The following is a 70,286-nucleotide window of genomic DNA, read 5'->3' on the forward strand; positions in this document are numbered from 1 at the left end:
TCTCTCTAGCTCATACTGTCCTCCCCGGTAATGTCTCTTTGGATGACAAAGGGTACATCTACACTTCAGCGGGGAGTCGATTTAAGATACGCAAATTCAGCTACGTGAATAGCGTAGCTGAATTTGACGTATTGCAGCCGACTTACCCCGTTGTGAGGACGGCGGCAAAATCGACTTCTGCGGCTTTTTGTCGGCGGCGCTTACTACCACCTCCGCTGGTGGAGTTAGAGTGCCGATTCGGGGATCGATTGTCGCGTCCCGACGGGACGCGATAAATCGATCCCCGAGAGGTCGATTTCTACCCGCCGATTCAGGCGGGTAGTATAGACCAGACCAAAGGAAGATGCTATCACTCCCCTCATCTAACGAGAAGAAAGGGGGAGTGGGGTGACATGAATATTTCAGTTGAGGAGCAGTCTGTCTAGGGGGAAAATGGCTTTTGCTGATCCTGCCAGATTTCCAAAGGTGTGTGTAGCAAATAGGCCCCTCTACAGTTGTGACATGGGTTAGATTACAACCAGGAACATCTTAAAGACTCTTAGTTTTAAAAGTAGTTTAATCATACATGACAGATAGAGCACTAGGACAGTCTGGTGACTGACATGCAAAAAGCACCTAAGGATAGGTAGCTCAGTAATGGCCTCAAGCTGCAGCTTGTTGCACTCTTGCTAGGAAAAGGGAGAGCTGTTTTTAGCTGTTTAGCAGCTTCCTCCCAGGTGCCCATCGGGAATACAGAGTTCGATCCATAGCACAGATACACTGACAGTTGACGGCACCAGTAGAAGCAGGTCGATCGTCAGCACAGCACTGAATAATAATATAACTTTTCACTCAGAGCTTCAGGCTGATCATGGAGAGACCTGAAGTCACTGGCAGCCCTCTCTCCTGCTATGACTCCTGCAGTTCACAGAGGACCATACTGCGCATTGCCAGAATCTTTGCGGCAGACCTGGTGAGCAATTTCTCCTGCAGCAAAGGCTGGAGGGAAGTGTAAGATTCGAGGTTGCAATGAGACAGTACTGGCTTCGGATCTGGATCTGTGTGGATCTCCAGAAGTTTACACAGATCCCTTAGGGCCTTCGCCGATGCCAGAGCGCTGCTGTCGTTCAGTGGCTTCTGCAGGTACATTCTCATCAGGTTCTTCATTTTATAAAGACCAAATGTGGGAATCTTTTCCTTAATTAAGGGCAGGGTGTCCAGGTAACCACAGACAGTTGTGCAGAAGTCCCATTTCTTGGCAAAAGAATCCAAGGCTTTAAAGAGAACAGTGAGCTCCGATGTCCAGAAGTTATATACAACTAAGATGGGCTTGGGAACAGAGCGGAGGTAGCAGAGAAAGTGCTCTAGCCCTGTCTCAAGGGAGACGCCTTGTGAAATCAAACTGAGCACAGACTCTGGGGTTTGTATCACAGCCTTAAAGCTGTTTTCTCCATTTGCTGCAGCCAGCTGAGTGATCATCTGTGCTGGAGTAGGAAAATGGCAGAATCAGGAACTTTAGAGACATCATATAGCATCAGTAATGCAGAGAGACCTGGGATATGAGGAGCTGAGAGAAAGGGGTCAGAGGGCCCAGTGATCTCTTAGTTCTTGTCAAACTCTGGTATTGTAGGGACCCCCTGCCTACTGGCTGGAGATCTTTGCCTTCTGTAAGTGATGCCTGGGTGTAAAGGCAGCATTGGGGGAGGAGGTTCCCAGCTAGTCCATCCTGCTGTCTCCTTTCCAAGCAGATGAGAATGCTTGTTCATAGAGCTAAGCGAGGTGCTGATCAAAGAAGGCTTAGATTCCAATTATTTATTCACCTGATGTAACACACTAGCAAAGTGTGCTTCTTTGTTCCTCTAGTGGCAGGCAAATATAAGAGGATATCAGCCCTGCTGCTGCCTCCTGCTAATGGAGTTAGTCCTTTAGTGCAAGTGGCAGGGGCCTGTGCTTTGGAGCTAGACGGCTCAGGTTCAGTGAAGACTCAGCTATGGTCATTACAATAGTCACTGGGTTGCTCTGTAAAGCACTTTGTCCCCATAGTGATTGGCACTATAGAAATATCATAGGTAGAAGGATAAACAAGGGGGAGTGGACCTGGGCCTAGCCACAAAGTGAAAGGCTCAGGATTTTCTTGATGCTGGGGGCTGATTTGTTTGAAGCCCTGTATGACTGCACGTGTCTAACCTGAACTGGCCTTGGAGTTTGTAGGAACTCCAGAAGGAAGATCTGCTCTGGATTGGTTAACAGCAGAGCAGGAGCAGGAGCTGCTATAGAAGCTCCTATCCCCTGCCCATACCATGCAGGTTATCTGCTAATAGAGATTCTCAATGAGCAAAGCAGACTCACTGTCTTTGTTGACCTTCATGTCGAAGAACACCAGCGTGCTTCCCCCAAAGCCAGCGCTGGCCACGACCCCAGAGCCTGGCGCACTGCTTTCCCATTCGAATTGCAGGTATAAGGAGGAGTCCTTGCTGCCCTCTAGCATGCTGGAGAGCTACAACAGAAAACCAGAGAGAATGCACCATGCTCACAGTAGTGCCAAGAATCAGCTGGGTTCACCTGCACTAGGAGGAAGCCCTGTGCATGTGCTGAGAGGTGGAAAAGGAGGCTAGGCAAAGGTGGCCGAGCCGGTGGGTAGAGGAGTGGCCGAGTTTAAAATCTGTGCTCTAATGCCTGTCTAGGTAACCACCTTGACACTGGTATGAGCTTGGGACTGCCCCCCCTCCCCAAAGGGAAAGGAGGAGGAGGAGGCAGAAAAGTTTTGTTCCATGGTCTTGTATGATCTCTCGATACTCATCTCTAATGCTGTGGGAGCCAGATGAAAAACAAAAAAGTGGATGGGAATGGATGATGCTTCCTTTTCATATTTTTTTCCTCCAGGTTTTCACTGGCACCTCACAATTTTGAAATCTCACCTGACGTGAAATATGTTGACCTACTTTGCAGTTGGTTGAAAAATGGGGGCACATATTTTGAAATGAAAAAATTCTCCATGCTTTATTGTTTTTTCTTGGTTTTCAGCAAAATTTGAAATGTTTTGGGCAGAATTTTGAGACATTTCTGATAATTTCTCCTCTCTTTTTGTCTCTCTCACCCCCTTGGTATTTATGAAGCACTCAGACTAAGCACTGTAAGGCTCTGTACTCCTTGGACAAATGCAGGGTTGTTTCCTATGTGACATTCTCCAATCCTCTTTCCATTACAGATGTGCCTGCACTTCTGCCATTCTGCTTGGGAGACTAGTCTGGAGTTTAATAGATCTGCAGCTTAGGAAATTGTTGTGTCTTGTAAACACAATCTGCAAAAAACACCCTGTTGAGTCAGGTCCCAAATAATTGTGGTTACTAAATATATCTTAACAGGCAGGGATTGGTTGGTTGGGCTCTGGTGGCTTCTAGAACATGGTGAACGCCACTGGAGGGCTCACCAGTTATTTAAAGGGACACTACCCTTTTCCAATAGACTACAGAAATATTGCCTGCTGTCTAGCTTACCTAATCTTCTGCTCAGTTTCATTTAATTCATGCGAGTTTATACCCCTTGAAACAATTCTTTGCTCTCCTTTGCATACTAGGAACACATTGTATGTTGGGCTTGATTCTGCTCTCATTTACACTGGTATAAATCAGAAGGAAGTCCATAATCAATGGAGTTACCCAAGGTCAAAAGCACTGTGCTGACTTTTCCTTTCTATTCACAGCAGTTGAGAGACTAGGTCTTGCTGCCACTCCCCTGGAATGAGAAATCAGTTGTTCTGCTTCCACTTTTCCACAGAAGGTATCCTGCGTATGAAAGATCCTAGAGTTTGTGCCATCAACTGCCCACAGCAAACTAGCACTTACTGCATCATATCTAGACAGAGGTGTGGGCCAGAGGTCAGACCCAGAGCTCTCGAGTTCCTATCTAGGGTCTGACACTGGCACCTTGTGTGTGCTGGGATACAACTGCTGTCCCTTGCTGTGTCTCAGTTTTCCCACCTGCAAACGGAGAGCGATGGCTTTAAGCACTCTACTGGGCTGCAGGAAATGTGGGTTCAATTTCTGGTTCTGCCATGGGACTGCAAGGTGACATTGGGCAAGCCACTTCCCTCCCATCTGGACAATGGAGACACTGATACTGACCATTTAGATCTTCTGCTCTCTATATAGTCATTGGCACCACCCTTCTACAGAATGGGAACTGAGACAGAGAGAGATGTGATGTGCCCAAGGTCATGCAGCTGGCCAATGGCAGAGCCACAAACAGAACCCAGCTCTCACAAGAGGAGAAGGGCTAAATACCAGGGAAGGAAAGGCGTTATTTAAGTTTAGGGCCAATGTTGGCATAAAAACGAACGAATATGAAGTGGCCATTTAAGGCTCGAAATTAGATCAAGATTTCTAACAATCAGAGGAATGACATTCTGGAGCAGCCTCCCAAGGGGAGCAGTGCGGGCAAAAAGTCTAACTGGTTTCAAGACTGAGCTTGATAAGTTTATGGAGGGATGGAATAATGAGACTGCCTATAATGGCATGTGGCCCATCAGCGACTGCTAAGTAGTAAATATCCCCAATGGCTGCTGATGGGACAGTAGATGGGGAGAGCTCTGAGTTACTACAGCAAATTCGTTCCCAGGTGTCTGATTCTCCTCCCAGGTAGGATACATTAAGTGGCCAATGCAGAACATCGGTGCTGCCACTGCCATCACAATGCCGAATGGGAGCACTCCAAACTGTTATTGGTGTTGTCTCACCCGGAAACAGAAATTTTAAAGTGGATGGGTGACTGTCAATGTGGAAAGAGGCATCCTTCATGTCAAGAGCTGCAAACCAGGCCCTATGGGAAAGGGAGGAGATAATAGATGCCAGTGTCATCAGGAGCTAAAAATTAGGTATGGGGAGGTGCCCTCTGCCCTTCTATGAAAGGAGGAAGTACAGGGAGTAAAACCGCCTGCCTGAGAAGGGAGGTCTCATGGGCTCTACTGTGCCCTTTGAAAGAAAAGCATCTGCTTCTTGCTGTAGTAGACATTGCTGGGAAGGATCCCCGGGAAGTGGGGGCAGTGGGGAGGAAAAGAAAGAAATTCTATGGAGTATCCTTGGTGGATGATCTCCAATACCCAACGGTCCATCGTGATCTTGCCCCAATTGTGGGCGAACAGTGCAAGCTGGCCCCCAGAGATGACCTGGGGGGCCGCAGGTGGCAACGGGGACGGTTCGCAGTTATCAACCGTGATGTCAAAACTGTGTCTTGGTTTGTTGGTGGGCCAGGGTGGAGGAGGTGGCCATGACAGACACTGTGGGTGGCTGTCACTGGGGTCAGTGGTGCCTACAGGTATGTGTGTGTGTGTGTGTGTGTGTGCTGCTGATACTAGGCCAGGTAGGGGGCATATGGCTGGGGATGGAATGATTGGTGCTGCTGTTTGCGTTGGAGAGTTAGGATATAGATCCCCATGGAGCGCAAAATTGCTCTAGAGTCTTTAAGCGAGTGAAGGGACTAGTCTGTTTTGGCAGAGAACAACTTGTCCTTGTCAAAGGAGAGGTTTGGACCTCCCAAGGAAAACCAGAGGACTGCAGTCAGGAATCTTGTCACATGATGACACCCATGGCAAGGGAGCGCAAAGACCCGCTCGTAGCATCGACTGCCAGTTGGAGGCCCACTTTGGCCACCAGGCACCTCTCTTCCACCAGGGCATTAAACTGTTGGTTCTTTCTAGAGCAGCATTGTTGTTGAAATCATACTTATCCAGCAGAACCTGGTAATTTGCAATTTGGCATTGCAATGCTGCCAAGTAGCCCTTTTCCCCCAAAAGGTCTAGACACTTGGCCGCCCGGTCTGGTGGACTGGACTTGTATGTGCTGGCGTACCCGTTCCATCGCTGCATGCATAACCAGAGAGCTGGGGGATGAGTGGGAGAAGAGAAAGTATGTCTCCTTAGTACTGGCCTGTCACACATTTTGGTGTGGATGTAAAGGAAGCATGAGTGTGCCACACTGTCCGTGTGGGCTGAAGGATAGAATCATTAATGGGCAGTGCCAGCCATTACGGTCCCTGTGGTTGGAGGATGTCCTGCAGTTGATGGTGCTGGTCCTGGACCACCTCTAACGGTATGCCCAGATCCTCAGCTACCTGCTATAACTGGACCAGATACTGCCTTTGGTCATCAGGGGCCATAGAAAGGGAGGAATGAGGGTCTCGTCAGGCAGGCCGCAGTGAGTCAGTAGGACCCCGTTCATTCACTGGCATGGGTAGCTCACAGGCAAGCAATGGAGAAGGCAGGTAGGGCAGCTGCAGTTGCTCCATCAGGAGAAGAGGCTCCGAACGTCTAGGAGTCTGAGGGATGTTTCTGGAAAAATTGGAGAACCGAGGTGGTGTTCATGGGGATGTTTGGACCGGTAGGTGCGAAGGCAGTGGGTGGATGGGCGGTGCGCAAGCTGGAGACCGGTCAGGGCAGGCAGATGCTGGGACAATCGGCAATATCACCAGATCCTTTTTGTGCTTCAATTCATTCTCGGTATGGGGAAGCTTAGCACTGGTGCAGCAGTTCTGGCACATGACTCCTCACCTAACCTGGTCTGGCTCGGGAAGGGAACACTGCTTGGAGGTGGCCCTCAATGGGGACTTGCTCAGATGCCCAGGAGAATGCTTTGTACCCTCATGTCTCGGCTCGTCCTTGACCGTCGGTACTATCAGATGGGAGGCGTGGGAAGTGCTGGGAGGATCACTCACCACTGGTGATGGGTGCTGCAGTGACGGTTCCAAATCAGAGTGTGCCTGCGGTCTCATGGCATCCTCCATAAGCAACTTTCTGAGGCCAAGTTCCCACGCTTCCCAAGTCAGTGGCAGGAAGGACTTAGAGATCTTGCAATGAGTCGTGATATGAGCCTCCCCATGGCAGTAAAGGTAATGCTGGTTCTCGGTGAACGACGAGCACAAGTGAGGGCACAAAGCACAGTTTTTAAACCCTGGAATGTGGGACATAGTACCTGGGGAAGGGAAAACATACCGCGAATGGGGTAAACAATCTCTAATTAACTACACTATGTGTACTTACCATGCTATACAAGCAAACAACAAACAAGAACTCTATACAACAGTCCAAAGTGCTCTCTTAGTCAAAAACTGAGATCCCGGAGGAGCAGGGGTTTCGACTCCAGCCATGTGGCAGTAAAAGGGAACTGGCGCTGTGTTGACTCATGCAGCATAATATAGCCTCAGCTGGGAGCACAAGATGACATGTGGGTCAATGAACACTGCTAGGAAAACCTTCCAGCCCCGGTGCATGGCGTGCATGTACACCCACATTTGGAATACATATAGGGACCACCACTCGAAGAAGACTCTAAACTCGTAAGTACTTTGGCAATGGTCTCTTGACCTAAGTCTCTGCCCATCAGTTACTATTCATGGGAGGCAGAACTATTCCTAATCCTTAGGTTCAGAATGGATGGGGTTGGGGACAGGACTTTCCCTGTGGAGGGTCCTTGGTGGTAGAACTCACCTAGAGGGCATCTGTTGGAGTCCTTCACCAGCTGCTTACAGGGTGAGATGAGTGCCATTTATTTGAGCAGGCTTATCCTTACCCATGGCTTGGGTTGGCTCTGCTATTTTCTTATATTTGCTACCCCTTTCACTGCTGTTGATGGCATCAACTGACTCAGGGTAGTGGCCACCTGAGTCTTTGCCCATGTGCCTGGTCCTTTGGGCTGCTTGCTTCTTCCTTTCCATTGGCATCCCATGGAGATACCCACTGGGGGCCCCCCATCAATACAGCCAGACAGCAGCTCTTTACAAGGCAAAAGGGGCAGCTAGATTAATAATTGTCCCAATTCACTCTACACCTGGTAGATGGGATTTCCAAAGGAGTCTGAGGGAGTCAGGTGTCTGAATCCTTTGAAAAGCATAACGTGCTCCTGGATGTTCTTAGCCAGGAGTGCGGTGAGAGCGGGCTCTGAGCAACGGTGCTCAATGGCTTCCACGGCGAGTCAAAGCTCCCTACCTACTGAAGCTATGATGAAGGATAGATAAAAGGAGGCAGACACCAGCCTGGGAGGTGTGTGCAAAGCATTGAACAGACACTACCGTAATTAATCCTCACAGCACCCCTGTGAGGCAGGAAGGGTGAGTACTATCATCCTCATTTGACAGGTGGGGAAACATGAATGAAAGGTGAAGTGAGTCACTCAAGGCTCCACAGTGAATCAGTGGCAGAGCCAGGATTGGAAGCCAGTCCCCTGTGACTCCAAACTCCATGCTTGTTCCTCCAGACCATGCTGCATATGGGAGAAAATGCCAGAAGGCGTTAGGGTTTACCAAAGGGACAGGGGTGCAGCAGGCAGCATTGGAAGAAGGAATGGCATGAGCATAAGTCCCTTGGTTGGATTGGATCCAGTTCCCATTTAGGCTCAGTTCACCACTGGAAGAAGGAAAGAGAAATTGCGAAGAAAACAGGTAAGGAAGATGGCAGTGGGTTGCTTTTAATTTTGAATTCGTTTTATTGAGTGTAACAAGAGTGACTTACATTCCTGCATTCTTATCCCATACAAAAGCACTTCCATGTTACATTCCCCAAAACCATGGCACCCATCCCAATCATATATCTAACCCCTTCCACTGAAAACAGGTCCCTCCCCACCCCATCAATTCAACTGCTTCTTTATTTCTAAGGACATCGGCCACTGGGATTTGTCATGTGGTTAAATATATCATGAATCCTGTGGATTTTTAATATTGTTTTCAAAGCAGGGGGTGGGCGGTACCTTTTCAAAGTGTTACATGAAATTTTATCTACACAACTACTGTTAAAGTTTCTACATACTGAATAGCTTATCCCCTGTCCCATGCATCAAAGATGGTCCCCATTTTTGTAGCCCTAGATAATTGCTAATGCTGATCCAACAGTAACAAACAAACTACAGAAAACCTCATTCGCTAATGTTTCCATGTATCAAAGCTCCAAGGGCTGATCCAAAGCCCAAGGAAGGCAATGCAAAGACTCCCACTGATGTCAATTGCTTTGCAGCACACCCTAACTTTGCCCTTGATCTGGGCAAATTCAGTTTGGAACAGACAATCTCTGTCATATTGCTTTATCTTTGGCCTATGCTAAAAATTCTCTTCCCTGTGAGGTTTATAAATTCCACAAGCGTCAGCCCCTAGAGTCTTTAATTAAAATATCGTTAAATATAACTTCCTTAATTCAGTCACCCTTAACTGATCTTGTAAGTTTCTTTATATGAAGCTATTTTGTCTGAAGATCTTAAAAGCTCTGCCTATTTCTTGAGCAGAATGGGTAAGTTCCTTCGATCAGAGATACTCATCTTTTGACTCTGACAGTGCGGCGTGTCATGGACAATGGTGGCATCGTTGACAAAGTCATCCTTAAAATGAGTAAAAAACCAGGAAAGTTCTAATGGGCGATACACAAAACTGCTGACTTCCAACATTCCAAACTTCAAACCATCTGAACTGACAGCCTGCAAACATAGCCTGTGGTTTTAAATCTTAGTGAGATCTAAAAACAAGACAAGTTTGAAGTTCCTGGGCCCAATTCTCCTCTCACCTACTCTGGTGTAACTCAAGAGTGAGTGCACTGAAACCAATGTAAAAGTGACAGAAGTCAGAGAAGAATTAGACCCTCTACATTTTAGTCATATTGAGTCATCTGAGAGCACTTTCTGATGGAGACTAACAGGAATTATTGTTCGCCCACTCCCCCACTCTCCAATAACTCACAAACAGCTCAAATGAAGTGGCTCAAACAATTCCCCTTTGGGCTGAGACAAAAACATAAAATTGAAGCCTGCATTTGTCTGTGTAAATTATGAGCCTGTGAAAGAGCAAGCTGGAAATCAGTCTTAACTAGATCACGTGCTACCAGCACCAATTATAAAAAATGATTTTCATGCATTTCATTCTGTAGTGTACCATAGCGCCACTATCCAAGTTAAGCTTGAAGAAACTAGTTCGGGATCATACTGCCAAATTCTATAAAGGATACTTCCTCCTATTTAATTTTTATACTACTGTCATCAATCAATAAAGAATAATACCAGAACATCTCAATGAGAATGATGTAGGAAGGTGCTTGAGTTCCAGAAAAAATACCAATTGGGCAGAATTTGTGGGCTGGAGACGACTGGAAACATTAAGTATAGAAATGTGCAAAAGGATTTTTATTAGGAGATTTAGCAGTTCCCTTAGACTCCTTTGGAAATCCCAGGAAAGATGCAAAGTTTGGATCTGAATCCAGATCTTTACTTTTTTGGGGTCATCTCTAATTAAGCGCTGATCACTTATGTTTCTTACAAGCCAGGAAAAGAAAACACTCACAAAGGAGGAAATGAACTCCCTGAGGGGGACATTCACACAGATTGACTTGAGAGGGTCATTTCAGCAGCGCCATCTACAAAGCTGTATTTGCATGTGATGTGAGACCATTTCAATGTACTTGCTGGCACATCCCCTGCAAGAGAAAATGCCTGAGACAGTTACAGTGGCATTCATGAAACATGTGGGTCCAGGTTCCCCACTGCCCTGCACCCTGGATAGTCAATTACACCTAGGCAGTGTGAGCGGAGCAGATCCAAATGCTATTGGTTCACGCCCACTTTGCACAGGTGTGAGTGACATCACAAGACATAGTAGCAAATCCGGCCCCTGGTGGAGCCACTTAGCTCACCACGTTGGAGTTGCAGCAATTGGGCTAAGGGATATGAGTCCAGAGGGGATTTGCCAACAGCTGGAGATCACCAAAGCACGGGTGAGGGCTGCCTGTGCTGGTTGTACTGGGAAGGGAGAGGGGACTTGCATTGCTTGTTCCATGCTCAGAGCCGTAGTCAATGAACAGGGCATGTTTGAGATGGGACGACACCTTGAACCAAATATTACTTGTGTGGCTCTCTGGGCTTTAGGGGGGTTACAGCAGGGATGAATTTGTCTCCTTTTGTTTTCTTTCAGTAGCATTAAGCGATGCATTTCTCCCTCAGCCTACGGCATTGTGCTTGGGTAAGTTGCACCCGTGCTTGCCTGTGTCTTGATGTACAGTCAGCAGCCATCTACTTCTACTCAGAAACAACAAGGAGTCTGGTGGCACCTTAAAGACTAACAGATTTATTTGGGCATAAGCTTNCTTCTTTTTGCGGATACAGACTAACACGGCTGTTACTCTGAAACCTGAAGGAGAAGAGAGCGAGAGAGCAGATGATGAGAACTCTTGCTGAACAAACATCAGGGTGGTGGAAGAATGTTCTGAAACATCCCAGCAGATTCCTTCCGCTGGAATCTGACTGAGTTATGGGGAGAGGAGCCAACAGATAATGTGGTTACTCATTCAGAAAGAGTCCCGGAGGAGAAGGTTAAACTTATACCTGCCTGATGACTCTCATCCAACTAAGGAGAGGTTTTCTTGCCGACACCTAGGAATCTTGAAAGGTATGTGACTGGCAGATTAATGTGGATCCTTAGGACATGCCAAACCTTTAGTGCATGGTCTCAGAATCCTCACTGAACCAAGTGGGGAGAATTGTAATGCTAAGGCAGGTGGCTGAACGTCCCAACCATAGCGTGCTTGTGTTTCCATTCACTGCCGTTGATCTTACAAGAGGCAGCGTGAGTGGCAGCGACTCACAGCATTTTGGCACAATTGATATTGCATCCCAGTTACTGTGGATCCTGGGCTCTTATTGCACTCACCACCGTGTCTTCGTCGGTATCTTCAGAACTGCTTATCACGATGCTGGAGTCTTCTGCAAACAGAAGACAGGGAGTCAAGTGCCAGTTTGAACAGGTGCAGCGTGAAAGCCACCGATGGCTTGTGCAGAAAGGGGCACAGGACAAAGGAAAAACTGGCAAAGCACCGTGGGTCCCTCCCCAGCCACACAGTGCTTGCCAAAGCCATATAAGGGTCACATAGTGGGCTGGTTGATGAGTGTTGCATTAGAGTCCTCTCCACTGGCTGGGATGTAGCAGCAAGAGCTTTTCCAGAGAGGCAGTTTCCTCTGTTGCTGCATGTGCCGATTTTCCTTTTCACTCCAGCTGAGATACATTTCACCTCTGTGCTGCCCTCCTGCCCTGATCTGCTACAAGAAGTCCAGTGCTTCAGGGAATTATTTCCAGCATCATAGCCTGGCTTTTCTATTCCACGCTTTCTTATTTTCCTCCCTTCTGCTGCCGTTCCTTTCTTCCTTCCCTGGGTGTTGAGGCTGTGTAGTTGTGTCTCTCTGCATCACTGTCTAGCCACACTGAACTTAGCCTTTCCCATCTCCTCCTCGGTCAACCTTTTCAACTCCCTCATTATTTTCAGTCACTCATTTCAGAACAGTTCCCTGTTTGTCTGTATGTGGAACCAGGAAAGCCCAGATTACTAGATGTTGCTATAGATCATGGATTCTCTACCTGTGGTCCAGATCCCTAGCAAGGGATCTGGACCACAAATTAACAATTTGGGGATGTGGTGGGTGGGACTTCTCTTTATGGCTATACGGGAGAGGTCCCAAAATTATTGGAAGTGGGGGTGGTCTCTGAACTTTTGTGCTGTAACATGGGATCATGTCATGAAAGAGGTTGAGAAGCCAGCTGCTCCGCAATGACTGTAAAGGCTCCATCAATGGGCATTTGGTTTTACATGTTGAAGCTCCAACTCATTTGATTTTCATTGGGCTGCCGTGACAATTAGGGAACCCAACCCTTTACCCTGGGATAAGGAGTCTTGGCTAAGCACATGTCACTACAGCCCATTCAGACACCTGCAGGCCAGCCAGGTGATGTTACCTGATGGCTGGGTACATGTGGTGGTACTAAAGTGTGATGGGGTGTGCAAGTTTCAGCCAATGCCAACACTGAAACCTCCTCTTGCTGCTAGCCTGTGTTTCCCTATCTGGCTCCACGGATGCCACTCCTCTCCCAGAGCCTGTTACCTGCCTGCTCACCCCTACCCTGGAAATGTGGCCCCATCACTGCCTTCTCCAGCCCTTCGCCAGCTCCCCCACATTCCAGGATCCAGTGAGAAGTTGCCTCCCTCCATGGATATGGTCCATCCTCTCTGATGGACGTTGCGTTTTTTCTCCTCCCCTCACCATTCCCTCTGCTTGTGGGCCATTGATTGGCTCTCTGCCCATGGCTGGTGCAAGAGCATTCTCCTCCGCAGCTCCTTCTAGCTGGAAAAAGCCTTTTTGTATCTTTCTGCCTTGCCAGCCTGTTCACCCAGAGGGGGTTAGTTCACCTCTCAAAAGAGGTCTCTATGGCCTATGGCCCTGATCTAGCAAAGATCTTAAATTTAAAAACCAGGACTCAAATGAAGAGCTTTCCTGGATCAGGAGCTGTATCTCTCAGCTCTTCTTCTCAGGACTTCACTATGGAAAACAACATTGGGAGGCTGCATTTTTAAAAGTATCCACCAGAGGTCCCCCCTGCAGTCCCTCTCTGTCTGCCGGCTAGGACACAGATCTGGCTTGGAGGGCTGGGGAAGGACCCAGTACTATCTGAGCAAGGCTGTGGCTGCATTTTAGATTAGTAGAGCTTGATCCCTGGCTGGACTGTGCCTGCACCTGCCTTGCCGAGCACTGTGGCCTCACAAGTCTGCTAAGTGGCCCCGAGAAGGTTCCCCCCCCACCCCTGTGTGATACTTGCTGATATGGACCTCTCTCTCATACCCCCTCCATGCTGCCTGCCATAGTGGTGTGGGTAGAGAGGCAGGGGGACCCAAAGAAGTATGGTCAGAATACCCTGGCTTCACTGACCTAGCAGTTGAGGCCAAGATCTTCAGGGGGCCTAACTCCCATTGATTTCAATGGAAGTTAGGTGCCTAAGTCACTTTGGGGATCTGGGTCCTGGTGCCTTGTGGCTGTTACAGGCAGGTATAGCTCAGGCTGCTCTAACACACAGGGCTGGATGGGAGACATGGCTGCAGGAGCACCACGGGTAGGACATGGGAAGTGGGAGATGTATTTCAACTTTGCTCACCATCCTGATGTGAACTCTGGGCAACTGGGACTCGACCCTGCAAGATCCTGGAGGTGCTCAGTTACACAGCGCTTTTCCCTTTTCACTCTCAAAGTGCCTTACAAAGGAGGCCACTATCCATATCCCAATTTTACAGCTGGGGAAACCGAGGCACAGAGAGGGGTGACGATTTGGCCAAGGTCACCCAGAGCTCAGGGACAGAGCTGGAAACTGTTCCTAGATCTCCTGGGTTTAGGGTGACCAATAGTCCCTTATTATAAGGATCGTGTTTTTTCATCTCTGTACAAGGTCAGGAGTGGCTGAGTGCTGCAAAAAGCAGCAAGAAATACCACTGGAGAATGGAGGTGAGTGCTGCTTAGTATCAGAGATTCTAGTTTTCCATGATAAAAACCTCCCACAAAATTCTCTGATAAAAAACCATAAAAATCTGTGTTTTTCCGCAATTAAAAGGAAACGCTGAACTATAGTTTCCCTAGCCACAGTATAGACAGGTATCGATTGAATACAATGTTTGATTGATCTATTTACAATTTTTAAGCTAGCAGTCTGAGCCCTGCTGCCCATTCTCCTGATTATGCGAATTTTTGATTATCCAGTCTGTCCCTGGTCCCAATTAGATCAGAGAATCAGGATTCCACTGCACATGTTCTTATTTTTTCACAAAATGTAAAACTAGAGATTCTCTGTAAAAACACAAATTCCATGTTTTTCCCTGGCAAACAGATTTCTAGGATCCCTGCTTCTTCTTATTATTCTTAATTGATAATAATAAATAATAGCAGTAGGAGAGGTGAGATGGGAGTGCTAAGAAAACAGTTCCAAATATTTGTTTTGAACTACAATGTTGGCAACCCTAGCTGGGTCCCAGTCCTGTGCTCTATCCACTAGGCAGCACTGCCTTTGCCCTGCTCCTTACATGAGCACGGAAGGTGCAAATTACAAAGCCAGAAATCTCTGCTTCATAATCATTACGTTCCTTTCAGGACCCTTCTCGTGGCTACGTCTAGCTGCTTTGGCCCAAGCTCCCCTTTCCAGATGCCCCGTTGTGATCTCCCCACAAGGCTCCCACTTCGCCCTTCCTACCTTGATCTCCGGGCTCAGAGTAGGCGTTTCCCAGCTCCTGTGAGAGCACAGCGCCCCTCGCTGCAGGAGCCCCTCCGCAGTTTCTGCTGGGTGTTGAGGTGCTGGGCCCAGGCTGCAGGTCCCAGTCTAGCAAGCCCTGGTCGCACTTGCTGGGGGTTCTCTCCAGCACCTTGGGCTGAGATTCAAGCTTCAGCACCTTGGGAGGTGTCTGGATGGCCTTTTCAGCTTGGCCTGGTTTCCTCTTCCCCGGGGGAGCCTGGGGAGGGAGAAGAGCCCCTAAGCAGCGTGGGGATGGGTACCCGCTCAGGGAGCATTGTGGAGCAGGCTGACAGTGTGCTGGGCCAGAGGTTTGCTCGGTCTTCTGAACACCCAGCCCGGCTGTGGGGGACTCTTTAAAATCCAATTACTGCTCAAAAGTTCCAGAGTAAAATATAAAGGGCTGGACTGTTATTGGGAAGTGAGGTCTCTGCTCTGTCACCCGGCTCCCTGGGTTTGGGCTCCAGATGTCACATGCTGCCTGCAGGGGGTGGGCGGAGTGGGCAGGGAGTGGGCGGAGTTATGACCCTCCTTCCCCCCACTCCACATGCTCCAGTCGGCACTGGCTGCGTGCCCAGAGCAGTGGGGGAGGAAAACTGCACCTTTCTCAGGGCTGTGGTAAAAGAGAGGGGTCTATGGGAGGGACCGTAACGCCCCAGGGGTACTGCTCGGGCAGTAACCTGCACCCACGACCACTAGCTCAGGGTGAGTGCAAAGGGCAGTCTAGCCCTACATGGTCAGAGTACTGAGTGTGAGCTCTTTGGGGCAGTGGCTATGTCTCTGTGCTGCGTTTGTACAGTGCCTGTGTAGTACAGTGGGCTCCTGGGCTGTGCCTGGGACCTAGAAGCTGCCGCGCTACAACCAGTGACACTCCCTTCTCTTCCCTGTGCACTTTACGGAGCTCTGTAGTGAATCTGGGGCCCGAGTGCCAGCCTCGCTGAACCCACAGGACAGACTCTGAGCAGGAGGCAGTTGTGCGAGCTTCCTGCACCCCACTTGCACCCCACCCTACCCTGCAGAGACCACCAGAAGTGCTGGGTTTGTCTAATTTTTGGAGGGGCCCTGGGGGATGCCTCCAGCAGGTGGCGTAAGGGGCAGAGACCCCCGATACCCCCAGGGAGGAGAAAAATACCTCCATCATACCAGGGACAGGCTCCCTTATACTTGGCTCTGCACATAGACTTAGGGAGACACAATCCCTGCCCTGAAGAGATTACAGGCCAAGAAGGCAGAGACTTACAGGGAGGCAATCAAATAGATACAACGTGCTGGTGTGAATCAGCATAGCTCTGACAACTTCTCACTACAGCCCAACCATCTGCCGTACCTTTTGGTCCAATTGTTCTGCCGGCCGCTGGGCTCCTCCCCCCTGAGCTCAGGTCCCAATCGGAGAGGGAGGGTCATTAGCAAGCCAGAGCTCAATTTTCCATAATCAGCAGGAAACTTACTATGCCCAGGTGCGTCTCCCGGATGTTGCTGGTAAGCATGGGAACCGGGTGCTGCTCTCGGGTCCTGAGCTGAGTAAACTCCCCTGGCTGAAGAAAGCACAAAGGAGCAATTAAAAGGAGCCCTTGGCATTCGGGCTGATAAGGGCCAGTGCATATCTGAGGTCAGCTTCTCGGAGTTCTAATCTGGACATTACAGGGGCCAGATCCAAAGACCCCAAGGAGCTGCTTCCTCAGCTTGGGCTGATTGGTGGCCTGCTACAGCTGGGGAGAGAGAAAGGGAGAAGGTGCTGCAAGAAAGGCTGAGGAACCACTGAGTGCAGGAGCCTGGTGGGATGCAGCCCAGGTAGTTGGACCTCCAGAGGAAGAGGATCATGGGACGTGAGTCTGGGAAACAGCTGACTTGAGTGGCAAGGTAGGGAGTGGTCCAGGGAAGCAGTTAGGGAATAAGAACATAAGTATGTCCAGACAGGGTGAGACCAATGGTCCATCTCACCTAGTAGCCTATCTTCTGACAGTGGTTGATGCTAGATGCTTTAGAGGGAATGAACAGAACAGGACAATTATCAAGCGATCCACCCCTGTCATCCACTCCCAGCATCTGGCAGTCAGAGGCCAGGGATATCCTGAGCATGGGATTGCATCCCTGATCATCTTGTCTAACAGCCATTGATGAATCTATCCCCCAAGAACTCATCTAATTCTTTTTTGAACCCTATTATACTTGTGGCCTTCACAACATCCCCTGGAAACATGTTGTACAGGTTGATTGAGCATTTGTGTGAAGAAGTACTTCCTTATGTTTGTTTTAAACCTGCTGCCTGTTAATCTCATTGGGTGACCCCAGGTTCTTGTGTTATGTGAAGGAGTAAATAACATTTCCTTATTCACTTTCTCCACACCATTCATGATTTTATAGCTCTCGATCATATCCCTCCTTAGTCGTCTCTTTTCTAAGGCGACCATTCCCAGTCTTTTAAATCTCTCTTCATACAGAAGCTGTTCCATAGCTCTTAATCTCCTTTTGAGATAGGTGACCAAGTAAGGTGGATTTATGTAGTTGCATTATGATATTTTCTGTCTTATCATCTATCCCTTTCCTAATGGTTCCTAACATTCTATTAGCTTTTTTGACTGCTGCTGCACGTTGAGCAAATGTTTTCAGAAAACTATCCACAATGACCCCAAGATCTCTTTCTTGAGTGGTAACTGCTAATGTAGTTCCCCTCATTTTGTACGTACAGTTGGGACAATGTTTTCCAATGTGCAATACTTTGCATTTATCAACATTGAATTTCGTCTGCCATTTTGTTGTCCAGTCACCCAGCTTTGTGAGATCCCTTTGTAACTCTTCACAGGCAGCTTTGGATTTAACTGTCTTGAGTAATTTTGTATTGTGTGCAAACTTTGCCACTTCACCGCTTACCCCTTTTTCCAGATCATTTATAAATATGTTGAACAGCATTAGTCCTAGTACAGATCCTTGGGGGACCCCCACTATGTACCTCTCTCCTGAAACTGACAACTTAGTCCTACCCTTTGTTGTCTGTCATTTAACCAGTTGCTGATCCATCAGAGGACTTTCCCTCTTATCCCATGACTGTTTACTTTGCTTAAGAGCTTTAGGTTTGGGACTTTGGCCAAGGCTTTCTGAAAGTCCAAGTACACTATATCAGCTAGAAGCAACAGAGGTCCACAGGACCCTCTGTTGCTTTTCACAGATTCAGACTAACACGGCTACCCCTCTGATACTATATCAGCTAGATTACCTTTGTCCATATGCTTGTTGATACACTCAAGGAATTCTAATGATTTCCCTTTACAAAAGCCAGGTTGACTCTTCCCAACATATTGTGTTCATGTATAATTCTCTCCTTTTACTATAGTTTCAGCCAGTTTGCTTGGTACTGAAGTTAGGCTTACAAGCCTGTGGGTATGTCTACACTGGCAAGTTTCTGCACAACAAGGTATACCACTTTTATTAAAGTATTGGAATTAAACTGCTATCCACATTGTGCTCCTTGTGATGGTGGAGCACATCCACATTAGCAGCTCTTGCAACGGCAAAGAGAGCAGTGCACTGTGGTAGCTATCCCACTGTGTAACTAGCTGCAGGGTGTTTTGGGAAGGGTTCGCAATGCTTCATGGGGCAGGCACAGCATCACATGATGCAGGTTTCCCAATCACAATGTTCCATGGGCATCCTACTACATTGCCAGCTGCTTTTCAACAGAAGTGGGGGGTGGGGTGGGAGAGTGTGTGACAGGGATTGTGTGTGTGTATGGAGGGGGGGAGAGACAGTGTGTTTTGGGGGACAAAGAGTGTGTCAGCTTGCTATCTTGTAAGTTCAGACAGCGGCAGGAAGGAACAAGTTCTGAGGCAGAGGGAGGGGGAACCGCCATCAGCCCCTGCCTTCCTCCCCAGCTCTCCGCACAGCACTCGGTCTCTGTCTCTCTCTCTCACACACAGACACATACACCTGCCTCTGTGTTCAACAGCACGAGCGTTCCACATCAATGGTTTGCTTTGTGCCCCAGAGCAGATCAGCACAGCATGCAATGGCTGTCAGAAACAGAGCTTTGAAAGGGGAGGGGTACATGTCTCCAGGGCAGCCAAGTTCAAAACAATGAGCAGAGCGGTCATTTGAGGGATTATGGGACACTTCCAGAAGCCAATTGATTGCTTTCTGCACTGTAATGTGTTTACACTGCCAATACAGCGCTGGAGCCTCTGTGCTTTAAGGCTTAGGACTCTCAGGATATGTCTACACTACCCACGTTGCCACGGCAGCGCTGTGACATGGGCTGTGTAGACATGCTTTATTGCCGGGGGCAGAGCTCTCCTGGCGATTAAAAAAAAATCCCCACCCTGAACGTGGCTCCTGGCAATAAAGCACTGTCTATACTGGTGCTTTTCAACACTAAAACTTTTGTCGCTCAGGGGTTTGTTTTTTTTTTTCACACCCCTGAATGACTAAAGTTTTAGCACTGAAAGTGGCAGTGTAGACACAGCCTCATCGAGGTGGGTTTTTTGCAGCACTGCAACTGAGGAGTTTCTGTGCACTAAGTGGCTTGGCAGTGTATATAACTCAGGAGTTACACCGCAGAAAGCTGCTTTACTGTTCAGTAACTTGCCAGTGTAGACAGGGCCTGTAATTGCTAGGATCACCTCTGGCGCCTTTAAAAAAAATCTGTGTTACATTAGTAATCCTCCTGTGATCTGGTACAGAGGCTGATTTAAGCATTAGGTTACATACTACAGTTAGAAATTCTACAATTTCAAATCTGAGTTTCTTCAGAACTCTTGAGTGAATACCATCTGATCCTGGTTAAATTAAAAAATTTGTTCCAAAGCCTCCTCTACTGATACCGAAATCTGGGACAGTTCCTCAGATTGGTAATCTAAAAAGAATGGCTCAGGTGTGGGAGGCCACATGCTTTGCAGTGAAGTCCTGTGCAAAGAATTCATTTAGCTTCTCCACACGGGGCTTGACTTCCTGGAGTGCTCCTGTAGCACCTTGATCATCCAGTGGCCCACTGATTGTCTGGCAGCCTTCCTGCTTCTGATGTACTTAAGATTTTTTTTTTTTTGCTATTAGTTTTTGTGTCGTTTGCTAGTTACTCTTCAATTTATTTTTTGGCCTGTCCAATTAAACTTGTACCACATTTTTTACCGTGTTGTTTAGCCGTGGTGGCACTTTTTTGGTCCTCTTACTGTTGTTTTGTTGCTGTTGATTTGGGGGTCTACATTTAGTTTGAACCTCTCTTATGGCATTTTTAAATAGTATCCATGCAGCTTGCGGGCATTTCACTCTTGTGACTGTTCCTTTTAATTTCTGGAAGCCAGCTGGGAGAAACCAGTTCTAAATGCTTCAAATAGGGTCCATGGACTGGAAACAAGAGGAGTGGGTGGGTCTGGGTTCCCCTACACACCCCAGCAGAGGGGTTAAATGCTGTGGTTTAAAGGGGTCTGAACCCCAAGGGGCTGGAGACAGCTGACCCTTTTCTATAGTTATCAGTGTCCTGCATCACTAGACGTTTCACCACCCCTAGAGGGGAGCAACCACTAAAGATTTGGCTAGAGTCATAGTGAAAAACTACCAAGCACAGGGCTAAATGATGATTGGCTGAACAAAGGGGGCATATGTGCCATAGTACCTGTTCAACTGTGGGGAGCGCATGCTGCTGCAAGCAGCCCTGGAGAGGTCGGGAATAACAGGCTGGCACAGGCCTCAACTTGCCCCTGCCTCAATTACAAGAAGAGGAGCACAAGTCAGCATCATGAAGTGTAATGCTCTGGCCTGGGCTGTGCAGGAGGTCAGATGAGATGATCTAATGGTCTCTGCAGGCCTTAATCCTACGGGTGACATTCTGGCCCCACTAAAGTCAATGGCATTAGAATACCTAGCTGCTATGTGGTGCTTTTCATCAACAGATCTCAAAGCTCTTTACAAAGGAGCATTATCCCCATTTTACAGATGGGGAAACTGAGGCACAGAAAGGGGAAAGTGACATATCCAAGGTCACCCAGCCAGAGAACCAAGAATAGAACCCTAATCTCCTGAATCCCCATCCAGTGCTCTATCCACTAGGCCACACTACCTCTCCTTGACATCATGAAGGCACGATGTCACATCATGGACCACCCATCCAAATGTGCTTCTCTGTCTCCTTAGTTGTTTATATAGGGCCACCATTGGGCTACAGTGCTTTGCGAGGCACAAAGCCAGGCCAGGCTCTGGTCCAAAGGAAGTTACAGCCTCCATGGGATCACCACCTCTTTGTGTGGCCTATCTAGGGGTCCCAGCTTCTCCTAACTGACCCTCTTCAGTTTGTTTTCAATCAGAGCAGTCCATGAACTCCCTCCTTAAACTGACTCTATCAGCCCTTCAACTCCAGGGCATGCACTCTCTTTCTGTCTCCTGGATGCTTTCTCAGAGGCTGCCTGGTGTGGGTCTGTAGCCCCTTGACTATCTTAGGCCGTTCTGCCTCTTTCTCCCTCTCTGTTCTCTCCTAGTTATACTGGGTCATTTTCTCTGTTGGTCACAGGTGTGGCTGCCTGTCTCCAGGGTTGGCAGTTCTGGCAGCTATGCAGGTGTGTGATCAAGCTGATTGCCTGTAAGCAGGAAAGACTCTCCACTCCCTTCTGCCTAGGCTCAGTATGGGGTGTGTGACCCCGTTACAGAGACCAACCAGTGAGAGGTGGAGCAGGCAGAGCAGCGGCTCGCCAGCGAATGGGGGGTGGTGACAGAATGGGGTGGGAAGAAGGGATGTGGAAGAAAAGAGGGAGAGGTCTCTGAATGTGGGCGGGGGCTCTTCCAGATGAAGGGAGAAGCATGAAACAGACCTGTCCCCAAGGGTGGGAGACGGGGATAAAGACAGAATGTCATGGAGTAGAACTGCATGGTGGTGAAGGTCCCTGGGGGATCTATGTTATTAGGTGTCTGGACAGAATCTCACCCACGGGCTTCAGCACAATGAGGTGCCATGCTCCCCTCCTTCGGCCTTTCCCCTGCTAGCACTTGGTGGGAGGGACACGGCAGCCACGCTCCCATCAGTGCAGAATCGCGTCCCCCGCCGCACTCCTAGTCCTGCTCAGCACTCCTTACCCCCCATCATGCATGTAAACTAAGCCAGTGCGGCAGGTGGGAGCAACTACAGAATCAGTGCTCCCCCAGCCCTTGGCATGGCAGGAGCCCTCCCCTACCCCTTTGATAAGGGCAAATGCAAATAGCTCCTCTCACCCAGTCCTTAGCTGAAGACACTTCACTCACTGGAGCTGCTGGGGCAGCGCAGAAGGCAGCATCTATGAAGGAGAAAGATTGAGCTGGGCGGGGCTGTTCTCAGAGGCAGTGAAAATACTCCCAGATTCCTGGTTACAGTGTCAGCAGAGTGTCCCCATGCCCTGCAAGCAGCTGAGCTGGAAGTGGCCTTTGCGAAAGGCTTGTAACTGTAAGATCTGGCTTGCTTCTCATTCTGATTCCCTATCCCTCATCAGAAGCCCAACTGCTAGCTTCTGGATGAGCGAGGGACATAGGTGCCTGCTATCTTAGCCGGGAGTCCGGCAAGCAGAATCACAGCAGTAAAACCAGCACGTCATAAAATCCTGGCTAACAATCTTCATATCTGCATGGGGAGATGGGGCAGAAACCACTGAGTGATGCTACCAATAGCCCAACCTCATTGCTGGTGGAACTGACTGCAGTGGAGTTACACCAGGCGTGAATCTGGCTGCCTGCTTTTGGATAGAGCATAGAGTTGCCACCTGGCTTGCAGTGATGTAGGAATGGCCTCAACTGGAGGAGGTGGTCCTGAGTCCTTCAAGACACTGAGGCCCTGCTTTTGGGAAACAGCTTCCTATTCTGAAGGGGCAACTCCTAGCTCTTAAGTCATCCAGCTAGCTGACGGGCAGGCCCAGTTGCGTCGGAGTGCTATGGATTGCAATCCCAAAACTGGAATGCACAGGCTGGATTCTCCATTGTCCTGCACCTCAGGCCATCCTTTACATCAGTAGGTGCAAAAGGCTAGGGAATCAGAAAGGGAGCTATTGCCACCCACTTTGCACTGGTGGGAATGAGGGACCCACGGCATGGGGCGATGGGGAATCAGGGGAATGGGACCGAGGCTGAACCCTGAAAGTTAGAGCACCGTTAGCTGAATGAGGGTCAATTATGCAAAGAGGGAAAGAATTCCTGGACTCTTGAGAGACACTGATATTTTATGGGTTTTAATGTACCTGCCCCAAAGTGTAACATCTTCCTCCGATTTCACAGGGAGCATTTTGCAAGAGGGAAAATAGTTTGTGCCATTTTTGAGGTACAATAATTAGTAGTTAGCAAGGCAGGGCAGGGCAGGTGGTACAATGAGGACCATCTAGCATGTCAATCAGACATGGCATCATGCAGCCATTCCTCCAGCCCACCCAGCACCACCCTATCTCACTCCAGCAGGAGCCACATAGGTCAGGTCTGTGAAAGCGTCTTACCTCTCTCCCCAGTCACTCTTTCAAACAGAGCCTGGAGTTTGGATTTACACTCGGCGAAGTCTCCAGCCTGGACACTGGCTCCCACTGCCAGAGGCTGCAGCTTCATGAGCTCCTCTAAGGACTCCTTGATGAAGGGGTGCATGTCCATCACTTCCTGGTCCGATGCATAGAGATGCATCTTCTCCACTAGCTGCTCACCAGCCCCCATCCTTTTGAGCACGGCTTCCATCTGCTTCAGCTTCCCCTCCAGATCCTCGTTCCGCAGGCGGTGCTGCCTGTCCACCATCTCCAGCAGCTCCTGCTCCTTCTCTCGGATCAGCTTCACCATGTGTTCGACTCTCTTTCGGATCAGCTCCTGGTTTTCAGTCCTCACCTGGTCTATGTGGTCAGCTTTGCCCTTTAGGCTTTTATAGACATCTTCAAAGTGGGCCTTCTTCCTCTTCAGCTCTTCGCTCAGGCTCCCCAGCTCCTCCTGCCGCCGCTCGATTTCCGTCTGGATGTTGCAGTAGAGTTTTGAATGCTCACTATCCAGGAGCGCACAGGAACAGCAGAGAGGCTTTAAACATCCTCTGCAGTAGATACTACTGATGCAAACACAATACAGTTTAATTTGAATGTATCCTAAGAAGTCCATCTTCTCCACAAACCACTGCTTGGGCTACAGTTGGGGCTGGGGCAAGGCCTTTGGTTGTAGCCACATTCTAAGCCTCGTGATTAGAGCTGGTTGGGATTTTTTTCAAATAAATTTTTTTTTTAGTCAAAAAATGCCAATTAGTCCCAAGTGAAACCGTTCGCAAACAGGATCTGTGTAAACGAATTTCATGACTCGACAAAATGTCAAGCAATGTTTCAAAAGGGTTAGTTTCAACATTTTCAAAATGAAAAATTCTGGTCCAAAACAATCTTAAAAAAAAAAATCAAGCTAATTGCAGTCAAAAAAGAGAGAGCTTTATAAAACGAAAAAAAGGTCAAAAATTAAACAAAATGTTTTGATTTACGCAAACAGAAACCTTTTCTGGTTTGGAAAAATCATTGAGATTTTGACTTTTTGTCCTGATTCAGGATGTGGAAAAAGTTTTGAACTCTCGAAGATTTTAGTGGGATGGGAAACCATTTCCCACTCAATACTATTGTGATGTGAGGTGCAGGGGAAAAGGTGAAAAGTGGAGGAGAGGAGAAGGAGAAATAAGATCTCCAAAGTTTCCCACTAGCAGCCAGATTTATGACGGTTGATTCAAATATTTGGCCATTGGCATATCCCTAACAAAAGCATTCCCTACTGGCACATAGAGAAAAAGGGCAGAGACATAATGGGATAATAGCTGCATCCTGTGGAAATTCCCTTCCCATTCTGGGGAATTCCTTAGAGATTCTCTGGGATAGATCCTCCTCAGCTGGTGTTAATGGGAATAGTTGTGCTGAAATCAATGGAGCCATGATGATTTACACCAGCTGAGGATGATGCCTTCTGTTTTTCAGGGAGTACAGAAGAGGGACAGTCTCCAAAGAGAAGATGAATGGAGAAAATCTGCAGTCCAGCATAGCCACCCAGGGGCTGGAATCTACAAGGTGATTCATTAGGAGCTGTTTGTAGAAGTTGGCAATTCACTCTTGATGAGAAATGGTATATCCCTGCCTCTCTGATTCCATTTCTCCTTCCACTCAACTGCTTGCAGGTACCAACTAAATTAACAGCCGAGGCACAGAAAGGCTAAGAGACTTGCCCAAGGTGACACACAGTCTGTGGTAAAACAGGGATTTGACACCCACCCCCAATCTCCCAGGCCCTAGCCTAGTCCCCTAAGCACTGGACCAGCCTTCCTTGCAAGGACATACTGGTGCAGCTGCAGGAATGGTACTAATGGTGTCAGCTGCAGCATACCCAGGGCTCAGTCACTACTTTCACCATGCAGGTTATGCTGAGCGGATTTCCATGACTTGGTGGAGAAAATGCCTTAGTCCCATCTACCCTAATATCTTAGCACTGATTTCAGCTGCACTGTTGCTGGCAGTCATTGGCCCAGCTGCACCCAGTGAGTAAGGGAGACAGAATATCCAGGATGTCTATGCAACACATGCTTCTCATTTGCAGTAATCTCACTGGGCCAGATTCTGATCTCCGTTACAGTGGTATAAAGCCAAGCGTAACCCATCAGTGACAATGAAGTCATTCTGCATTTATAATGGTGCAAATTGGATCCGAATCTGGCCCATTCTGAGGTTAAAACCGTGGGGTCTGGGATACAGACACCTAGAGCCTGAGGAAATCTGAGACATGCAGAGAAATGTGACGTGAGATTCTCTCTCCTCTTGCCCAGTCTTGTTTCTTTTCATCCCCGTCACTTTTCAGTTTGATGACATCCCAATTAATCCCACCCCAAAGTGTGATTTTAAAATGTTACAGGCAACCAAAGAAACAGGGCTGGGTAGATGGGAGGAATAATCAAACCATTGTCCTCTAAGAGAACCAGGGATTTAATTAGTGATTGGTTCAGGCAGCAATAGATTACTATACATGTGTGTTATATATATGATCGGCAGGTGAAGCTTCCCCTCGGTGAGGCTAGCTCCCTGTCCTGCCTCTTCTGCCTGTGGTCTCACCCACACTGCACCCCAACTCTGCCCCAGGCCTACCTCCTCCTCCCCTGTCGCAGGTGTCCCTCCTCCTCACCACTTGGGCTCCTGCCGCTGCTCACCGGTCCCTCCTTCCCCCACTTCCCGCTCAGTCCCCTTGCTGCTGCTCGCCAGTCTGTCCTCCCACCTCTCGGCCCCCCTGCTCGCCCTAGGCAACCCTCTTCTCTTTCCCCCCTCCTCTCCACTCGGCCCCACAGCCACTACTCACTGATCCTGTCCCCTTTCCCACTAGGCCCCCCACCTCTGCTCGCTGGTCCCTCCTCCCTCCCCCTTCCCTTATCATCCCCCTCCCTGTGTGCATCCCTCCTCTCCACCCCCCTCACCCCCTCACCCCTCTCCACGTCCTCCCCCTTCTTCCCACACAACCCCCGCCCCTGCCACCCGCTTCCTATTGGAGGTCGAGTTGGGGAGGAGGAGGGACTGGTAAGCGGCGGCAGGAGGGCCCAGCAGAGCAGAGAGGAGGAACTGATGAGTGGCGGCAGGGATCACCAGAGAGGGGGGCGGAGAGCGCTGGAGAGGAGCAGCTAGGCGGAGAATGCTGAGCTTTTATGAGCCATGCAAGTTCCGGGGCAGCTGAGGAGGCGGTATCTGCTACTAAGCTTCCTGGGTTCATCAGTGTGCTCCCTGGGGAGTCCCAGGGACCTGGGAAGCTGAGTAGCAGATACCGGCTCCTCAGCTGCCCGGGAACTTGCATGGCGCATAATAAATAAGCAAACTCTTCCTGCGAAAGCCCACTTCCAGCAGGGAGAGGAAGAAGTGGAGCCACCAGAGCCCAGGCTTTCAGTGGCAGGATCAGCAGCAGCTGCGCCAGGGAGGTTTTTGCCCCAGATCCCTAAATGGCCCCCTCCAGGATTGAACTCACAACCCTGGGTTTAGCAAGCCAATGCTCAAACCACTGAGCTATCCCTCCCCCTCAAGGTCCCTGCAGAAGAGCAGCCCTGAGGCACTGTTAGAGGTGCAGGGGGATGCGAATTCCAGCCTGACCCCTGTCACAATCTGCTGACACCCTGAAGCAAGAGTGGGAATGTACAGAGGCCACTTGAAAAAGAGCTGGCCTCATTTTACAGATGGGTAAACTGAGGCACAGGAAGAGGCTGTCGTGATGTTACACCCCATACTCTGCATAAAAAGATGGTTATGATATGAATACGGCATAACTAAGATATACTTTATGCAAGATGGCTCATTGGAAAGGTTATGATTTACTGAATGTGTAAAAAGCAACAGAGGGTCCTGTGTCACCTTTAAGACTAACAGAAGTATTGGGAGCATAAGCTTTCGTGGGTAAGAACCTCACTTCTTCAGATGCAAGTAATGGAAATCTCCAGAGGCAGGTATAAATCGGTATGGAGATAACAAGGTTAGTTGAATCAGGGAGGGTGAGGTGCTCTGCTAGCAGTTGAGGTGTGAACACCAAGGGAGGAGAAACTGCTTCTGTAGTTGGATAGCCATTCACAGTCTTTGTTTAATCCTGATCTGATGGTGTCAAATTTGCAAATGAACTGGAGCTCAGCAGTTTCTCTTTGGAGTCTGGTCCTGAAGTTTTTTTGCTGTAAGATGGCTACCTTTACATCTGCTATTGTGTGGCCAGGGAGGTTGAAGTGTTCTCCTACAGGTTTTTGTATATTGCCATTCCTGATATCTGACTTGTGTCCATTTATCCTCTTGCGTAGTGTCACTGACAGTCAACCTGCAGGTTCTTACCCACGAAAGCTTATGCTCCCAATACTTCTGTTAGTCTTAAAGGTGCCACAGGACCCTCTGTTGCTTTTTACAGATTCAGACTAACATGGCTACCCCTCGGTTACTGAATGTGATTATCCAGTTTGTATGCATGTATCATTTCTCTCTCTAAAGTTAGGAATATTGACTATGTAACAATTATATCTGTGTGTGTACATGGGAGGAACACCCACCAGACAGTAGGCAATCCTCCTGAATGACCCATTTGAGGAGGACAATAGAACTCTGAAGATACTAATCTCCCACCTTCCTGAGGTGCTTCCTGGGATGCTGCATTGACACTACAAGGTCAGGTGATAACGTCACCTGATGAAAAATACCCCCTTGGACACTGCTGGTACTTTTCCACTGTAGGTGGATGGGGATCAAAGGATTCCTGCCTTAGGTAAATCCTTTTTAAGGGCTGGGGAGGGGGGTGATCTTGACTCTCCTCCATTGCCTACCCAAGAAGAAGGACTGCTGAAAGTACCTGAAGGGACAAAGGAACTAACCTTAGGGGAAAGGGAGGGGTGAGTCCAGACTGAGACAAGGGTCCAGTCTGTAAGAAGAAATAACTGGAACTCCAAGCTACAAAAACTCTGCAACTTACCTAAAATAACATTTAGAGTGAGAAATTACTTTTTGAAACTACTCTTTAAGATCTTACGCTTAGTATGTGTATTTTGTTTTATTTGCTCAGTAATATGCTTTGCTGTGTTTGCTATCCCTTATAATCACTTTTATATTTAATAAATTTGTTTTGTCTATTATTAAATCCAGTTTGTGCAATTTCTACCTGGGGGGGGCAAGAAGTTGTGCATATTTCTCTTCACATTGAGGGAGAGGGCGAATTTTTATGAGCTTGCGCTGTGCAGATCTTTCTATACAGCGCAAGACAATATTATTTTGGGTTTATTCCCCAAAGGGGGTGTGCATGTGAGTGCTGGGTGAATCCTCGCACACAGAGCTGGCTTCAGTCTGTGTCTGCAGCTGGGTGTGGCCTTACCTCTGTGTGTGTGCTGCAAGAGGCTGGCGAGCCTAATTCAACAAAACAGGGAGAGGGAATCCAGGCTGGTGGAGCAGGAGGGGCTCAGTGAAACCCCAGTACTTCAGGTGGCATCCCAGAAGAGGGGTCCAACTCATCACAGCTGTGACTTGCCCAAGGTCGCATAGTGGGTCAGTGGAAGAGCTGAGAATAGAACCCAAGGGCCATATTCTTGCTACATGACTCAAGTAGCTCCTGCGGAAGTCAATGGGCGTTACCTTCATATCTTGGTATAAGAAGAAAGGGGCCTAAGTTCCCTAGACTCCCAGGCCTGGCCTTCACCACAGACCCTCCCTCCCAATACCCTTTTCCAATGTGCTCACAACTTTATGGGAATAAATCATAGCAGGTTGATGTTCTTACCTTGTAATATAGTTCTGGTCATTATGAGTGGGATTGGAACAGAAGAGGATTCTGGACTTCCTTGCTCCCTCCAGAAACTGTTTGGCAGATTCTGCCTTCAGCTCCCTCACCTTCCTGGTTTCATGGCTTTTTTTCTTCGAGAACCACTGGTGGGCCTCAAAGCATCTGATGCAAAAGAATTCCTCACACTCAGAGCACCAGAACTCGGCCAGATCGTTGCAAAGGTCACAGACCAAGTCGCTGCTGCTGACAATCTTCTGGTAGGTGCTCAGCTTGGCCTGCAGATTGGCAAAGAGCAGGTTGTCCTGGTCTGGGATCCCACTGACTTGTGGGATGGGAGCCTGGCAGATGGGGCACTGGCCAACGGGCTTGTTCTCTTCCAGGCAGTCGGTGCACAAAGTGTGAAGGCAGGACAGGAGCTTGGGATTCGTGGGTTCTTTCCGGCACCCCTGGCAAAGCAGGAATTGAAATTCTTCCTCCATCACCTTTGGGAGAGAGAGAGACCCTGGGGGTCACCAATGCTGTGCTGCTCTGCTGAGAGACCCAGTGAGTGATGGGGGGGGAGAGTGGGTGGGAGGAAAGATGTCTCTATGTAACAGTAATAATATTCCAAGCTAACGATGTAGTGTATTTTTTTTTAAATCCCTTCTATCCATTTTAAATTTGCCACCTTTCAATTTCCCCAGGTATCCCCTTGTTTCTGTGTTTTGAGGAAGGGTGAAGGGGAACAAAGAGAACTATGAAGTGTTGTGCTGTGTGGTATATGGCCTGTATGATGGGATGGACCAGGGCTAGAGGCACCCTACTGGAGGCTGCAGGATCCTGCCCCTGAATATTGCACTCATATATTTGTGCCTACATATTGCAAATTCATGGCTCTCAACATCATGCAAACTGGCTTATTACAGAACACAGTTCACAGTGACATTGCATGCAGCAGAGCTGCACACCTATCTCTCCTGGGTGTCTACGTTGTCCCCACTGCTCAAGTATAAAACCTCACCACGGGAAGATTATTTTATCCAGTCCTGGTAGGCAGGGAAATATTATTATCCCCATTTTGCAGATGGGGAACTGAGACACAGCACGGTTGAGTGACTCGCTCAAGCCACCCAGGGGTTAAAATGCAGAGATCTCACAACTCCCACAAAACCATCTCACCCCTCTTCCCCACTGTGTCTGCCAACTAGTCACCAGCTATTAAACCAGAGGCTGGACTCTGTGTGCCCTGGATAAAGTTTGGAGGAGGACTCCAATTATCCCTTAGTGGTAAGAGATGGAGGAGAGCCATCTCTCCCAGCACAAAGGAATCTCAGTCCAGGTAGGTGATGCTACCTCTCAGCATGAGCATACTGTCATGCCACGTGTGAGTCTGTCCACCTCTGTACTAAGATCTGTTGGAGGGGTGGCGTTAGCGTCAAACACCACATGACATATGTTAGTCACTTAATGCACTGCTGAAAGGCGCTCAGATACTATGGCAATGAGCACAGCATAAGAATTAATATAGAATAGACACAGCAACAAGTGCAACAACAAGGATTTTACACTGGAGTGCGGATGGGTGGGAGATGGGGTGAAGCTCCAGCCGTGGCAAAGCTGTAGTTACAAAAAATTAGTCTCTGTTCCTTGTCAGCAAGTTTGCAGAGCAAACTGCATCCCCTCCCCTGCTGGGAATATTAGCCCTAGGGATGTGGGTTGCCAGGTGGGTGGAGCATGGCCTAGGGGGTGTTGTGTGGGCTTGTTTTCAGAGGTGTGGGCTGCTTTTGAGACCCATTTCAGCTTGTGGTTGTTGAAAAATCTAGCAGCCAGTTCCTGTTGAAGTCAGTTGCAATGCAACTTTGTCAGGTCTTTGGGATATCAGCTGGGGAGGGAAGCAGACAAGTAATAGAGGAACATGCACAAGTAGGATGCCAGCTCTGAGAGCTAACTCCATGGTCCTATCCTGGGCACTAGATCCAGCCTCCTCAATATTTCTGGGATAGCCCCAAATTCACGGCCTGCCTGCCTCATGTGCAGGAAGTTAAGGGGACCCTCCAGAAATACAAGGGTGCATGAAACCACAGCATTTTGCCCTCTCGCATCATGGCACAACGGTGTCACAGGACAGAGATGTGCTGAGGCTGTGCCACAATGCTGATGTGTGCCCCCCAAAATGGGTCTCTCCCAGAAATGGTCTCCAAAAAGTGGGGAGCTGGGGTTGTCTCATGCAGGAATTCCCCCACCCCCTCTGTGTAGCTGGGAAACAAATGGCACACTATCACCCAAAGATGAGTGAAAGATAAAATACCTGCATTGAAAGCTGATGCACAGCCAGCTCCTGCCACAGCTCTGGGGACGGTCTATCTGCTGCTGTGGCCAAGGGAGAGTAAGAAGGAACTTCCTGCGAAGCAGAAGTGCCACAGCTAGTTTCATTTTCTCTGTGTGACCTGCAGGGAGGAGGAGCTGCAGGAAGTTTCCACTGCTGCCAAGGAAGGCGGTACAGCCTAGTGTTGGGGGAAGGGAGCAGCTGGCTGCAGGGCCTGAACAGGCCGAGTTCCCTGTTTGTAGGCTGCCTGTGCTTGTGCCTGGGTCCTGCCTGGGATGCCAACATGTCAGTGCGCAGCAGGCTCGTCCCTAATGAAGCCAGTATGGTACCGGCCACTGGGTGCAGTGAGGTCTGCAAGGCCCTGACTTGCCTGTGTCTACGGTTACCATAAGTCTGGGTTTTCCTGGACATGACCTCTTTTTTTTGATCTGCCCATCTGTGTCCGTGAGGATTTTTCAAATAAGAGGCAATGTCTGGGATTTTTCCTTGCAGAGCAGACCTTGCAGCTCAGAAAAAGCTATCTCCATGCCCCGACTGTTCCCTCCCATACATCCGCAGCTGCCAGCAACATAAATTGCTCCCTGTCAGAATTTGCTGCCTATGTGGTACTGAGCATATAACCTGCCCTAGCCTGACCTGCCAGGTAAGCGGAGCTGCCATTGCTTCTCAGCTGGGCTGCCTGTCCTGCCGTGGGGCCTCAGAGCCTGGCCAAGAGGGGTGACAGGGCCAGGCCCTGGCTCCGCACCCGGATAAGAGGCCTGCAGGGAGGCACTGACGGGCTGGCGCTGTGTCCTGGGCATGCCCTCCACCTTGAGAATGAGACTGCAGGTACCCCCTCAGTACCCCCTCCCACTACACATGCACCCCCAAATACCTCCCTCCAAGTACACACCCACCCCTCCAGTTCCCCCTCCCTCTTCCCCCTGGTAGTGTCCTCTATTTTGGAACTTGAAATATGTAACTCTACCTGTGCCCATGCTTGCTGGTCAGCCCTATGTGTGGCAATGAGAACAGATCGCTGTGCCCCATCAGGGTCCCTCCATCCACCGGGGGGATGCCAGGAGTCTGTGTTTGTCAAGTGTCCTGCTGCGCTCAATCACTTGAATCTCCATCCCATGTGCTGGGGATGCTGGGAACAGACATGCCAAGTCTCACTCACTGGGTATAAGCCTCACTCATCAGCATGCTATCTCTTTCTCCACACACATTCCTAAGCTTATCTTACTCATTTTGAGTAAATAGATAATATTTTTACTCAGGAGCTGCAATAAACAACAATACATCCGGGTCCTCAGGCACTGGGCCTAGTGCTTGTAAAACTGCTTTCCAAGCTTGCCTACTGTGGTAACTATGGAGACTACAGGCCCGCCTTGAGAGGAGGCTATGCAGGAGGGGTGTGTGTGTGTGTGAATATTTGACAGTCAAGAAAATGAGTTTGCCCAAAAAACAAGCAGGACTTTTGAAAGTTTGCGGATTCTGCAAAATACAGTTCAAAATTTAAGCCACACTGGACAAATTCATGTCCTCTGGGATCTCCAACCATCCAGGTTTTTATTCCAACCAGCAAATAATTGTTAAAATCCACTGATTTGCATTGGCTCTTAAGCAAAATAAGCAGTCATGGGATAAGAGGGAATGTTCTCTCATGGATTGGTAACTGGTTAAAAGATAAGAAACAAAGGGTAGGACTAAATGGTCAGTTTTCAGAATGGAGAGAGGTAAATAGAGGTGTCCCCCAGGGATCTGTACTGGGCCCAGTCCTATTTAACATATTCATAAACAATCTGGAAAAAGGGGTAAACATTGTGGTGTCAAAATTTGCAGATGATACAAAACTACTCAAGATAGTTAAGTCCCAGGCAGACTGTGAAGAGCTGCAAAAGGATCTCACAAAACTGGGTGACTGGGCAACAAAATGGCAGATGAAATTTAATGTTGATAAATGCAAAGTAATGCAGATTAGAAAACATAATCCTAACTATACATATACAATGATGGGGTCTAAATTAGCTGTTACCACTCTAGAAGAGATCCTGGGGTCATTGTGGATAGTTCTCTGAAATCATCTACGCAATGTGCAGCGGCAGTCAAAAAAGCGAACAGAATGTTGGGAATCGTCAAGAAAGGGATAGATAATAAGACAGAAAATATCAGATTGCCTCTGTATAAATCCATGGTATGCCCACACCTTGAATACTGCATGCAGATGTGGTCGCCCTAGCTCAGAAAAGATATATTGGAATTGGAAAAGGTTCAAAAAGGGCAACAAAAATGATTAGGGGTATAGAACGGCTTCCGTATGAGGAGGGATTAATAAGACTGGGACTTTTCAGCTAGGAAAAGAGGCGACTAAGTGGGGATATGATAGAGGTCTATAAAATCATGAGTGGTATAGAGAAAGTAAATAAGGAAGTGTTATTTACTCCTTCTCATAATACAAGAACAAGGGGCCACCAAATGAAATTAGTAAGTAGCAGGTTTAAAACAAACACAAGAAAGTATTTTTTCACACAACGCACTGTCAACCTCTGGAACACCTTGCCAGAGGGTGTTGTGAAGGCCAGTACTATAATGGGGTTCAAAAGGGAGCTAGATAAATTCATGAAAGATAGGTTGTCAAGGCTGTATCCCCACTTTGAACTTTAGGGTACAAATGTAGGGGCCTGCATGAAAACTTCTAAGCTTAACTACCAGCTTAGCTCTAGTCCCGCTGCCACCATTCCCAATGGATTACCTCCCTGGGAAGCCTTGAAAAACCTTCACCAATTCCCTGGTGAATACAGATCCAAACCCCTTGGATCTTAAAACAAGGAGAAATTAACCATCCCCCCTCCTTCCTCCCACCAACTTCTGGTGAATACAGATCCAACCCCCTTGGATCTAAAACAAGGAGAAATTAACCATTCCCCTCCTTCCTCCCACCAATTCCTGGTGAATCAAGATCCAAACCCCTTGGATCTTAAAACAAGGAAAAATCAATCAGGTTCTTAAAAAGAAGGCTTTTAATTAAAGAAAAGGGTAAAAATCATCTCTGTAAAATCAGTATGGAAATTAACCTTACAGGGTAATCAAACTTAAAGAGCTCAGAGGACTCCCCTCTAGTCTTAGGTTCAAAGTACAGCAAACAAAGATAAACACTCTAGTAAAAGGTACATTTACAAGTTGAGAAAGCAAAGGAAAACTAACACGCCTTGCCTGGCTATTTACTTACAAGTTTGAAATAGGAGAGACTTGTTTAGAAAGATGGGGAGAACCTGGATTGATGTCTGGTCCCTCTCAGTCCCGAGAGCGAACGCACTCCCAAACAAAGAACACAAACAAAAGCCTTTCCCCCCCCCAGATTTGAAAGTATCTTGTCCCCTTATTGGTCCTTTAGGTCAGATGCCAGCCAGGTTACCTGAGCTTCTTAACCCTTTACAGGGAAAAGGATTTTGGAGTTTCTGGCCAGGAGGGATTTTATAGTACTGTACACAGGACAGCTGTTACCCTTCCCTTTATAGTTATGACATAGGTCCATCAATGGCTATTAGCCAGGATGGGCAGAAATGGTGTCCCTAGCCTCTGTTTGCCAGAAGCTGGGATTGGGTGACAGGGCATGGATCACTTGATGATAACCTGTCATTGGCCACTGTCAGAGGACAGGATACTGGGCTTGATGGACCTTTGGTCTGACCCAGTATGGACATTCTTATGTTCTTATTGCATGGAGAATTCTCACCTGCCCTAGACTTTAGTATGAGCTAGGACATTGAAGTGTTTCAGATGCAATATTAAGCAGTGTACATTTAATAAAGTTATTAAGTGCTGGTTGGATTAAAAGCCTGAACTATTGGATGTCACCAAGGAGCAAAAAAGAGAGTCCCTGTAATAAGCAATGACCTGACACACTCCTGGAAATTCTTACTTTTTGAGGCTGTAAATCTCACTATTAAGGACAACTGACCCTTGGTATCTCTGTGGGCACCTGTAGTGGGGTGGCTACCCCATTCTCTGAGATTATGGGCTGCGGAAGGCCAGTGGGCCTGCGCAGACACACAGCCAATGAGAGAAGGGCTTACTGGCAGCCAATCAGGGCCCAGGTTGGAGACAGCCAATCAGGGCCAGGCTCAGCCCTATAAAAAGCTTCCCTGGGAGACAGCAGGCAGTCTGTCCCAGGCCTTTGAGTGGGGAAGGTCTATCTCCAAATTGGGAGACTAGCACTGTGGACAGCGCAGTGCTGGCCAGGCTCAGGGAGCAGAGGGGAGCTCTAGCCTGAGGCCTGCCAGGCTGCAGGCCCTGAGTGGAAGGGCCTAGCGGTGCAAGGGGCCGTAGGGGAAGCGGACAGATGAGGGGAGAGTAGGAGGACAGCGAGGCTGCCGCCAGAGGGTCCCCGGGTCCCCCCCCACCCCTTTGCAGTACATCTAGCCATTGGCCTTAGGGAGAGGCCAGTACAGACCATGCCAGATCCCTGATGGGAGGGATTAGACTTTGGGGGGTGTGGTTGACTACGGTGGCTGGATGAGGAGACTGCTGATTGACCTCCCCCTGGAAGGGGGTGTGGAAAGACAAAGGGGCACTGCCAGGGGGCAGTGGTCCCAAAGAGGAGGCTGCGAGTTGGTGAGTGACGTGAGCTCAGACATGCCAACCGAGAGCGAGATGTGTGCTCCACTGGACTGAGCTAATTCACAGAGCAACCAGTAGGAGGCGCCATGGTGGTGAGTCCCAACCCCGTTACAGCACCACTGCCTAGATTAAGGCAAACACCAGATAGGGTTGCCAAATTTCTAATTCCAGAAAACTGAGCACCCTTGCGCTGCCCTGCCTCTTCCCTGAGGCCCGGCCCTGCCCCATTCACTCCATCCCCCCTCCCTCTGTCACTTGCTCTCCCCAACCCTCTCTCGCGTGGTTATTTTCACTGCAAGGCTCAAACAGGCATATTTATTGTTTTGACAGATGTGTTATGCTATGTTCAGGTTTTATTTGTTACAGGATGCTAAAGCTGGCAGCAAAATAATCAAAAAAGGTAATTTAAAAAAAAATGGATTTCACAAAGGTTTTCATGATTCTTTCCCTCCCCTCTTCCCATTTTTCATAACCAGCTCCATGTTTTTTGTTCCCTAGAGTTATTGTAATTTTATCTGTGGAATTAGGACCACACATTATCACAGCTGCAATGGGTCCATTAAAGGCCCACTCCTGAAGCCCAAATACAAATCCATAGAGCACAACCATAGAAATGCACATCTGTCCAGACACCTAGATAAATAAATCTATAGAAACTGATGCCCACCCCTATCTGCAGATACACCCGTGTATTCATGTGTACACATCTAGCATGCACTAACACATATGCTTCCACATTATTGAATGTTACAATTGTTGTTTAGTGCCTAGAGACCCCAACTAAGATCAGGGTTCTGGGGTGGTAGGTGCTGGACATACACTTAAAAAGAGAGTCTGCAACAAAGAGTTTATAATGTAGCTAGACAAAAGTGGGGAGAAATGTGATACATTGGCCCTTCTGCAATTCCTAGTCAACAACATTCACTTTTTAAGAAATAATACATTTTTTCTAGAGCTCCTGTCTCTTTTAAAAACTTATGAAATGAATACACACATTTTGTCATCAATTTTTTTGTGTGCAAGCCAGCAAAAGGAATAAAAATCAAAGAGTTAGGCTGCAAATTTTATACACACATGCGGCAATACACACACCTCCCTACGCAAAGACACATAGTCTCTTACACACATCTTGCATGCATGCACACACTTGCCTACACAGACACACTTTTTTGTACACTTTTCCAGGGGTTGCCTAAATCACCCAGCTGGGAAGGGAGGAGGGTGGGCTGGAGGGGAAAAGGTGGGGGTAGAGGAGAGAGGATGAGGAGGGAAAGAGGCCAAGGATGAAAGCAGGATGGGAGTGAGAGGGGGCAGTGAAGGAGAGAGGCCGGGGGTGTGTGGGGGGTATGTGGGATGGATGGGGATGCAGGGGGAAGCAGAAGGCTACCGGTGTATGAGGATGTGGGGGGACACAGGGATGTATAGGGACATAATAGGAGTGCAGCACTGGTGAGGAACATGGGGGTAGCAGCTCTGGGAGGTGGAGAGGATGGGTGGGAGAGCACTGAAAGGGGTACAGGCCTGGGATAGGTAGGTTTGGGGGACAGGATGGGACGGGGGAGGGATGCAGTGAGGGGGGAGGGGATGGGGAAGGATGCAGTGAGGGGGATGGGAGTGCAAGGGGGTTGGGTCACGAAGGGATGCAGTGATGGGGGTGTGGGGATGGGACCGGGAGGGATGCAGTGAGCGGGATGGGGGTGTAGCCCCATTCCCAGCACTTGGAGATGGTGATACACATACCTCGAACTCCTGGATGCCGGCGATGGGGTGACAGACAGATTGTGGTTCGCCACAGGGCACGCAGCGCAACTTGAGCCTAGCCACACAAAGAGGAGAAGAGGGCTGGGCAGCAGTGAGAGAGGCATGTGCCACATGACCCCTCAACAGCCACCTGCTGAGCGCTTGCGAGTTGTGCTAGTTCCTCCACTGCCCTGACCCAGCCAATGGGAGCTGCGCCTGCGGGTGGGGGGGGGGGGGGGCGGACAGCATGTGGACCCCCCTGGCTGCCCCTAAGACTAGGAGCTGGACATGCTGGCTGCTTCCTGACTCAGGAGCCGCACAGCGTGGCAGCTAGCAGAGAGCATGTCAGTCCTGCTATGCGGCACGGTGGCGCTGCCAACTGAACAGCCAACGGCTCAGTCAGTGGTGCTGACCGGAGCCGCCAGGATCCCTTTTTGACTGGGTGTTCCAGTCCAAATCCAGACATCTGGTCACCCTAACCCCACATGAGGCCCATTGCCCTCCCCCCATGCTGGACCTCTGGCCTCATGCCATAGGATGGGCACCCCCGAAAGAGCTGTTTGTTGGGCCCACTGCCAGCCCTCTGCCCGGAGCACTGCTCCTGCTGTGTGCTCAGGCTGGGGCCTGTCCCAGAAGAGGGATGACTTAATCTCCACCCAGTGCTCTGCGGGTGTGGGTAGGGGTGGGTGGAGCCTTAGGGCAGCACTCCAGCAGAACGAAGCCATGACAAGCAGCAGGTTGGGGATCCTATTGGGCAGGTGTTGGCCTTGTTTCCATAGAATTTAACCCCTTCTCTACAATGGGGTTAAGGCTGGGGGTGAGTGGGTCCTTTGATTGATAGGTTTGTATCAATTTCAGTGTCAGAGCCAGCCTCCACCTGACCATCCAATCAGGACCCTCTGCCAGTGCAACCCCGCACATCCATGCTACAGAAACGCCCTGATTCTCTTCCCACGGCCCAGCTTCCCCCCACCCCAGCCTCCCCATCCCATGGAAAAGCAGAGAGTGACAGCTGAGGAGCGGCTGCTGCCTCACACCAGTGCTGAGAACCTGAGGCTGGAGTCTGTCCCCATAGGGCTGTTTCAGGAAACAAGGAATGGGGGAGGGGGTGTCAGCCACAGTCGTGGGAGGGGGGGGCATGGGTGACCCCAGGGGATGATTTGGCAACTGAGAAAAACCTTCCCCACCCACAGCCTAAATCCCCTGTGCTGGGCTCCTAGTGGATGCTACTCACCCCACACCCCAGGGGCTGCCCTTGGGGATCCCCTCCCCTCTCATTAGATTTGACAATGATCACCCCAAAGGGAAATCTCCCTCCCAAGGGCTTTCCCCCCCAATCCCCATCCTTGCTGGTCAGTGCCAGCCTTCAGAAGGGGTCCCCGCAGCACAGCGAGAGAGGAGCTCCTGGAGAGATGCCATCCTGCTGCTGCCTTTGGGAAGGTCGAAGGGAGGCCTCCCCATGGCAGATGGAGCTGTTCTGCAGCTGATGAAGCAAACCTCCTTAGGAAGAAAACCTTCCTCCTCCCCTGCTCTGCAGCCAGTACTGTTCTTGGTGCCCACATGACGTAGAAAACCAGGAAGTGCTACTGCACCAGCATCCCTGCCTGGAAGGAGACAGACCAGATCCACTGGCAAGGGCTACAAAGGGATCAGCTGGCATTGCAGAGGAGACACAAAGCAGATGGAGACACCCCCTGCTCCAGCCTGGGAAGGATTCTCTCCAGGGGAGGGGATTGGATCAGGGTGGTGGGGAGCGAGCCCTTAATGTTGTTCTGTGATGGCTCACCTCGGATTAGCAATGATTTCTGATCTAAGGCTTAAGAATTGCCCTTGGCCTGGTATCGAAAAGCTATGGTGTTGCTATTTGGCATTTGACTGTCAAGTGTTTTGTCTTTATTTATGGTGTTGATGGGGCTTTGAAATCACCCAGAAGCCCTGCTGGCTAGCTACAAAAGCTGTGTTTGAGTGTAGAAAGCAAGCAAGCAAGGACTATGTTCTGTTACCCCTCTGGCCTGCAAAGGCCCCCTGAAGGAGCCATCGCGTGACTGGATTTCTCAGATTCGGAGTCGCTTGTAAAAACTTGATTCTTTTTTATGCAGCATCTTGAAGCATTCTTGGTATCATTTTTTCCCCTGCTCCTAAACAGCTTGGGTGTGCAGGAATTTTTACATTAACCTGCAGGTAAGAATGGCACCCACTTGCAAGATTCAAAGAATCAAGCAGGACTGTATGGCCGTGCTTTGAGCTAATTGGATATTGATGTTCGTGGGGAGTGAGCTAATCATTTGTTCAGACTGAGGCACTAGGAACAGAATGCTGCCCTGGGGACTCCCACCAGCCAGCTTACCAGCAGAGTGTGCAGGGGGAAGGGGTGGAGAGATTACTGAAAGGCTTAGGAGGTAAACTGGACCATGTTCAGCCAGTCTGGATATCAAGCTCTTCCACTGGGGGACTTTGACCGTTTCCAGCAGTCCAGCATTGGAGTCTATGGATCTCAGAAGAGCTTATTTTCCTTTGGGCATGTGCAAGACCCATGGGACCAGGTCCCGCAAATGAAAGGTGAATACAGGACAGGGGAGCAAGGTTTCCTTCTCTGCTGGCCCAAGCATCATTAGTCACCTTGGTGGTTATAACCCCTGCAAACACTGGCCTCTTCCTTATGCAGGGTGCAGCTCCATGACTGCGCTAGCGTTACTCCTGACTTGCACTGGGCTGAGCAGAATAAGGCCCTATGGGTGTTTCATTTGGGGATTCAAGGGTTGGAAGAGTCCAAGATGGAGGCAGGCTGGAGGAGTCCAGTCTGGGGATCGTTTCCTGTGGCCCTCAGTGAATGCTATTAGGCGTATGGATGTTCACTGATCATGAGCAAGAGACCCCAGGCCAGATGCTGCTCTGTGTTGTGCTGGTGTCAATCTGGAGTCGCTGCACTGACTTCAGTGGATTGAGGCTGATGTAACAGAGCAGACTGAAGCTGAGGCAGCCCCTTCTGTCTCTGGGGCGGTTTCCAGCTTATGGCATTCCCCTCAAGGACAATGCTGCTGAAGGACACCGGGGCAGAGCTCTGTGACCATGGTCATTGGGTGGATCCATGAGTTGCCTACGAGATCCCAGCATTGGTTTCTGTGGTTTGCTGCAGGTGTGTCTTGAAACAAGGGAAAGGCCATGGGCCTGAGAACAAGCTGTGGGCGATGCTGAGGGACTGGGGAGCTGCTGCTCTCTCCAAATTCATTCCCTGCCCCTCTCTTTCTCTCCTACAGGTTCCTCCCAGGGCTGGCTGTCATGGATTTGCCATGGGATTGTCACTTCTTTGGCCTTCCTGCTGATGGTCATCACCTTCCCCATCTCTGGATGGTTTGTCTTGAAAGTAAGTGGGAAATAATGCCTGGTCCTTCCCCCTAAATCCAGGTGGTGGTGGGAGGGGGAGAGTCTGAGGAAAGGCAAAGATGCCCTTTTCACTGCTTGGAGTGTCCTTAAGCAGCTACATGCTCACTGCATTGTGTACTGCTGCAGCCTCTCCAGTGGGCACCTATGGCATAAAAGCCAACTGATGGGAGCGGCAGCATTCTCTCCACCTCAGGCCAACCCCTTTGTGCTGCCGATAAGACCCAGCTCTCCAGACTAGAGCCAACCCACCAGCTAGTCCATAGCGAGTCTAACATCAGGAGTTCCTGTAGCGCAAAGGCTGCCACTGGTGCACACAGTGCTCTCTCTGCATTTCTAGGGCACCTTTCCCCTGAGGAACAGAAAGGGCTTTGTAATCATCATGAATGAAGCCTGGCAATGCTCCAGGTGTGAATGCAAGAGGCTCTCCTGGGGGACTGGAAGGGTGGAGAGTCTTTATTTTCTACTATTAAAATTTGTGTAAATGTATATTCAAGGTAAATGCAGCTGCAGACTACTGGCAAGTTGTCAGTGCATCCTGTGGCATCTCAAAGTTGGGGATCCCCTGGTCTTGAGAGGTGCTGCATACCCTTGACTCCTGTTGACTCCAGTGGGAGTTGGAGGAGCTCAGCTTGCCTGTAGTGTGTATCATCTGGCCATGGGATTCTGCTCAGCTTACCGAGTACTGAGTTTACATCTGGGATCAAGCAAACATCTGGGGTCACCTGTCAGAGAAGGGTATACCTTGCAGGTGGGGCCAAATGACTTTTAGAGATCTCAGTAGTTTTTCATTTTCTCCCAGTTGATTCGAATGTAATGAATCATGGCCAGATGCAGCAGAGCCCATGGTTGTCCTTGGGGATTGAACCCACGAGCTCCACACCAGAAGCACAAACCCTTACTGTTGGTGCAAAAGGATGAGCTCCATTAGCTATGTCGTGGGGCTCTTATGTTTGCCAGAGCCAACCACTAGAGGGAGCACTGTGCATTAAACCCGGGCATTGTAGGGACAGAGAAATGACTTCTTAAACTGCCCAATGTGTATTTTTCCTCCTGCCTATTTGGTTTAAATGTTTCTTTTCCAGATAGTCCCTGCCTATTCCGCTTGGGCCGGATCCGAGCCCCCCAGGAGCCAGGCATGGTCCTGCTGTTGCCGTTCATAGATCACTGGCAACTAGTAGACTTGAGGACAAGAGCCTTTAATGTGCCACCGTGTAAGGTGAGCTACATCCATTTCTAAGGTGGAGGATTTGCTATGTGATGGGGCAGCTTCTCCAATGAGCCTGGTCATCCATTGCAACCCTCTTGAAGAGATCAGGGTATAGACCTTTGCAAACTTTCCTAGTGAAAGCCACATGTTGAATCTTGCCTGCTTTGGGCTTTCATTCCAGTTGTAAAATTGTAGTACAGATTCACAAACCTTTTAGATGAACTGAGGCCAAATATCATGAGATCGCAGGCCAGGTTTTCCTTCCGCACAGCCTTCCAGGGGGCATGCTGAGCTAAGATTTTCAAAAGCAACCAGTGGTTCTGGGTGCCTGAATTTGTGGGTGTCCAAGGTAAGTGCTTCTCCAAAAGTGCTGACCATCCACCTGTGAAAATCAGGTCCTTTTCAGGTATCTCCAGGTAGGCACCCACAATCACTACTCTTGTAGAACTTGGCTGTGATTTAGACCAGCCCAACCTTGGTGGTTTGGGCCAGGTTGGTGTTTATTCCAACCCAAAATGAAATGGGGGCAGGGGGGTTGAGCCATGGACAAAAGACAAATGTAGACGAAAGACTCATCGACAAAAAAATATTAGTTGCAAATCCGTGTGATCTGAAACTGAGATGATGTTGTTAATGTGCCCTTCTGCCACGTGGAGCCAGCAGCAACCAGGGCTGGGTTCAATATCTAGGAGTTCCTTTCCATCAATGCAACACAGAACTGGCTTGAGCCCCCACCCCATAACCTGGGAAAATTACGCACCTGAGAGGCAATAGTTCCGCACTCGCAAGCACAGAGTTTGAGTGTTAATGAAAGGAGGGAAGTCACCCAATTAATTAATTAATGTCACAGGGCTCTGGCATTCGAGCCCCTGGCTTAACAAGGTCCTTTCAGCTGTGGGTGACCCCCCTCATTTGGGACAGGTTAAGCAAAGTTCTGTTCCCTTTTATTCATACAATAATGACAACATTGGTAACAGCATTTCACTGCCCCTACATTCAGTACTAAAATGATTTGTAACCCAACACCAGCCAAAGTTGATTACTTTGAGCAACACACCACTCTATGTGCTTGATATCTAAGCAGAGCAGGCGAAAACTGTATTTACATGAACACACCTAAAGTCTCTCCCCCTCCCAGCTAGCTGTCAGGGAAGAATTCATTGAGACCCTGCTTACATCGATGATAATAATAATCATGTTCTTTATGACAGTGTCTAAGAGCCAGCCAAGAATGGGGCCCCATTGTGCAAGAAGTGGACAACCACAGAGTACCAGATGGCCCCTGCATCTGTGATCTTACAATCTAGATAGACAAGACAGAGACAGGGTGAGGGAGGAGGTAGAACTTGTTTCCCCCCCCCCCCCCAATTGGGGCTGGGTGACCCTGTGAGGGCATAGCGTTTGGGTCTGGACAAGTACCTTAAAGTTGATTCAGATACTGACCCAAGGCAGCAAAATTCAGCCAGAAGGCTCATGCTGACAGGTTGCCTGGTGAAATCTTGAGTACTTCTGGTGTCTGCTTGGGGTGGAAACTACACAAGAGGAGCCCTTAGCACAGTCTCTTGGTTACATTGGCATCTGGTTCCAGAAGGACCAAGAAGTGCCATCAGTAAGGCCCTACCAAATTCACAGTCTATTCTGGTCAATTTCATGGCCATAGGATTTAAAAAATCATAAATTTCATGATTTCAGCTATTTAAATCTGAAATTTCTCGGTGTTGTAATTGTAGGGGTCCTGACCCAAAAAAGGAGTTTGTGGGGGTGGGGTGGTGGTGTCACAAGGTTATTGTAGGGGGGGTTGCAGTACTACTACCCTTATTTCTATGCTACTTCTGGCAGTGGTGCTGCCTTCAGAGCTGGGCAGCTGTAGAGCGGTGGCTTCTGGCCAGAAGCCCAGCTCTGAAGGCAGAGCCATCACAGCAGCAGCACAGAAGTAAGAATGGCACAGTATGGTATTGCCACCTTTACTTCTGCGCTGCTGCCTTCAGAGCTGGGTACTTGGCCAACAGCTGCAGCTCTCCAGCCACCCAGCTCTGAAGGCAGCACAGAAGTAAGAGTGGTAATACTGTGACCCCCGTAAAATAACCTTGTAACCTCCCTGCAACTCCCTTTTGTGTCAGGACCCCTCAATTTGAGAAACACAGGTCTCCCCCATGAAATCTGTATAGAATAGGATAAAAGCACACAAAAGACCAGATTTCACGGGGGGAGACCAGATTTTATGGTCTGTGACGCATTTTTCATGGCCGTGAACTTGGTAGGGCCCTAGCCATGATGCATGAAATGAAGAAGGAGTTAACTCATTTGGGTTTTTGTAACTCTATAAATAAGGTTTGGTTTGACATTTGTGGAGGTTTGTTTGTGAGGTTTTCCTACATTTTGTTTTGCCTGTTTAAATGAATTGAGGAAGCCCCACTGGTCAGGAATCAGAGTTTGGGGGATAGCAGTCCAGATCTTCCAAGGTATGTGGGCACCTAACTTCTATTGAATCAGGCCCTCTTTGTTAATGCTGCTGTTCACAGCTGACCTCCAAGGATGGAGCCGTGATCAGCCGTGGGGGCTGATATCCAGTTCCGGGTGTGGGATCCAGTGCTGTCTGTCATGATGGTGAAGGATCTGAATGCAGCCACCCGAATGATGGCCCAAAACGCCATGACCAAGACCCTGCTGAAGAAGGACCTGAGGGAGATCCAGATGGAAAAGCTGCGGATTGGGGACCAGCTCCTGGTGAGGGGTTTGCTTATGACCTTGGGCTCTGCTCCTGTGCTGTGACATGGGAAGTGAAGCACCCCATTGCAGTCTGTGTCTCACCAGCTGCAGGACCTGAATCCCTAATTCTCTAGGTATGTAACACACGGAAATAATGACCAAGGAGGGAAACTATAGCTGCTGCACTCTGAGTCTACCCCCAAGGGACTATGTGGATTCTCAAGGTTTCACTGTGTCTCAGAGCCAGAGGTGTGCTGGGGTGTGCAGGATGCAGGATAGGGTGGAGATGCAGTCTGGGGTCATTACACGTGCACAGGAGAGAGGCAGGCAGAATGCCTCAGGGGGAATCAAGGGAAGGGCTACCAGGTGTAAAGAGGATAAGGCAGATACACAGAGGACACCTCAGGACTACAAGGAGGGAATGGAGCATGCTCTGGGGGCCTCTCTTGTTCCATGCAGCCTGCTCAGCCAGAGCTCAGAGAGGAAGGGATTCTTTCCATGCTCCATTATAGTCTGTTGCTTTGCGCTTACCCAGATCTGACTGGGATGTTTTTGCTTCTTGCTTTGCTGCTTGCCTTTTAGCTTGAAATCAATGACATGACCAAGTCTTGGGGCCTGGAAGTGGATCGGGTTGAGCTGATTTTGGAGGCAGTGCTGCAACCCTCCCAAGAGAGTCTGTCCGGACATCTGACCATGACACCCCTGATCTCTGGGTTTGCACTAGATAGCACCATTCATCAGCTGGCTGCTCACTTCTTTAGCAACAGCATGGCGGTGGCAGCAGCAGCTAGTCATGAGACAGGTAACCAGCCTGGCTGCACCTCCCTCTCCCACGCCTGCTACGTGCTCTGCTTTCTTCCTCAGGAAGACAAAACAAGAAGTCCTTGCTTGGCTTTTAAACAGCCAGGATGTCTATAGGCATCAATGGATGAATCTGGCTCTCAGACCCCAGTGGGACAGACCATGTCTGTTGTGGCAAAGTTTTGCCAAAAGTGACCGTAGAGCAGCAGCTGAGAGTCATGGCAAACTCCCATTGTGAGAGGAGGAATGTAACTGGTATCTCTGATGCTGCTATGCAGTGAGTGTTGCCAAATGTCTCTTCCATGGTCAACAGGACAGGAAGAAGAGATTAAATGAAGACTGTCTATTTCAGTACTTCTCAAACCCTTGCCATAGTATATGGGCACCTCACAATCTATTGTATTTAGCTGCACAGCCCCCATCAGAGGTTGGGCAGTGCTATTATCCCCAGTATACAGAGGCACAGACAGGTTAAGAGACTCTTGGGCTGACAGTTAACTTCATCCCAATCAGCCTGGTGCCCCCGATCCCATCTTTACACCTTTGTCCCCAGCAGACAGCGTGGTGACAGTGAATGAGGCAGAACCACCAGCTCCTACCATCACCACCACCACCACCAGTAGCAGCAGCAGGAGGAAACCTAGCCCTGAGGAGTTGCTGTCAGCTGTGGAGCTGTTCCTGTCTGAGTCCTTGGTTGGTGCAGTTGGAGCTTCCTACCAGTTCAACATCATACTTCTGAGTGGTGCCTGGAGCACCTACTTCATAGATCTCACTGCAGGTCACTGCCATTTATTCTCCCTGTGTCTGGGAGGCACTTTGGTGGGTGAGGACTTTGAGCTGTGTTGTGTGTGGGTGCAAGCATGTGCATGCTCTTTATTTTCCACACACAGAGCTGAACTCATTAGTAGAGGTGGTTGGAAAATGCGGACTTGGGGGAATTCCTTGGAAAAATTAAACTTTTCAGTGAATAATTGAAATATTTTTGGTTCTGAAATGGTGCCACTTGGGAGCTGTAGTTTGGCGGGGAGGGGGAGAGGCACCCCAGTTTCTTCTCTAACACAAGCTCTTGGTAATATTCGTTCTCTGCGAAGGTGTGTAGCACCCCATTGGTCAGCCAGAACTCGCAACCAGGACAGCCTGGGTATAATCAAGGAGGCTCCCTGCTCTGCTGTGTAAACAGAAACAGGACTCTGAGCAGGAGATGGGACTAGAAACAATCCAGGTTGCAAGGGGTGGTGATATCTCTCTCTCCTAGGCTCCAGAAGCTGAACCTGACCAGGCTCAGAGACTTTGTGTCGGGGGTTTGGGCGCTGGCAGCCCAGTTCAGTGGTTAGAACTGGGCTGAGGGGGCAAAGGGTCAGAGCCCGAGTCAGGAACCAGGAAGAGGACATGGGCTGGAGCACAATCCATCACAGCTGGGGGCCCAGCATTGAGCAGCCAGCGACCTGCTGCTGAGCTTAAAAACAGGCCTACTGACTCTTTTCAGGCAGCCCTAGCAGAACCCATCAATCAGCCTGGAGAGTACTCAGGCCCAGTGGGAGGTGCCTGGTTCTGACACCTTGCTGGGAGATCTTTGAGCTGAGGAGTTGTGAGCCAGGGTCTGAGGTGAGATCTTATTAAAGGAGACAAATTTACTCTGCTTAGCTTGTTTTTTGGCTTGCACTTGTCCAGATCCTTTATGAGGAATGTTTTGATACCAACTGGGGAATATAAGATAGAGCTAACCTGCAGTGTCACATCCAGCCACAAAAGGGTGCACAGGGATGGCACATAGCTTTACATTTCCCATGATACCACACTGTTCCATGACCATGCCTTGCATGGCAATGATGCATCATGGGAGATGAAATCCAGCCTGGCTGGCACAGGAAGAATAGGAGCATGAAGCACCTGAACTACATACAACTCCTATCAGGCACCGCAGCAGCATTTCCAAATAAAAGTATTTTGGTTTTGCAGCTGAAAATATTCCAGTTTTTGGGCACTTGGTGGTTCAACAAAAAATCAGTTCTCTGTGGAGAGCAAAAACCCAATATTCCTTCAAAAAAAAATTTAGATGGAAAATTTTACATACAGAAATATGTCTCCTGCCCATCTCCATAACGAGCAGTGACGGTGGTGTGGGATTGCTAGTTGTTGTCCACCTCTAGTCCAAGGTGGCAGGAAGACCGCTCCCCTCCAATGTCTGCTTAGCCTAAAGCACATTGTCTGGGTGATCTCCACTTCCTAGCTGATGGGCAGCCATGTTGCTCAGTAACCCACCAGCATCCTAGACATTAACTGGCACCTTTGTTGGTGCCCTCAGCAGAGAGGGTGTGGAGGAGGACATCCCTTCCCATCTGGGATGCTACTGGAGCAGTGTAGGGAGAAGCTTGCCCTACTGCTGGAGGGAGGGGACTGTCCCCTTTCACCAGCGTTAAATTCACTTCATTAAACAAACCAAACACAAAGGGCCTCTGGCTTCCCCAAAGTGTTAGATGTAAAACCCTGGTACTGATCCCCACTCTCATATATCCATGCCCTGCAGGCAGTGGGCGGATTGGCCTTGGGGACGCTCAGCGCAACCCTGATGTGATTCTGGAGATGACGGAAAATGACCTGCAGTCTTTCTTCTCAGGTGAACTTCATCCTCTGAGTGCCTACATGAGCGGGAGGTTGCGTGTCAAGGGCGACCTGAGTGTTGCCCTGAAACTGGAGGAGCTCTTCAAGGCAATGAAACAACATAGAGAAAGAGAATGTGTGTGTGAGTGTGCGCACGCATGTGTGAGAAGGCAGGAGAAGCGAAGAGTCTGGCAGGGGAACCATCTGATTGTGAAGGGTGTGAGGATTCAAGCTCTTCTATTCTCTATTTCATGCTCTGGGGAATTGATCAGTGCTCAGGGAAGCAGGAAGACAGGATCAAAGGATCTTTGATGGGATCCCCGGGGTGAATCCTGGGACCATGGGACCACTGTACCCCCTTAACTCTCCAGCCTGGGCTGTCTCTCACAATGCTTTGCTAATGACAAGTAGCAAACTCCTCTAGGTGCTGTGATCACTCAGCACAACTGCATGTGGAAACCCCACACGCAGACAGATTGCATGAATGCTCCCAGAGCCACTCATGAATCACAGAGAAAGGCACTAGCCGAATCCCCCCAGCTCCCAGCACTGTAATTCAAGAATATATTCAAGACGAGCAGTGCAAGTTTATTAATTGGTTTGTCACTTCAATGGAAAGTGGATATACACCAGCCTTTGCAAACCTGAGCAGATTTACCAAACACTTCAAGCAAATTCACTGGTAAAGATAAACGATAAAAGAAGTTTATTGACTACAAAAAATAGATTTTAAGTGATAAGCTAGGGTTACCATATTTTGAGTGTCCAAAAAGAGGAGACTCCACGGGGCCCCGGCCCTGCCCCCAGCCCCGCCCATGCCCCAACTCTGCCCCTTCCCCAAAGTCCCCGCCCCAACTCCGCCCCCTCCCCTGCTTCCCGCGAACATTTGATTTGCGGGAAGCCTGAAGCATGTAAGGGGGTGGGGTGGGGGGAGGAGGCGCGGCCCAGTCTGGCCCCCCCGGCATCTCCAGCCTGGGTCGGCTCGGGCCCTGGGGTCCCGGCCCTGGGGTCCCAGCCCCCGGCTGAGCACCGCCACCCCCGGCCCAGCACCGCCGGCCCCCGGCCCCGCACCCCCAGCTCAGCACCGCCAGTCCAGCCCTGGCCCCCAGCTCGGCCTCGGCCCCCAGCCCAGCACCGCCGGCCCCGCATGTCCTGATTTTCCCGGACATGTCCGGCTTTTTGGGATTTCCCCCCGGACAGGGATTTGAAGCCCAAAAAGCCGGACATGTCCTAGATAAGCAAAAAGTCAGAGTTAGTTACCAAAATAAAATATAAGCATGCAGTCTAAACTCTCAACTCTATTAGACTGGGTATTATCTAGATTAAGCAGTTTTTCTCACCCCCCTGGATATTGCAGTTCATAGTACACAGGTTTCACCCTTGAAACCTTGGCCAGTCTCCTCTGTTGCAGTCTTCAGTCTCCTGAGCATCCTTGCTGCTTGCAGCATAGGTGGGGGAAGGAGAAAAGGCCAAGCATGTGGCCCTGTGTTCTGTTTTATACCCTTAGTCCATGTGCTTGGAGAACACAAGTCCAGGCATGTCTGGTGGGCATTGCTGACAAGGTTAAGCAATTCCACTGGTATAGCCTTACGCAGGTGAGTCATTGCATTGTAGCTCCCTTGCTAGACAATGGCTGTTGATGGTTGTTCGACACCTGCCCAGACATTGGTTATCCCCCTGGTTATTGTCTCTGGAGAGCTAGTATCTGGGAGCTTCCCAAACCCACAGCATATTTTAGTGACAATCATACAACACAATTCTCATAACTTCATATGCACCAATGATATATATATATTTAGATGGAACAGTGGGTTTCAGCAGATCATAACCTTTCCCATGATACCTTACATGGCATGCTTTATATGCAATATCACAATTATATACAAAATGATTAATATGTGGGTTATAGGACACTCTCCTGGGGTGTAGAGTGTGACACCTGCTAAACAGGAGTGCCCTGGGGGAGCGCAGAATGATAGTGCCAAGAGGTCACACTGAGAACCCAGCAAAATCCACTTGGCACAATGCTTTGACGATGGAGGTTGTGTACCAGTAGGTCAGGCCTAAGCAAACTTCCGAAGGGAAGTGGTGGATTCTGCAGCTCTCAGTCCCATCTCAACAAGCCCAGAAGCCTTCCTGGAAGATGTGGTTTAGCCAAGCACAAATTGTTGGGATCAGCACAGGTGTACCTAGGTGAATTCTCTGGCCTGTGCTATGCAGGAGGTCTAATGGTCCCTTCTGGGCTTACAATCTATGAATCAGCTCAAGAAAAGGAAAAACATCAGGTGAAAGGCTTGATGCATAGCTGGGTTTCAACCCAGGCTTTTGTTTTTATGGATGCACATGTTAGTACAGAACCTCCCCACACCATTGGAATTTGTGTTACTCCCTAATTGAAGTCTAGAAGAGTTTCGTATCCCCTGAATGGGGACATTTGGGCAACTAAACCCTTAAAATCCCATCCATCTTGCTGGGCATCTTGACCTGTCAAGTGAATTCCATTGAGTGACATTTGGTTCCTGTCAACAAAAGATAAATCACTCCCTTCCAGCAGGAGAGGTGGAATTGCAGTGCTCCAGGACTGCAGCTAGTCATCTAACTACTTGATTTGTTGGTGCAAAGGGATGTTTAGGTCTTGTCCACATGGAACATTACTGCAAGGCATGCCGAGGTGTGACTCTACAGCACACTAGCTTGCCAAAGTGCAGCATCCCTATGTGGACATTGCTACGGCGCATTAAAAATCCCAGAATGTGCGTAGATTCACACCCTGGCTTGCCATGCAGTAACTTCCACATAGACAAGCCCTGTTCTCTAACTGCTGATTTTTGCACCCGTGATTTGCAAGTGAAAAATGGTGCCTTTGAAAACAAAAGCATTTCTAAAACTTTGGGCCACAGAATCTATACAGGAGGGGCAGAGAAGGAGATTTTGGGAATGTCCTAGACTAAGGATCCCTAGAAGTTCTTGAACTTCCCTGTACATGTTGTTAGAATTCAGTGGTTGGTCTAATTTGTGCTTCAAAGTGATTTGCATGCTTTTGATTAGCTATATATGTGGGTGTGTATATGTGTATATGTACATATATTTATTTTGTAAGTTCCTCTAAATTAATTCTTGATCTACAATAAACATGTTACATATACCTAACTATCTGAGTGTGGTGGTCCAATCATTTGTATACATTAAGAGGATAAAGCACTGGGCTGGGACTCAGGAGATCTGGGTTTTACTTCTGGCTCTGCCACTGATTTGCAGGTGTCCTTGGGCAAGTCACTTTGCCTCTCTGCCTCAGTTTTCCCATCTGTAGAATAGGGATAGTGATACTGCCCTCCTTTGTGAAGTGCTTTGAGATCTACATGTAAAAAGCCCTACATGAGAGCTTGGGATTACTAATGAACACTTTTTGTGGTATCTGTAGCTATGTAACTTTGGTGTACTGTGGCTTTAAATTTCTCTAGCTCTGCTGTCTGCCAAGATGTGTTGCAGAGCTCATGCAGCATGCTGGAAGCAGGAGATCCCCACTCTCTCTCTGCACACTTTCTCAGGAGAACAATCATTTGTTTTTTGTTGTTTCCTGTGATCTAAAATAAATGTTCAGCCTGAAAATATGGAGATTACAAAGAGCTCTGGAGGCCAGGGGCCAGATCCTCGGGTGCTGTGAATCAGCATAACTTCAGGGAAGTAAACAGAGGGGACCTTCAAGCTCCATCTTGTGAGGTGCTGATCCCTGCCTCTGCATGTGCTTTGAGATTGTAGGGCCTAGGACAGGGGTCTCAAACTCAAATGACCACGAGGGCCACATGAGGACTAGTACATTGGCACAAGGGCCGCATGACTGACACCTCCCCACGCTGCCCTCAGCCCTGCCCCCACTCCACCCCTTCCATGAGGCTCTGCCTCTTCCCATCCCTTTCCTGCCCCCATTCCAACCCCTTCCCTGAAATCCCCACCCCAACTCTGCCCCCTCCCTGCCCCCAGGGGGAGCAGGAGGGATGTGGCAGGGGCTCAGGGCAGGGGGTTGGGGTTCAGGGTGTGCAGGGGGCTCAGGGCAGGGGGTCGGGGTGCAGGAGGGTTGGGGGTGCAACAGGGGCTCAGGGCAGGGGGCAGAGTGCAGGGGGGTGCAGGGTGTGGCAGGGGGTTCAGGGCAGGGGGTCGTTGTGCGGGGTGCGGCGGGGGCTCTGGGCAGTGGGTTGGGATGCAAGAGAGGTGTGGCAGGGGGTTCAGGGCAGGGGATCAGGGTGCAGGAGGCGTGTGGGGTATGGCAGGGGGTTGGGGTGCAGGAGGGGTGCAGCAGGGGGCTCAGGGCAGTGGGTTGGGGTGCAGGACGGGTGCGGGGTGTGGCAGGGGGCTCAGGGCAGGGGGTTGGGGTGCAGGGTATGTCAGGGGGTTGGGGTGTGGCAGGGGGCTCAGGGCAGTGGGTTGGGGTGCAGGAGGAGTTCAGGGGGCAAGCTCTGGCCTGGCGCACACTGGGGGCAGGGCAAGCTCCCTGCCTGCCCTGCCCTGCCCCTGCCCCTGCGCAGCTCTGGGAAGTGAACATGGGGAAGGGAGGGGCGCAGGGTCTGTGTATTGCTGTTGCTTCAGACACTGCCCCCAGCAGCTCCCATTGGCTGGGAATGGGTAACTGCGGCCAATGGGAGCTGCGGGGGGCAGTGCCTGAAGCAACAGCAATACACAGACCCTGTGCCCCTCCCTTCCCCACATTCCAGTCTCTTGTGAGGGCAGGACAGACAGGCAGGCAGGGAGCCTGCCCTTCCCCTGGTCCGCGTCGGGCTGGAGCCCCTCTATGTAAACGCTGGGGGACCGCGAGGAGCTCGCGGGCTGCAGAAAATCACCCCGCGGGCCGCATGTGGCATGCATGCCGTGTGTTTGAGACCCCTGGTCTAGGACGATGGGGCCCAACGTGGTTGACCTCTGGGCACTTATACAGTAGAAATGTTTATTAATAATTAATGTGCTGTACACCAAGGATAGATGACTCCATTCTCCTGGCACCAAATCCTTTTAAAAGCTACAGGAAGATGAGGACTTGTCTACCATCCAACGCTGAGACAACCTCAAGGGCAAGCTAGGCCTGCTGCAGACCACTCAGCTGGCAGCTGACACAGCTATAAGCCTCCTGGTTCCATACCAGTGTCATGGCCAGGGGTGAGGCAAAAGCGACAAAGGAAACACACCCACCGTTCCTATAGAGCATGTCTTGCTCTAATCTATGATGTGAGTATATCCTGGGCAGGGCTGGCAGGTTCCCTAGCCAGGAACCTGATTGTTGCCTTAAGCACCGATCTTTGAGCAGCACAAAACCACCGGAGGCAAACTCTATAATCCTTAGTCAAGCAAAGAGCCCAGTGCCTTGATCAGGAGTTTTGCTATATAAGGAAAGTGCACTTTGGCCCATAACAATTCATTACAAAGCTGCAATAAACAAGGAGGTGCCCTTTTACTGGTGTTTTCAGGCCTGATCTCCTACAATCCCTTCTGCTGGCCCCGCTCTCTGTAAATAACCATCCTGTCCTAAAACAAGCTTTAGATTTCTTTTAAATAGCAGGCTAAAGCCCTACTGTGGCTGAAAGCAAAACTGCAATAGAGTAAGAGATTTATTCCCCTCCCCACCCCCCCCTTGGGCCAAGATAGGCTAGTGTTAATCAGGAGTACCCACAAATGTTGATGGAGCTGGTCTGATGACACTGACGTAACAGATCAGGAATCTGGCCCAGTGAGATAAAAGACCTAGCTCTGCTCCTGAGCCATGTGCTAAGGGGAGGTGAGGATTTCATTGGCACACATAGCAGCATTAGGCACCCAGCACAGCTGTTATTGTGTGGCGAATTCCGTGCATGATTGAATCCCAGTCAGTGGGTGGGCCTCAGCGCCTGCCCCTTGTCATACATCTCCAGTGACCCTGGTAGCAGCCATGAAATGATGACGTATGTTTGCATCTTAGGTCATCTCTTGTATGGTGCTTATGAATCACAAAAGATGAAGCAGAAAAGATGCCACAGAAATAAACAGTGCCATGGAAAACACATCAGCCCCTTTGTATCATTCCAACCGCACACAGGAGCTTAGGTTGTTCTATCCCACCCCCTTCAAGTCCCTCCCTCCCGCCCCGCCCGCAGAGAAGACATGTTGGGGTGTGACTGGAACACTACTGCCATCCTCATCTGGTACACTGGCCCCTTGGGGGCTGCTGCAGTGGGGTGCTGCAATCAGGTGTAGTGGAATCAGTAGGGTTACCATATTTGAACACTGAAAAAAGAGGACACTCCACAGCCCCCACCCCTGCCCCAACTCCACCCCTTCCCCACCCCCATTCCCAGGGGCGGCTCTATGTTTTTTGCAGCCCCAAGCAATGCAGTCAGGTGACCTTTGGCAGCATGCCTATGGGCGGTCTGTGGTCACGCGGATTAGGCGGCGTTTCTGCGGGTGATCTGCCGGTCCTGCGGCTTCGGCGTACCCGCCGCCGAATTGCTGCCGAAACCGCGGGACCGGTGGATCTCACAGCGACCGGCAGGCCGTCCCCCGTGGCTTGCCACCCCAGGCATGCACTTGCTGCGCTGGTGCCTGGAGCCACCCCTGCCCATTCCAACCTCTTCCCCAAAGTCCCCGCTCCAACTCCGCCCCTTCCCTGCTCCCATTCCAACCTCTTCCCCAAAGTCCCCACCCCAACTCCGCCACCTCCCTGCCCCCATTCCAACACCTTCCCCAAAGTCCCCGCCCCAAGTCCGCCCCCTCCCTTCCCCATTGGACCCCTTCCCCAAATCCCCGCCCCGGCTCTGCCTCCTCCCCTGAGCACGTCACATTCCCCCTCCTACCCCCTGCCTCCCAGCCACCCCAAACAGCCGCCTCCTCCCCAAGTTTCCCGGCTCCTGCTGCTCTCCAGCCCGTGTGCCCCCGGCTGGGTGCTTCCCCCGCGCAGCAGCAGCCAGAGCTGGGGGGCGGGAAGTTGCTTCGGGCCCTGGGCCTGCCCCCGAGCCTGAGCTGGGCATCCCAGCCCAAACGTGCTCCCACCTGCGAGGCTGCATCCCAGCCGCGGGCTCCCTCTCTGGCCGGGCTGGAGCAGAGAAGTACTGCGTGCATGGCCCGAGCCTTGCCCCCAGGCTCAGGGGGGCCTCCACCCCGCTCCCATCCAGACCAGGCGAGGCTGCGGGAGGCGCTGCAGCGCGGGCCCTTCCCAGGGGGAGGGAGCTCGGGCTCCCGAGAGCCGCTGCTGCACGTCGAGAAACTTTCCCCTGCGCTCCACGGTGGGGAGGCAGCCCCGGCTGCATGGACCACTGGCGGAGGGGCTCCTTGCACGGCAGGGGCAGAGGCGGGAGACTGAGGCTCTGCCAGAGCCATGGGGGATGCTTGGAGGAGGGAGAAGCGGCTGCGGGTTCCGTCCCCCCCGCACCCCCAGTTGGCTGCTGAGATGCCACCGCTCTGCAGCAGCACTGGGGGGAGGAGGAGTTGCAATTCGCAGGCTGCAGCGAGCTGACACCCCAAGAGGAGAGAGGGGCAGTGGGTAGGGTTATCATATGTCCGTATTTTCCGGACGTTTTTATATATTTAAAAAATCCTCCAGGAAGACCATTAACGATTAAAAAGCCGGACATGTCCCGGAAAATACGGATATATGGTAACCCTAGAATCGGTCCACATTAGCAGCTGTCCGCCCACTCGCAACCATGCATGGAGTGAGTGCTGCAGGCAGCTTGCTCAGCAGCACCTCCCCTCTCTGCCAATGGGGACCTGGAGCAGAAATGGGGCAGTGAATTAGGCCTCTTAACTGTAAATTAAAGTCTTTTCTGAGAGGCTCAACCCCCAAATGCTGACCTATGCAGCCTGGAGCTTTGGAAAGCTCAGGCCTGGATCCAGACCCAACATGCGTGGCCTCAGGCTCATTATCTCTCTGAGAAGCTCTGTCTCTGGGAGGGCTGGGTGTTCTCAGAATGATCACCAGAGGGCAGGGCAGGAGGCGCCTGCACAGGGAAAGGGACTCACTACAGGCCAGAAACAGGAAGAGGGGTTATTTTCCCTTCTCAGAAATCGAAACTTACCAGCCAGAACCTGCTGAAGCAATTACTCAGCAAAGGAGTGCCCAGATCTCGCAGGTACAGTTCTGATAGAGGCAGGGCCTCGTGGACTATGGCTCTCTTGTCCCAGGGGAGCCCAGGCAGCCTGCAGACCCAGGTGAGCTTATTGCGATGGTTGGATCTTCCTGAGGGACTGGCTGGGATGTTTAGTGACATCTGCTACATGCAAAAGGAAAACAAAGAGCAGCAAGATGTGTAGGAGGCGGGGAGATGCCTGAGGACCCCGCCTCCCCACTGCAGGTAGTACTGTGTCCAGGACACATGGGAGGTTAGCATGACAATAGTGACCATGCAGCAGGGGAAGTGGCTGCGCAAAGGGGGAATAGGGCATCAAAGGGGGCAGGGGAAGTGAGAGACAACCTGGAAGTGGGGAGGGTCTCATAGGTCTGTGGAGTCTCTTGCTTGCAGCTGGGGGTGCCTGCCAGATACCCAGCTCCGACCGGGACTTTTGTGGGCTGCTTCTTCAGCATGCCCTTGTGGAGCGGAAGGGTGGCCCAGTGGTTTGAGTGCTAGCCTATATATCAGGAGACTTGGGTTCTATTCCTGGTGCCCACCACAGGTTCCCCATGGGACCTTGGCAAGTTGCTTGACTAAGCCCTGGCTGGGATGATTTAGTTGGGGATTGGTTAGGGTGACCAGATGACAAAGATGAAATATCGGGACGTGGGGGCGGAGCAAAAGGAAAAAAAACCCAAAAAACCTGCCGGAGTGCCCCGCCCCTGCCGCTGCCAATGGCACAGCCCTATCTCGCTCCCCCATCCCCTTGCTCCTGGGCTCCGAGCTGCCCGGCAGGGCGCTGGGGGATGCGGGAGCAGGGTCAGACGTGCCCCCAGTCACCTGGGCCTGCGCTCCGTGGTTCAGCCCCTCTTCCTCCATCCTGGGCTCGGGCTCCGCACGCCACGCCCCGGGCAGGCTGGAGCCGGCTCCTAGGGCGGGCCCGGCAGAGACAAGGAGCTGGTCGCTCGCGGCAGCTCCTCTCCCGCAGCGCTGCAGCCCGCCCCCGTGGGAGTCAAGGCCTTTGCTGGGGCCGTGTGCGCCCTGCGGTGCCAGCTGTGTCCCAGCCCGACCCTGTGTGCCTTGGCCGGGCTCCTGCCCCTGCCCTTTGGGAGCCCAACTTGAGTGCAAAGCAGCCGGCGCCTCCACACAGGTCCTGAGCTGAGCCCCCCCATGCCCGCCTGGGGCCAGAGCTCACACCCACCATCTCCACGAAGGCCACTCCCTCCCTCCAGGCTTGTGCTGCCATACAGCTGATCAGCAAGCCTGGGAGGGAGGAGGAATGCCGCATGCTTGGGGATGAGGCGGGGCCAGGGCGGGGATTTGGGGAGGGATCCAATGGGCAAAGGAGGGGGCGGGGGGCAGAGTCGGGGCGGGGTGGGGCGGGGTTGGAGGGGGGCGAGAGCCCCTCCGGGCTCCGCCTGTGCGCTGGAGCGGAGGGCAAAATTGCTTGTTTGTCCAGTGTCCCGACCGATGTTTGCGAGACAAACAAGCAAATAGCTGGACAGTCCCGATAAAATCGGGACGTCTGGTCACCCTAGGATTGGTCCTGCTTTGAGCAGGGGTTTGGACTAGATGACCTCCTGAGGTCCCTTCCAACCCTGATATTCTATGACTCAGGCCCAGATCCTCAAAGGCAGGGAGGTGCCTAACTCCCATTGACTCTAGGGGGAGTTCAGAGCCTATTTGAGCATCTGTGCCACAGTTTCCCATCTGTACAATGGACATAACTGATCCCCCACCTCACCATTGTAAGTATGAGTGCCTCAATGGTTGTGAGGAATTGTGATAACAGGGGTGCAATAAGTACCTTAGAGAGATGGAACAAGGCTGGGCAGATGCATCTACAGTGGGGGAGGGAGCGTCAGCCCAGAGTCATCAAGCAGCACTCCCTCTTAGCCCTGCCAGAAGAGAGACAGCTTGATGGGGAGGGGGTAATGTACACCCTGGGGGGTGAAAAGTGAGGTGAGAGAGAGAAGGGAGGGAAGAGACAGATGTAGGAGAGGGAGGGGTTTCTTGGGATGATACCCAGCTGAGAAAGTAAAAGGTAATTTTCCTCTGTCTCCTCCATGCCATGCCCCCTATGCTGAGGCTGGGATGGGGGTGACATAGGGTCACCTCACACCCCCAAGAGTATGCGACTTGCTCTGTGCCACCAGAGCAGCAGTGGGAAAGCACCCTCAATGGGGTCCAGGACCTGGCCCATCAAGTTGCCTGCATATAGCATGTGTCGCCTTCCTCACTGGGCTGCAAAACAGAGCCATACAGCACTGGTAACCCCAGGCCTCAATCTCTCTCCTTTCCAAAGGTGATGGAGGAAGAATTCCAGTTCCTGCTCTGCCAGGGATGCCGGAAAGAACCCAGAAATCCTAAGCTCCTGTCCTGCCTTCACACCTTGTGCGCCAACTGCCTGGAAGAGAACAAGCCTGTTGGCCAGTGCCCCATCTGCCGCGCTCCCATCCCACAAGCCAGTGGGATCCCAGACCAGGACAACCTGCTCTTTGCCAATCTGCAGGCCAAGCTGAGCACCTACCAGAAGATCGTCAAAGGCAATGACCTGGTCTGTGACAACTGTGGGCAAGAGGGAGAGTTCTGGTGCTCTGACTGCGAGGAGTTCCTTTGTGTCAAGTGCTTTGAGACCCACCAGAGGTATCTAAAGCGAGAGAGCCATGAGGCCAAGGCGGTGAGGGATCTCAAGGTGGGATCTGCCAGGGAGTTTCTTGTTGGTTCCAGGAAGCTCAGTAACTTGTCCTGTCCCAATCCAACCCATGCAAACCAGATGCTGGAGGAAGTTTACAAACCCATCTGTTTTTTCATGCAGTTGCACCCAAAGTCTCTTTCCAGGACCAGCTTTCTTTTTCATATGTAGGCAAGACAGTTCCTCAGCCCAGCCTGGGCTCCAGCTCCCAGCCCCGTGCCTTGGTCAGTCCTTCCTGCTTCAGGGCCTGTTGCAGGATTCTTCTGTCAGCTCTTAGCTGAGCACCACCTCTCACCGCTCTCGTCCCAGAGGTTCCCATTCCCCAGCAGGTTTCCACTGCCACCCCTCCAGGGGACTCGCTCTGCTCCTGCTCCTTCTCCTGCTCCCCCTTCCCTCTTGACAGCCTGGCTCTTCACAGCCCCAGCTGCTGCCCTGCCCTGCCCTCTTAACTGGCAAAGCTGGGAGCACCGGTTCTAGCACAGGGCACTGGATCTACATCATTTAAAGGGGCCCACCACCCTGTGGCAGTCACTGTTGGGTGACAAATCATATTGGGCCAGCTGGTATCAATGGGCCTCGCCTCTTTAACTGCAGTGATTTACCCCAGCTGGGATCTGGTCCATTTTCTTTAGCAAGCAGACGCAGATTGGCAAAGAGGAAGTCGGAGAGAGGAATGAGAATGTCAACGCAGAGCTGTTCAGTCAGTTGTAGGAGGGAGAGGTGGCTGGGAATCAGGCAGGCTCTCTCCTAGTCAAGGATGTTGCTGGGGGAGTGGGTTGTGGGAAGAGAAGGGGTGCTCTGCCTGGGGAATGTTCTGAGCTCCCCAGCAGGGAGCAATATAAGGAGTGAAGAAATGATCTGAACTTTATCTGAACAGTCAGTTGAAACCCAGCACAGCCAGACATCCCAAGTCACTCACTGCCGGGCGTAATGGCTCTGCTATTCGATATCCTTGGCCACTTTCCCATACTTCCCTTAGACGAAGGAGGACTGGCTCTGGGAAGGGTTTGATAAGGCCACCAGCAGAATGGGGTAAGAGTCGTTTAAATAACTGCTCTAAATTGTACTTTCATCAACAGCATCTATTGCAGAGAGTGCCAAAAACCGATCTGCTGCATCTGTGCCCTGCTGGACAGCCGGCACACAGGCAAGCACTGTGATATCAAGGTGGAAATCCAGCAGAGGCAGCAGGAGCTGGGAAGCATGAGGGAAGAGCTGAAGAAGAAGGAGGAACTCTTCCAAGACGCCTATTGTAATCTGAAGAGCAAGGCTGACCACCTGGACCAGGTGAGGAATGAAACCCAGGAGCTGATCCGAAAGAGAGTTGAGCAGATGGTGCAGCTGATCCGAGAGAAGGAGCAGGAGCTGCTGGAGATGGTGGAGAGGCAGCACCACCTGGGGAACGAGGAGCTGGAGGGGAAGCTGCAGCAGACAGAAGCCGTGCTCAAGAGGATGGGGGCCAGCAAGCAGCTGGTGGAGAAGATGCATCTCTATGCGTTGGACCAGGAGGTGATGGACCTGCACTCCTTCATCATGGGGTCACTGGAGGAGCTCAGGAAGCTGCAGCCCTTGGCCGTGGGAGCCAGTGTCCAGGCTGGAGGCTTCGCCAAGTGTAAAGCCAGACTCCAGGCTCTGTTTGAAAGAGTGACTGGGGAGAGAGGTAAGACACTTTCACAGTCCTGACACATGTCTGTGAGGTGGTGGTTGTGGACATGGTACCATCGTTACCTCTGGCTACCGCCAGCATGGGATGGAGTGGGGCTGGTGACCCTATCACGTGTGACTGCATGATGGAGCTTTTAATTGTTCTTTTAGTGTTGTAAGTTGGGTCAGTTTGAAGAGTGAGGATGGAGCATATTGCCTCAGAGGGAGGGAGGTAGGCGGGCGGGCGGGCAGATGTCAAAATAGAAGATGAGCATCAATTCTACAGCCTGTCTGGGAAATGCTCTGGCCTGTGTTATGCAGGTGACCAGACTAGATGATCATCATGGTCTCTTCTGGCCTATGAATTAGTGATCACTAAGGTTGGCAATTAATTGCAGTTAACTCACGCGATTAACTCAAAAAAATTAATCGCGACTAATTACACTGTTAAACAATAGAATACCAATTGAAATTTATTAAATATTTTTGGATGTTTTTCTACATTTTCAAATATATTGTTTTCTATTACAACACAGAATACAGTATACAGTGCTCACTTTATATTATTTTTATTACAAATATTTTCACTGTAAAAATGATAAAAGAAATAGTATTTTTCAACTCACCTCATACAAGTACTGTAATGCAATATCTTTATTGTGGAAGTGCAAATTACAAATGTAGATTTTTCATTTGTTACATAACTGCACTCAAAAGCAAAACAATGTAAAACTTTAGAGTCTACAAGTCCACTCAGTCCTACTTCTTGTTCAGTGAATTGCTAAGACAAACAAGTTTGTATACATGTATGAGAGATACTGCTGCATGCTTCTGATTTACAATGTCACCTGAAAGTGAAAACAGGCATTTGCATGGCACTTTTGTAACCGACATTGCAAGGTATTTACGTTCCAAATATGCTAAGCATTCATATGCCCCTTCATGCTTCGGTCACCATTCCAGAGGTCATGCTTTCATGCTGATGATGCTCGTTAAAAAAATGTATTAATTACATTTGTGACTGAACTTCTTGGGGGAGAATTGTATGTCTCCTATTCTGTTTTACCCCCATTCTGCCATATATTTCATGTTATAGCAATCTCAGATGATGACCCAGCACATGTTCATTTTAAGAACACTTCCACAGCAGATTTGACAAAACGCAAAGAAGGTAACAATGTGAGATTTCTAAAAATAGCTACAGCACTCGACCCAAGGTTTAAGAATCTGAAGTGCCATCCAAAATTTGAGAGGGACAAGGTGTGGAGCATGCTTTCAGAAGTTTTAAAAGAGCAATACTCAGATGTGGAAACTACAGAACCTGAAACACCAAAAAAAAAAAAAATCCTTCTGCTGGTGGCATCTGTCTCAGAGGATGAAAATGAAGATGCGTTGGTCCACTCTGCTTTGGATCGTTATTGATTGAGCAGAACCCATTATCAGCATGGACACGTGTCCTCTGGAAGCATGGTGTTGAAGCATGAAGGGACATATGAATCTTTAGAGCATCTGGCACGTAAATATCTTGCGACACCAACTACAATAGTGCCATGTGAACGCCTGTTCTCACTTTCAGGTGACGTTATAAACAAGAAGCGGACAGCATTATCTCCTGCAAATTGTAACCTAACTTGTTTGTCTGAGTGATTGACTGAAGTAGGACTGAGTGGACTTGTAGGCTGTAAAGCTTTGTTTTTGAATGCAGTTATTTTTGTGTACATAATTCTACATTTGTAAGTTCAACTTTCATGATAAAGAGATTGCACTACAGTACTTGTAATGGGGGAATTGAAAAATACTATTTCTTTTGTTTTTTTACAGTGCAAATATTTGTAATAAAAATATAAAGTGAGCACTATATACTTTATATTCTGTGTTGTAATTGAAATCAATATATTTGAAAATGTAGAAAACATCCAAAAATATTTAAATAAATGGTATTCTGTTATTGTTTATCAGCATGATTAATCGCGATTAATTTTTTTAATCATGCTATTAATCATGATTAATTTTTTTTAATCGCTTGACAGCCCTAGTGGTCACCCAGTTTCCCCACACCATCAACATTATCTGCTTACCATGGTCATTCACTAGAGTAGGCTGAATGGTAAAAGAAAGGATTTGCCAATATTTCCTCTAACCCAAACGTTAAGCTGTGTTCACTGGCTGGTGAGGGCGCATTATCTGTGAGCATCTGAAAAATAGCTGGGTGTTTGACAGCCCTGAACTTCCACTCTAATGAATTGTTGTCTGAAAAACAGTGCTGGAAAGAGGGAAGTTCCTTACTTGTTATACTCAGTTATTCAATCAGGGAGTGAAAAGGGTTAGGTGAATAATCATACAGCAAGAATCATGAACAGTGACTAGTCAAAGTGAAACATTGGTGAACAATCCGTGATCTGAAATGTGTTTGTCCAGACTCTTCAGTGAGTACTGATGAATAGCAAAGATACTGCTGGTTCTGGAATGACTTGCTAAGCAAAAATAAGGGCTAAGGCCAGAGTCTCCAGGCATGAGTGCTCTCCTTTGGCTGCACTGAATGTGATGCCAGTTTTCAAGATGTCAGTTTGGCTGTATAAGGGCTTCAGAAAATACACACTGAGCACTGCCCACTAGGGATGGGTCTTGGCCCCTCTCCAGGGGAGTATGTTTAACCCACTGGTAGTGGGTGTGACAAAGCCTCTATCTATGCACAGTGCACAGGAGATATGTCTGTTACAGCTCCAGTTAGTGAACTCATGCTTTTAGCTCTGGCGGTTCCTGGTTCAATCCCAATGTGTTGGTCAAGATAACAGCAATCACAAGTGCTCAAAAAGGGGCAGTCTGGCCAGGAAGTAGTAGCCACCTGGGGTATGGGCAGCAGCAGGGATGCTACTGGACATAGCCACTTCACCATATGATGAAAGAAGAGTGTACTGGGGGGGAGAGACCTACCCGCTTGGTTGGGCAGGAAGGGAGGCACGTAGGGATGAGACATATGTAGGCAGACAGCACAGTGGGGGACCCTGGTGCAAAGGAACAACTGGGCTTGATTACATGCATTGTTATGTCTCACACTCTGCATGGGAGCCACGCATTGCTGCCTCGACCTCCATGAGCAGCAGCACTGATGATTAGACACTGGCCTCGGAGTCTAAACGAAGCAGCATAGCTGTGCAGCAGATGGCACGAGCTCTAAGGCAGACATGCAGCATCACTGCAATAAATGTGGCATGTGTCGTGATCCGTCATGGGCTAGCTGGTTGGGGGCACAGGGGCTCAATGTCCCCACCCAGAATGCGGCTTTGCTGGAGGGCATGCTTTGAGACACCACAATGGGCATTGGGAGATTGGGCACCACTGGCATAGCCTGCAACTCTGTTCATCCTTCCTCTTGGGGTCCGGGGCACAGAGCTGGGGGCAGGCATTTCAAGGAGGTCCTCAGAAGACCCCTGCTGTAGCCAACTGGAAAGAGACTGCCCCACATGGCTGGGGTTTCCAGGAAGGAATCTCCACCCCATCTACTCTCCTCCCCCGTCCACAGTGCTACTACCTGTGCGAGCAGATGCCCGTGAACCCTACGATCTGCTCTGTTGAATTGGTCCCTGGTCCCATGGAGCAGGCAGCCCTTCAGCTCCTGATTCTCCCTCCTATGTCCCCCTCCCACAGGTATCTCTGCTCCCCAACGGGCCCCCCCCGTCAGAGGACAAGAGCACTGTGACACTCAGCCTTGAGCCTCTGCATCCTCCAGAGGCTTCCCACCAGCAGAGACACCTCCCTACCAATGACAGTGAAGGGCTGTTCTCCCATGAGGACCCCATGTGTCCCCCCAGTTCCCAGGCTGAGCCCTGCCCACACGAGGATGGAGAAGGAGATGTCTGTCCAGCTAACCGGGGTGATGGCTCTGTAGTGCTACCAATCACTCCACCAGCCCAGGCACGAAGGAATGGGGAGGAGGAGAACGCTCCAGGCAGCTCGCAAATGCTGAGGTGGAAATCCCGAGTGTCCATGGGGGGATACGGGGCCCGCTGGCCTCCAAGCATGGGGATTTAGCGGCCCGGCCCAGGGCCAGTGTGAGCCAGGCAGACCGCCTCCTGGTGTTAGGCAGCAGCATCCTGAAAGGACAGCAAAGCACAAACAGGCACCTGCTGTCAATGTTGCGTGGGGTCATGTCCATCTCCCGCTCCCTCCACACCCTCACCTCGGCCTTGATCCCCTTTCTGCAGGAGACCACTAGCTGGTGGCAAGCCATGCAGCAGCCTCCTCCAGCCCCTCCTGGCCCAGGGAGCCTATCCCTCCCTGAGACCATGGGCTTGTCAGTACCATCACTGCCCTCGGACCTGCTGGACCTGTTCCTTCCTGACACCCCAGAGGGCAGTGTCTCCCTGCTCCCAGCAGCACCCATTGCCCATCTCTCCAGCAGCCACTCCATCTCCCCTCCTCCCCGGGCATCTACCTCCTCCACCAAACCACCTGTCCAACCCTAGCCTGTTCACTTCTGCAAACAGGCAGGAGAGGAGGCTGGGACAGGAACCGGCACATCGATGGATCATGGCAGAGGCAAGTGACACAAGCGCAGAAGCCAGGGCCTGACTACAGCTGCTTCCAAAAAGAAGAAGCATTAATGTTCCCCTTACTGGTCCTCTCGATTTCCTGGTGCTTTCATAATTGCCAGTTGGACGCTGCATGTTTTCTTTCCCCTTATGTCCCTGAAAAGCTAATGTCACTAAGGAGAAAGGATGGCCTTGTGTATAAGGAAGACTAAGGTGACCTGGGCTCAGTTCTCTCTGGGCAAGCCTGGGCATTGCACCTAATCTCTCTGTGCCTTAGTTCCTCCTCAGTACAGAGGGGATAACAGCACTGCCTTTGTCAGTCTTTTGGGGCAGAGACGGTAGTTCACCATGTGTTTGTACAGCACCTAGCATCAAGGGGCCTCTGCATAACACTAGTACTACAATGACGTCATCTCAGTGTTCTGTTGGAGTCAGCTTCTGTGCCAGTATCCAAGTTACAATGGAGCGTGAGCAAGACCTCTCCTTAGATTACTGCAAGAATCAGAATAGTCATCTCATCAAAAAGCCATGAGGGAAATAAACGTTCCTGACCCTAGGAGAGAGGTGGCAGCCAAGGCCTAGCACATGCAGTCACCAGCCCCTGGGGCAGGAGTGACAGATGGACACAGCAGGTCAACCCCCAAATCCAATGGGCTGCCTCATCCTGGTGGATTGTCTAGTCAGGCTGGAAGCTGTTCAAACCGGGACTGTTTCTCATTATGTGTCTGCATAGCATGCAGCAACTACCCCTGACAGGTTCCTGAGGCTCTGTCTGTCTGTCACCCTTGTATAGCCTGGCAGGCCAGTGAAGTCTTGCTGGATTGAATTGTAGGTGTGTCTCTGTATCCATCAATAGGTTTTAAAGCCAGGGGGACCATTATGGTCATCTAGTCCGACCTGCCTGTATAACACAGGCCAGAGAGCCCACCCGGGGTTATGCAGCCAGCCCAAAGCTTATGGCTGAGCTGGAGTGTATATTTTAGACAGACATCCATCCAGTCTCAGTGTAAAGACTTCATGGGGTGAGAATCCACTGTCTCCTTTGGTAAGTTCTTTCAATGGTCAGTTACCCACCCTGTTAAAATCTGCCCCTTATCTCTAGGCTGGCTTTATGCACTATCAGCTTCTGGCCACTAGACTTTTGGATTCCCCTTTACCCTCCGCACCTCCTCCTCTCCTCCTTTGTGTGCCTCAGCAGCCTCTTGTGGTCTTGAGAGAGGGGCCATATGGCTTCTTCCCCTCAGGGCCCTCACTGCCTGATGGGGAAGTTCCCCCTTCCCTTACACCTAGCCCCACCTATTCCTTTCTCATGAGTTCCCTAGTACATGCTCGCCTGCTGTCTCCCTCCGTGTGTGAGTGCGTGAGGATGTGTGTTCTCTCTGCCTGCCCCTCCCAGGTCCCGCGTGCAGCCCCGATCCTGCAATGTGTTAGTTGGGCCTTGTGAGCAGTGAGTAGGCTGCTCTGCCGGTGTGCCACGGCTGCTTAATCCAGGGAGCGGCTGTGTGAGGCAAGTGGATTAAGTGGTGCCGGCTGACTCAGTCAGAGCAGCAGCACATGTTCAGGCATGTAGGACAGTTGCTAGAGCTTTTGAATAATGGCAGCTGATATGCCATGGCCATTCACCCCATGTAGCTCCAGTGTACCGTGAATTTGAGTCCTGCCCTTGGCAGCTTTCCGAGAATGGGTTGTGCATATTAGTTGCTCTCTGCCTGCATTCTGCAGGGGCTCCTACCAGCAATTTTGGGAGGCAGCTTTGCCTAGTAGATAGAGCACTGGACTAGGATTCAAGAGACCTGGGCTCTATTACTGGCCTTACTCCCAGCCTGCTGGGTGATCTTGAACAAATCACATCGCCACTCTGTGCCTCAGTTTCCCCATCTTTAAAACAGGGAGAATGACACTTCTTTTGCAAAGCTCTTTGAGATGTACTACTGAAAACTGTTATATTAGAGCTAGGTTTTGTTATTAGCCAGAACTACTGTTCCCATGCATGCCAATGGTGGTTCAGCCTGTTACTTAACTCATTCTTTTTTGTTCTTTCTAGAAGCTGCCCCAGATAATTCCAGCAAGGTAAGACAGTTTTGTGCTTGTTCTGACAGAGGTGGGGATCAGCCCATGCAGCATTCCCTGCACCTGTGGCAGGAATTCAAGCTCAGTTCCCAGGATCATTGGCTGGAATGGAGGGTTGGTTGATATACATGCTCCTCTTGCCACATCTTGTTTTTAATACAGCAATTTTAATCTAAGGTCCTTTGTTCCCTCAATTCCATCCCTTTGCTCTGCCTCAAGGTTCGATCGCACATACATAGTGGTGGACACGTAAGCCAATAAAATATTTAGCTCTTATTCTCAGGTTGGTTGGGTGAACCGGGCTGACAGCACCATCCAATGGTGATGCTCCAGGATATAGCACCCAATAGTGGGGGTTCTAGGTGCTGCTTCGTCTTGTGGCATTATTGCCCCATGGTGAGATCCCAAGGGGCCGCTTCGCCTTGCGGAGATATTGCCTTGATAGGAATCCAAGGGGCTGCTTCGCCTCGTGGCGTTATCGCCCCATGGCTGGGAGTACAATGGGACACTTCGCCTTGTAGTGTTATCACCCTGCAGTGAGAGTCCAAGGGGCCGCTTTGCCTCACGTCATTATCGTCCTGTGGTGAAAGTCCAAGGGGCTGCTTCACCTCGTGGCGTTACTGCCTTGTTGTGAAAGTTCAAGAGGCCTCTTTTCCTCATGATGTTATCGCCCTGTGGTGAGAGTCTGCAGGGTAAGGGAACCAGGGCCCACTCTACTCCACCATGTTCTGACCCAGGGCCCTTTAAAACCAGGTAGCCTAGCACAGAGCTCAGGCCCAATATCTCTAAGCTCATACCCTGGGTTGCTTCCTGCCCTCATCTCATTTCCTCCAGCATCATCTCTGGGGTATCTCTCGTGATCGCACTAGTCCATCTGGGGCACTTCCTCCACTGGTAATAGCAAGTCATCCACTTTGGTTCCCACGGCCAACTGACTAGGCGGCTCTGCCCCAGCAGCTGGGAGTCCTGGCGGCTTCCTGGGAGGAGACTGCAGCACACAGCTGCTCTCCTCCTCACTGAGCCCAGACTGCGTTGTGCTGCTCTCTTTTGAATCATAGAATATCAGGATTGGAAGGGACCTCAGGAGGTCATCTAGTCCAACCCCCTGCTCAAAGCAGGACCAATCCCCAGACAGATTTTTGCCCCAGATCCCTAAATGGCCCCCTCAAGGATTGAACTCACAACCTTGGGTTAAGCAGGCCAATACTCAAACCACTGAGCTATCCCTCTCTCCTCCTCCCCCCCTGGGGGGATACTATCTCTACTGGGAGCATGCCCAGAAAGGATGAGGGGGGCGTGGCCTCTTGGGCCCAAAGCAGATTGTTAACCCTCACCTTGCCAGTGTGGGGTTGATACACCCTGTCAGACTTATCTAGCACTTTTCATCAGTAGATCTCAAAAGAACTTTACTAAGGAGATCAGTAGCATTATCACCAATGGGACTGCTGATGTGAGTAAGAACTCACCAACGTGAGAAAGGGCTGCAGGAAGGGCCTCACTGTCCTCCTTGCCCTTCCCATGCCACCCCTAACCCCTCCACCTTATATGATAGGGTGTAGGAAAGACATTGAGCCTTGAGGCATCAAAATACAGGCCATGTAAATATTCCAGATTCTAATGTTAGCAAATGCTTGGGATGTACAGGTGCATATGAACGGTTCCCTAACTGATACTTGGCAAGGGGATTTTGTTGTGTCTTTGGCTCTTTACTCAACATATGTAATATAAAGGAAGCACATGGGTACGGTGGCTCCAAATGAGCATGTTTACTAGACATCTCTTACATGCATGGCCTCCCTATGTATATAGACCGCTGTTCTGAAGCCATCAGGACCCTGTCAGAAGCACAGAAGAAAGTGAGGGTCACTAATGGGCTCACAAACTATTTAAGGGGATGGGGGAATTGGAAATGTATTTGGGATGCCGGGAGGATGAAGTGACTTGCTGAGAACAGAGACAGAGCGAGTAAGCAGATGTAAGTTCTCCTTATGTCAGAATTTCCTGATGCGAGGGTTTAAATTGCCAACTTCAGTTTCAATTAACAAAGTTATTTGTACTGAATTACCTTGGGATTTTTTTCCCCAAAGAGAAAAATAATAATGATACTGGCACTGACTATGACTTGGGTGCTGCTCCCTTCTCCATCCACTGGCGGATGGAGGCAGAAGGAGCCACCCATTTTCCACATTTCTGGGGTCATCTCCAAGAACTGAGAACATCCACTGCTGTCTATCCATCCATCCATCACCCATTGTTATGGTATGTCAGGGCCTTTCCTATTATGTATCCCAAATTGTGTAAAATACATATGTCTAGCCTCCACATTAAGTAACCTAGAGCCATGCCATCTCCAAAGACCCTTTCAAACATATTCCCAAGCAGAAAATGATGAGCTGTCAAGGATCTGTTTCCATTGTTTAGGCCCCATCGTTGTCTTTACCAGCGAAGAGGAAAGGAGTCCAAACTGAGGTCCCTGCGAAGGTGATCAAGACTGAAGCTGATGCAGGCAAATGGGAGCAATCAGCAAGGAAGCACCAGCAGAATTTGCTGGAACAACCGGGGACCAGCTCCTCAACAGCAAGCAGCTCTTCATGTGTGACTGATAGGTTCAGTGCAGCCAAAGTAGCTGACTTGCTGGAAAATAACATCTACGAACCATGTGAGCCAGGTAGGCAGAGATGATCACTTTGTG

At 50.1% G+C, this 70,286-nt stretch overlaps 3 protein-coding genes across 6 annotated transcripts in view; 2 read left to right on the forward strand and 1 right to left on the reverse strand.

Annotated features, from left to right (window-relative positions):
• Positions 1-538: 538 nt before the first annotated feature.
• LOC117883765 (protein PML-like) lies at positions 539-31,672 on the reverse strand. 2 transcript variants are annotated; one of them, XM_034783490.1, is made up of 9 exons: positions 31,523-31,672; positions 29,233-29,717; positions 23,469-24,049; positions 22,228-22,289; positions 16,488-16,574; positions 15,004-15,259; positions 11,653-11,705; positions 2,329-2,476; positions 539-1,463 (listed from the first exon to the last, which is right to left on the reverse strand). In XM_034783490.1, the coding sequence occupies exons 1-9, from the start codon at positions 31,526-31,528 to the stop codon at positions 889-891; spliced, it is 2,253 nt and encodes a 750-aa protein (XP_034639381.1). In that variant the 5' UTR covers positions 31,529-31,672; the 3' UTR covers positions 539-888. The 2 variants fall into 2 exon arrangements, with proteins under 2 accessions (XP_034639381.1, XP_034639380.1); XM_034783489.1 differs by having other exon boundaries at positions 23,469-24,052.
• A 7,775-nt stretch (positions 31,673-39,447) lies between these two features.
• Positions 39,448-49,239, forward strand: STOML1 (stomatin like 1). The gene is given in 9 exon segments (XM_034784764.1): positions 39,448-40,441; positions 41,140-41,250; positions 41,402-41,413; positions 42,349-42,482; positions 44,996-45,025; positions 45,027-45,200; positions 45,765-45,956; positions 46,497-46,761; positions 48,511-49,239. Coding segments are annotated over 9 exon segments (1,452 nt in total). The 5' UTR covers positions 39,448-40,293; the 3' UTR covers positions 48,897-49,239.
• Positions 49,240-56,552: 7,313 nt separating this feature from the next.
• Positions 56,553-70,286, forward strand: part of LOC117884168 (protein PML-like) — a 22,790-nt gene continuing 9,056 nt past the window's right edge. For 2 of the 3 annotated variants that reach the window (XM_034784346.1, XM_034784347.1), the window contains exons 1-5: positions 56,553-56,753; positions 58,959-59,435; positions 60,426-61,008; positions 67,569-67,594; positions 70,016-70,262. In XM_034784346.1, the coding sequence (XP_034640237.1) occupies positions 56,709-56,753; positions 58,959-59,435; positions 60,426-61,008; positions 67,569-67,594; positions 70,016-70,262 (1,378 nt within the window). In that variant the 5' untranslated portion in view covers positions 56,553-56,708. The remainder of the gene's footprint in view (positions 56,754-58,958; positions 59,436-60,425; positions 61,009-67,568; positions 67,595-70,015; positions 70,263-70,286) is intronic. The other variant, XM_034784348.1, reaches the window with a different exon arrangement.

The sequence above is a fragment of the Trachemys scripta genome, chromosome 10 (genome assembly GCF_013100865.1).
Source record: "Trachemys scripta elegans isolate TJP31775 chromosome 10, CAS_Tse_1.0, whole genome shotgun sequence".
In the NCBI taxonomy this organism is placed as follows: domain Eukaryota; kingdom Metazoa; phylum Chordata; order Testudines; family Emydidae; genus Trachemys; species Trachemys scripta.

What these genes read in the sequence shown, in the direction of transcription:
- LOC117883765 (XM_034783489.1), bottom strand. An exon ending in GACCAGAACTATATTACAAG is followed by an intron (nt 24,053 to 29,232) that starts GTAAGAACATCA and finishes TGTTTGCATCAG; the next exon opens with TAGTATCTACTGCAGAGGAT. An exon ending in ATACCGACGAAGACACGGTG is followed by an intron (nt 2,477 to 11,652) that starts GTGAGTGCAATA and finishes TTTCTGTTGTAG; the next exon opens with CTCTCCAGCATGCTAGAGGG.